General features: G+C 38.6%; 1 protein-coding gene and 1 long non-coding RNA gene across 3 annotated transcripts; both read right to left on the bottom strand.

Annotated features, from left to right (window-relative positions):
• Positions 1 to 23,072: 23,072 nt before the first annotated feature.
• LOC100444989 (uncharacterized) lies at positions 23,073 to 39,694 on the bottom strand. Of its 2 annotated transcripts, XR_010138590.1 has the most exons (5): positions 39,533 to 39,670; positions 24,474 to 24,599; positions 24,169 to 24,388; positions 23,927 to 24,048; positions 23,073 to 23,673 (listed from the first exon to the last, which is right to left on the bottom strand). It is a non-coding gene; the product is annotated as an uncharacterized LOC100444989 (long non-coding RNA). The 2 variants fall into 2 exon arrangements; XR_010138591.1 differs by lacking the exon at positions 23,927 to 24,048 and having other exon boundaries at positions 24,258 to 24,388; positions 39,533 to 39,694.
• Positions 39,695 to 61,441: 21,747 nt separating this feature from the next.
• On the bottom strand, positions 61,442 to 63,612 carry LOC134760695 (zinc finger protein 107-like). The gene has a single exon (XM_063720033.1). The coding sequence runs from the start codon at positions 63,292 to 63,294 to the stop codon at positions 61,609 to 61,611; it is 1,686 nt and encodes a 561-aa protein (XP_063576103.1). The 5' UTR covers positions 63,295 to 63,612; the 3' UTR covers positions 61,442 to 61,608.
• Between the last annotated feature and the right edge of the window lie 2,382 nt (positions 63,613 to 65,994).

Consider the following 65,994-nt stretch of genomic DNA (forward strand, 5'->3'; position numbering starts at 1 on the left):
TTACAGTTACAGAAAAGTAAACAGTTCCAAGTGCAGGGTCTCAAACTATCACAAAGAGATAATGCAGGGGCTTTGGTACCATCCCCCAAGCTCATCCCCAGGAACTGCTCGTTCAGCTTGTCTCAATATCTTATCAGTAAGCACATTCCTGGATGTGCTTGGAGTCAGCTTGCACTAGTTAAGTCCTTAAGGGAGGGGGATAAGGGGGGCTGCAGTGAAGAAACAAAAATGGAGTCTGTCCGACTCTCTCAGTTAAGAGAAACAATCAAGTTAAAACAAGGTAGGGTATCACAATTTGAGTAGTACTCATGTGCCAAACACTGTTATTTGCCTTAAAGTACTGGTTTTCTGTTTTTCTCTAAATTTACTGTTAATATACAATTATTATCTAAGTAGACTTTATCTGACTCAAATGTTTTATGAAATCTGGTTGACATTTAAATGTCTCCGACTTACTTGGAATATTGAAATTTTCCATGAATCTAAATTGAGTATTATAAATAAACAATCTTTTACTAAAAGGCTTTGTGAGGCAGAGTAAGAGTCACAACATTTTATCATAATATGAAAGAACTATATTAACCATGTTCCCAGTAATTACTCTGAACACAGGATTCTTAGTTCTCAGTATTCACCCTGAGTCACTCAGGAGAAACTGGTATCTGTGTAAAGAGGCAGGGCTGGACCTGGTGGTTCGTGCCTATAATCCCAGCACTTCGGTAGGCCAAGGTAGGCAAATCTCCTGAGGTCGGGGGTTCAAAACCAGCCTGACTAACATGGAGAAACCCTGTCTCTACTAAAAATACAAAAGTAGATGGGTGTGGTGGCACATGCCTGTAATCCTAGCTACTCAGGAGGCTGAGGTAGGAGAATTGCTTGAACCCGGGAGGTGGAGGATGCAGTGAGCTGAGATTGTGCCATTGCACTTCAGCCTGGGAAATGAGTGAAACTCCATCTCAAAAAAAAAAAAAAAAAGAGAAGGTACTGAGTGGAGGTGCACCACATTGCACATAAATGCCCTCCACATGCACCTATTATTTTTTGTGCTATTATTTGCATGGCTAGATATTTACTGAATATAGTCATACTATTTTTTGGCAGCTAATGATATCTGTTACCCATTAGTTTTATACAATTATTTGCTTGGCTGAAAAAAAAATCTTTTGTCAATTTAATGTAAATTGAGAGACTAAATTTGCAATCTTCAGTCTTTCAATGTTAAAGGAAATCAGGGACAAGGAATGTGTGTATAAGGTATGCATTTTCCTATCAAAATTCTCCTTGTATTGACTTGGAAACCCCTAGGAGTCCACCTGGAGAATACTCCCTTGAAATCTGTTAGCCAGGATTTTAGATTTCTAAAAGTTAAAAAACTTACTGGTTGAGCAAAGCAAAAATTTTGTCTTTGCTTCTTGTTAGTAATCTGGCCATTTCAAAAGCATGTCAATTATGCTAAGCCAATGAAAAAATATTGTTTTGATTAATTTTACCCCACTTCAAATGTTTTCTCTAATTGTTACTTCTATCATGTTAATCTAAGATAAACTATCTACATAACTCTTCATGCATTCAAAACTACTCATAGTGTTTAAAATTTCAATATCATATTACAGTATAGTAGAATTCTCTACTATAAGCAGAAGATACATTATTAATAAATTGTTTTCAAGGTTTTTCAATTGTGAAAAAAATAGGTATGTATTTAAATAATTTCAATAATAGGACAGTATCTACTGGTCTCTCTGGTATTTCTGTAATGAATACTGTAAAACTGGGCCACCAGAATGGTGCAGACATGCTGATTTAACCAGAATAAGAATGAATTCAGGCCGGGTGCGGTGGCTCACGCCTGTAATCCCAGCACTTTGGGAGGCTGAGGTGGGGGGATCACGAGGTCAAGAGATTGACACCATCCTGGCTAACATGGTGAAACCCCATCTCTACTAAAAAAAATACAAAATATTAGCTGGGTGTTGTGGTATGAACCTGTAGTCCCAGTTACTCGGGAAGCTGAGGAAGGAGAATGGCTTGAACTCAGGAGGCAGAGGTTGCAATGAGGCGAGATCGCATTGCACTCCAGCCTGGGGGACAGAGTGAGACTCTGTCTCAAAAAAAAACCAAAAAAAAACAAAAAAAAACGAGGCTGGGTGCAGTGGCTCACTCCTGTAATAATCCCAGCACTTTGGGAGGCCGAGGTGGGTAGATCACCTGAGGTTGAGAGTTTGAGACCAGCCTGGCCAACATAGTGAAACCCCATCTCTACTAAAAATAAAAAATCAGCTGGGTGTGGTGGTGCACACCTGTAGTCCCAGCTACTCGGGAAGCTGAGGCAGAATTGCTTGTACCCGGGCACAGAGGTTGCAGTGAGCCGAGATTGTGCCACTGTACTCCAGAGTGGGCAACACAGGGAGACTCTGTCTCAAAAAAAAAAAAAAAAAAAGTGAATTCAGCCTTATAAGTAGACTATTGATATCCCAGAGGCTGATTATTTACTACTGCTTACTAAATGTTGCCCAAAAATGCCAGTGAGCCCTTTCAACCAGGTTTTCTTTTTCCTTTGTTGAGACGGAGTTTCACTCTTGTTGCCCAGGCTGGAGTGTAATGGCATGATCTCAGCTCACCGCAACCTCTGCCTCGGGTTTAAGTGATTCTCCTGCCTCAGCCTCCCCAGTAGCTGGGATTACAGGCACGCACTACCACACCCATCTAATTTTGTATTTTTAGTAGAGACAGGGTTTGTCCACATTAGTCTGGGTGATTCACCTGCCTCGGCCTCCCAAAGTGTTGGGATTACAGGCGTGAGCCACCATGTCCAGCCTCTTTTTTTTTTTTTTTTTTTTTGAGACAGAGTTTCGCTCTTGTCACCCAGGCTGGAGCGCAGTGGCACGATCCTGGCCCACTGTAATCTCTGCCTCCCAGGTTCAAGTGATTCTCCTGCCTCAGGCTCCCAAAGTAGCTGGGATTGCAGGCACCTGCCACCACACCCAACTTTTAATTTTTTTATTTATTTTTATATTTTTAGTGGAGACAGGTTTCACCATGTTAGTCAGGCTGGTCTTCAACTCCTGACCTCAGGTGATCCACCCGCCTCAGCCTCCCAAAGTGTTGGAATTACAGGCGTCAACCACCACACCCGGCCTTCTTTTTCCTCTTGATGTGGTCATGTTGTGGTGTCCTCTGTTTATTAAAATCTATCCCAGGTGGGTGGTGATTACTTCTTGCATGAATGAGAGACGCTCCTTTTTCTTCTGCCATGGGATCCTCCTATCCTTCCTACTGGAAGCAACACGTGGGAGGTACGAATAGTAAAAATATACAAATATATTTCCTGCCATATGGCCACCATAAGCAGCTTAAAACATGAGCCACCTAGAAGTCACTTACTTCCAGGCCAGCAAGGGTGTTTTTCTATGTCTTTCTATTAAAAACACCTCTGATTAAGTTTAGCCCAATCAGGATAATCTCTTTTTTGAGGAACACAAAGTCAACATATGAGCAGCCTAATTTCATGAGTAATATTCTAACACAGTCATACTTTTTTTACACTCAAAAGAAAAGGATTACACAGCAGGTGTGCAACAGAATGGGAACTTTAGAGATCATCTTAGAATTGCGCCTATCCACTTGAAATATATATATATATATATATATATATATTTTTTTTTTTTTTTTTTTTTTTTTTTTTGACAGTCTCACTGTCACCCAGGCTGGAGTGCAGTGGCGTGATCACGACTCACTGCAACCTCTGCCTCCCAGGTTCAAGCGATTCTCCTGCCTCAGCCTCCTGAGCAGCTGGGATTACTGACACTTGCAACACGTCTGGCTAATTTTTGTATTTTTAGTAGAGATGAAGTTTGCCATGTTGGCCAGGCTTGTCTGGAACTCCTGACCTCAGGTGATCCACCTGCCTCAGCCTCCCAGAGTGTTGGGATTACAGGCGTGAGCCACTGCACCCAGCCAACTTGAATACATTTTTAAAATAATCTTTTTGTTGCTTTTGTCATCTAAGTAAACAGAGATATTATCTATAAATAATAACTACTTTCCAGTTTTATTCATTACAAATATGAGCTTACCTTTTTTTCTGGCTTATTTCTCCTTTATGTACTATTCTATACATTCATGCACACATAGAATAAAAATGCATCCAATTATTCAATTTTTGTTAAATTTTTGTTTAAAGATGAGTGTTATAATTATTTTTTCACCTGAAGAGAATTTTTATCGTTGTGTTTTCTCTGATGACAAAGTTGCCTGTGTTTAAATACTGACTCTGCTGTTGACAGCAAGTCATTTTTCCCAGGGCTCTGTTTCTTCCTCTGTTAAATGAGGATAATTATAACACTTATGTTATTAAGTTACTGTGAGAGTTAAATTCATTAACAAATAGTGTTATAGTAACTGCTCAGCATAAATTAGCTACTTTTAATAAGATATTTACATGCTGAATATTTCATATATGCTTTAACACAGATATATTTTTATAACACACAAGTTTTTAAACCAATAGATATATAAATTAATTGTTCTAAAAATGTAGGATACACAAGGAAATACTATTCAGCCCTAAAAACGATGAATCCCGTTATATAACAAATATAAATTTAGAAGACATTATGCTAAATGTAATAAGCTAGACGCAGAAGAGAAATACTGCATGATCTTATTTATATGTAGAATCTAATAAAGTTTAACTCAAAAAAGTAGAAAGTTGAATAATGGCTATCAGAGGCTGCAAGTGGTGGTAAGGAAATAGGGAGTTGTTCATCAAAGGGTAGAAAGTTTCAAATAGGGTAAACAGGTTTTCAGATCTATTGCACAGCAGGGTGACTAAAGTAAACAATTATGTCTTGTATATTGCAAAATAATAAAGAGTAAATTTTAAATGTCTCCACACAAAAAATGATAAGCAAGTTGATAGACATGTGAATCCACCTAATCATTTCATATTATATATATAAACCTTACATTGTAATCCACAAATGTATACAACTATGATGTGCCAGTCAAAAGTACTATTAATACATTTTTTAAGAAATAAACTTTAAAAAAAATTGGACGAACAAAAGTTTTATTTTAAAATTCCAGAAAATATATACATATATATTTTTATTTCAAATGACTTGCTCACTTGGTAAACTTTAAATATCATGAATAGATTGATTCCAACACTCAGGAATAAAATATCTTAATTTTTAATATCCAAAATAATATAATACTTTGAAAGACAAATCCTAAAGCAACTTTTTAGAGTAAAATTCTCTCTAAATGTCTAAATAAATAATTTTCTTTGTTAGGAAAAAGGTATTTGAATATATATTTTATCCTATATTTAAATTTATTCAATGAACATAATTACTCAACAATAAGACATTTCTTAAATAATTACATAAAGAATTTGCCTCCTCTAATTTTAAAACTGAAAAACACTCGACATGTAAGTGCTTATTTATTGTTACTGGAATGCTAAAGAGCAGTGCTAAATGAGGAATCATTTCACAATATTTATGTCCATGCTGTATGTGAATATGTGGGAATTTGCCAAGGATAGTATTAAAAACATTCAACTACTGTTACAGCCCCAGACTAATTAGAATAAACATGGGTTCCAAACCATTGATGTGGCTGTCTCATTCTCAGGCTTAAAATTGATTTATGATGTACCAGAATCAACAAATAGAAGTTAATAAATTTCCAGTACACTTGCTATGTGCTGGGCTTTCTTCTCACTGTACAGGTAAAAACTCAAGCACATAGAGGCCAAAAAACTCTATTCAGGTCATACAGCCCATAAGTGGCAGAACTGGGATGTAATCAGGAACCACCTGATACTGAGTTTTAATCTTATTATGCCCAACAACCTCTTAACAAAATCTTGTTTTCATTTTTGACTTAACATTTTGGGTTTGAATTTTCTAATTTAGTAGAAATAAAAAAAGAATTTAAAAACCACTTTTTTTTTTTTTTTTTTTTTTTTGAGATGGAGTCTTTCTCTGTCACCTGGGCTGGAGTGCAGTGGCGCGATCTCAGCTCACTACAACCTCTGCCTCCAGGGTTCAAGCGATTCTTGTGTCTCAGCCTCCCAAGTAGCTGGTATTACAGGCACTCGCCACCACACCTGGCTAAAGTTTTTTTGTGTTTTTAGTAGAGATGGGGTTTTGCCACATTGACCAGGCTAATCTTGAACTCCTGACCGCAAGCGATCCACCCACCTCAGCCCCCCAAAGTGCTGGGATTACAGGCGTGAGCCACCACACCCGGCCCAAAAACCACTTTTTATAACTTTTAGATAGTATGTAGAACCTAATTTTTGGTTTAAAGTACTCATTACTAAGCTTAACACAAATACTTTGGTAAATAGAATCTAACAATATCCCTCTTATGACTTGAAAGAGCTTCTAATTTTACTTTTGAAATATATTGAATTTTTACATGAGAAGCTAGGATGAGCCTATAATTATATAGAAAATTTGTGGTCTGCATGTACATCATCATCCTATTTGGGTAGTCTAGTTTCTGAAAGTGTCAAAAATATTAATATAAAAATACTTTTTTGGTTGAATAATTTAAAAATATAAGTTTTCTCAGTGGCTAAAATGAAATAGATTGTTATTACTAATGACTTTCCAATGTCCAAATAGTTGGCAATAGTTAAGTGACTTAAGTGTAAAAATTGTAGGCTGAACTTCACCCACTAAAAAAATTAGGTAAGACTGTAAAATTTCTCCAAATTGTTATATAAATATGGAAAAGAAATTTTATTCCAAATTTCAAATCTATGAAGGTAATTTTATTTTGCAACATTTCACATTCACACTTAAAAATAGAAGATTCTGCATAAAAACATAAGTTGTGCTCTATCATAGAAAATTAAATTTAAAAGTTTTCACTTACCATTCTCTTAAAAATCTAATTTCCAAAATAGTTTCTATCAAATATTATATTTGCCACACTTTGTGTAACAATCTATTAACATTTTCCTTCTATAAACAAAACAATGCTAACTGATATAATCTTCTCACCTGTGGAAAGTGTATGCCTCTTAATTAACTGATCAAAAGTTATATTGATAAGCAAATTCTCCAGTTAAAATCAATTTTTCACTGCATTAAAATTACCAACTTTCTCATCAGAACCTACAAAGTACCATGTGAAGTAACATGGCATGAAGACAACAATGAGAAAACTTGCCATAACACAGAAAAAAAGGGCTGTGTTGCACACATAGTCAAAATACACATAATAAGAAAACTGAAGATAATTACAAAGAAAAGAAGCAGAATTTCTCTTTAATTTTAGCAAGAGTCAGCTTTGCAGTTTGGAAAAAAAGTACTCACCACATGAGGAATTAACGTTATTTTTCCACCACTGATATTTTCCATCTCTAACTTGAAGTTACAAACTAACTTGAGCAAAAATATTTATGGCTTATTAAGGAGCATCTGTTACAGAGCAATAACTGTCATGTTTGCTACCTTTACATAGAAAAACAAGCTCATGACTTCTGAAGCCTCCCTAGTACTTACCTAAGCAAACTGGCTCAATCAATAAATTTCCTTTTGTCAATTATAAAAAGTGAAAGGAACAATAACTTAAAAAAAGTAGGCTTATATAGGTTTTTTCAATTTATAAAACAACATGGAATGTTCTAACTAAATAAAATGTAACTTAATACAGTAATTTTGGAATTAACATCTAAGAATTATTTTGTCTGCACTATTAAATTTCATAAAAATTATTCATGTAAGCCCTGACCAGCTCACATAATTAATACTTTATCAACTATGAAACAAACAAAAGAAACAAGAAAATTATGGGCCTAGTATGAGTACCAGGCAAGTAAAAACAGAATTTTCATGGGGAGATTCTGAACCATAATGCATAAAATTTTACAGTAATAAATTTAATACAAAGAAAAGTATAGATCTGTTTTCAGCATTCTTAAGGTTTTTAGTTTTCTAGTATATTAGTCCTTATTAAAATAATTTATTTTGTTCCAATATTGTTTTTTCTAAAAATAGGTACAAACTCATACACTCACTTTATAATTTTTTTACACCTAAGATTTATATTTAGAGTAATATATGTTTAACTCTACGTAAATCAAAACTAAAAGTCCGTATGTGTTTGCAAGCAGAGAGGCCACAAGTTCAAAGAAAAAAATATGTAACAAATATGTAAGAATATCTATTCAGGACTCAGAAGTGTATTGGTTTTATTTATATATATATATATTTTTTAAGACGGAGTCTCACTCTGTCGCCCAAGCTGGAGTGCAGTGGCACAATCTCGGCTCACTGCAACCTCTGCCTCCCAGCTTCAAGTGATTCTCTTGCATCAGCCTCCTGAGTACCTGAGACTACAGGTGTACGTCACCATGCCTGGCTAATTTTTGTATTTTTAGTAGAGATGGGGTTTCACCATATTGGCCAGTCTGAACTCCTGACCTCATGATCCACCTGCCTCGGCCTCCTAAAGTGCTGGGATTACAGGCATGAGCCACAATGCCTGGCCAGTTCATACTTCTATATAATTTTTATTATGACCATAAAAATGACCGTGTAGTCAATAAGAATTTAATTGAACAGCATAAAATAACTAACAATGTATAATTGAACTGTTTGTAATATAAATGCTAGAGGTGATGATTACCTCATTTACTCTGATGTGATTATATATTGTATGCCTGTATCAAAATGTCATATATTGCATAAATATATACACATATTACATAACTATAAAAATTAAGAAAAATAAATTTAAATACAAACCTATGGGATATTCTTTAACTTACCTGCAGTTTAAAGCCACTGGCAAAAGAGATTTCTAGAGATGTTATTTTACAATATTACCAAACAGTATACTGCTATCATCTTTTGCCTAATCCTTAAGTAAGGTGAGACGGGCTAAAGTTAGTGGCATAAGAATGCTTTCTTGAATGCACAATAGTGTTAACATGGTATAAAATAATTAAGTTCACACATAATCTTAACATTTTTAAATTTACTGCATTTTATTACATAAAAGTACAATCAGTATGACATACTATTTAATTTTAATTCACTTTTAACTAAAATATTTTTTCTTACTATAATACATTACTCTGAACACCTACCTCATACATCACTCAATAAATTAATCAAAGAGGCTCTCCATCTTATGCATCTTACATTTTAATGTCCTTACTCTTTTATATAGTCATAAATAATGCTCACCTAATAAGAACCTCTTTTATCTCTGATGCAGCAACTGATCACATGCTTTCACATGTAAATACAATAGGAATAAAAAAAACAGCAAGAAATAATGATAGTTTAATTCATTATTTGCTTTTCAAAAATTTCAGATTTTGATTGGGCATGGTGGCTCATGCCTGTAACCCCAACACTTTGGGAAGCTGAGGTGGGCAGATCACCCGAGGTCAGGAGTTCGAGATCAGCCTGGCCAACATGGTGAAACCCCATCTCTACCAAAATACAAAAATTAGGTGGGCATGGTGGCTCATGCCTATAGTTTCAGCTACTCAGGAGGCTGAGGCATGAGAATAGCTTGAACCCAGGAGACAAAGGTTGTAGTAAGCCGAGATCATGCCACTGCTTTTCAGCCTGGGTGAGAGTGAGACTCCATATTTTAAAAAATCCATATTATTTTCAAGGAAAAAGTATACTTTTAATTTAATTATAACTTTTCAAAATATCTTCTACTAGTTATATAAATAATTTATCTAGAAACATTAGTTTTGGATTATTTTCTATACTTAGCACTCTTATTTAGTGTGTCTGAAGTTTCAGTGCCTTAGATGTTTCTACTGTGAATTTTCTGGTATTTACATTCATTCAATTTTGAATTAAATATATATATTTTTCTTTTTGAGATAGAGTTTTGCTCCTGTTGCCCAGGCTGGAGTGCAATGGTGTGATCTCAGCTCACTGCAACCTCCACCTCCCAGGTTCAAGCAATTCTCCTGCCTCAGCATCCCAAGTAGCTGGGATTACAGAGGCCCGCCATCACACCCAGCTAATTTTTGTATTTTTAGTAGAGATGGGGTTTCACCATGTTGGCCAGGCTAGTCTCAAACTCCTGACCTCAGGTGATCTGCCCACCTCAGCCTCCCAAAGTGCTAGGATTACAGGCATGAGCCACTGCACCCGGACTAAATATTTTTTCATACTTGTTACAGCTGCAATAGTATATTTTAGTATGAGCTCTCTGGTGTTTTCTAAGCTACAGTTTTTGAAAAAAACATTTTTTTTTCAAATTTACTACGTTTGCTGGATTTTCTTAAATATAAGTTCCCTGATGTTGAACAGTTTGTGCAACGGCTTCAGGGTTTTCCTCTAGTACAAAATGTGTACAAGATCTGTGATATAAATAGAGGTACTACAATCCTCTTTGTAATTGTAACATCAGTCTTCAGAATAAATACTGTACTTTAAAGGCTATATTTTCTGAAAGATTATTTTAGAGTACTTGCACTATTTATGCTTTTATTAAGTATGAACTTTCTGATGTTAAGACGTGAGGAGATATTAATGGCTTCTCCACATCCTTTATATTTGCACATCTTTTCCCAAGCGTAAATGCTTTCCTGTACAATAAGGTGTGAGCATTTAAGTTTTTCCATATTCTTCACACTTTTCTCCGGTATGAATTATCTTAGCTACAATAAAATGTGACAATCATTTAAAGGCTTTGTAACATTCTTCATATTACTAGGCTTTTGCCCCAGTATAATTTCTTTTATGTTTGGAAAAATGTGAGGTGTTGTTAAAAGCATTGTCACATCTTTCAGGCTTTTAAAGTTTCTCTTCAGCATAAATTATCTTATGTCATTTAAGAATTGAAAACTAAGTCTGTGCCACATTCTAATTTAGTTCAATCATTGTGGAAGACAGTGTGGTGATTCCCAAAGAATCTTGAACCAGAAATACCATTTGACCCAGCAATCCCATTACTGGGTATATACCCAAAGGAATATAAATCAATCTACTATAAAGACATATTCACACATATGTTTATTGCAGCATTATTTATAAGAGCAAAGATATGGAAGCAACCCAAATGCCCATCAGTGAAAGACTGGATAAAGAAAATGTGGTACATATACAACTTAGAATATTATGCAGCCATAAAAGGGGATGAGATTATGTCATTTGCAGGGACATGGATGAAGCTGGAAGCCATCATCCTCAGAAAACACAGGAACACAAAGCTGTATACCACATGTTCTCATCTGTAAGTGGGAGGTGAACAATAAGAACACATGGACACAGGGAGGGGAACAACACATACTGAGGCCTCTTAGGTGATGGGGGGCGGTGAGGGGAGAAACAGCTAATGCATGTGGGGCTAAAAACCTAGATGATGGGTTGATAGGTGCAGCTAATCACCATGGCACACATATATATGTAACAAACGCGTATGTTCTGCACATGCATCCTGAAACTCAAAAGAAAAATAAACTTTTTCACATTCTTCACATTTGTAGAGTTTATTTTTCATAAGAATTCCTGTGTTTAGTAAGAGTTGAGCACTTGGCTAAAGGCTTTGCCACATTCTTCACATTTGTAGGGTTTCTTTCCAGCATGAATTCTCTTATGTTTAGTAAGGATTGAGGACTGGTTCAAGGCTTTGCCACATTCTTCACATTTATAGGGTTTCTCTCCAGTATGACTTATCTTATGTCTAGTAAGGGTTGGGGAACAGTTAAAAGCTTTGCCACAAACTTCACATTTGTAGGGCTTCTCTCCAGTATGAATTCTCTTTACTAAGAATTGAGGATTGGTTAAAGGCTTTGCCACATTCTTTACATTTGTAGGGCTTCTCTCCAGTATGAATTCTCTTACGTTGAGTAAAAGTTGAGGACACACTAAAGGCTTTTCTACATTCTTCAGATTTGTAGGGCTTCTTTTTAGTATGAATTATCTTATGCTGAGTTAGATGTGAGGAACAGTTAAACGCTTTGCCACATTCTTCACATTTGTAGGGCTTCCCTCCAGTATGAATTATCTTATGTGTAGTAAGGTATGAGGACTTCTTAAAGGATTTGCCACATTCTCCACATTTGTAGGGTTTCTCTCCAGTATGAATTCTCTTACGTTGAGTAAGGGTTGAGGACAAACTAAAGGCTTTCCTACATTCTTCAGATTTGTAGTTTCTTTTCAGTATGAATTATCTTATGCTGAGATAGGTGTGAGGAACAGTTAAATGCTTTGCCACATTCTTCACATTCATAGGACTTCTCTCCAGTATGAATTACCGTATGTGTAGTAAGCTGAGAGGACTTCTTAAAGGATTTGCCACATTCTTCACATTTGTGGGGTTTCTCTCGAATATGAATTCTCTTATGTCGAGTAAGAGTTGAGGACACACTAAAGGCTTTCCCATGTTCTTCAGATTTGTAAGGTTTCTCTCCAGTATGAATTATCTTATGCTGAGTTAGGTGTGAAAGTGTACAAAATGATTTGCTACATTCTATACATTTGAAAGGTTTCTTTCCAGAATGTCTTATGTGTATTTAAATTTGAAAATTTATGAAAGACTTTCACATCTTCATTACATTGATATATTTTGCTCTAGGTAGTTGTCAAACATTGGTTAAGTCCATCATAACCTCTTTTGTGCACCTTACAGTCATCCACATTTTTACAGACTTTTCTTAATTGTAAGTTCTCATGTTCACATTTATCATATCTCCTCAGTACCACTTTAGGGAAATAATCTTTCATGTCTTGCTCTAGGCAGAGGTCTTTAGCAAAATGAAAACACACAACTAAAAGAAATCAAACAACAAATTACTTCATTTACTAGACTTACATGAATATACAAGTCTAACCTATAAAATTATATGAACTATATAAAGCGAGATGGCATAGCAAAATACCATGAGCTCCAATTTTTAAAACAAATATATACATGTAACATATACTGACCAAAATACATTTGTGGAAAACTTATAAAAGACTTAAGTGTGTGCCGTGCCCCAGGTGGGTACAATGCAAAGAGCCACAAAAAAAATAAATAAATAAAAGTCAGTTACATTTACCCAAATCAGGTCTTTTTACTCCCCAGTATAAAATAGTGCATTCAAAAGTAAATTGCCAACTCTTGGTTTCTATTTTAAAAGTCAAGAAAAATACTGGGACATACATCTTCATTTCCCACTTCTACAGGTCTTTGCTGACACTGTTTCTTGTCTCCCATGACATAAAGTGCTGAAAGGAATGATGTTATACTTTGGCATGACAGTTTGAGTCTGATGAGATTGAAAGTAAATGTTACAGCAGCAGAGAGAGTGCAGCACCACAGATAGGGAACAGGTGTAGAAAATGGTTAGTATTAAGAAGAAACAGGCCGAGCGCAGTGGCTCACGCCTGTAATCCCAGCACTTTGGGAGGCCAAGGTGGGCGGATCATGAGGTCAAGAGTTTGAGACCATCCTGGTCAACATGGTGAAACCCCATCTCTACTAAAAATACAAAAATTAGCTGGGTGTGGTGATATGTGCCTGTAGTCTCAGCTAGTTGGGAGGCTGAGGCAGGAGAATCACTTGAACCCAGGAGGCGGAGGATGCAGTGAGCCAAGATCGCGCCACTGCACTCCAGCTTGGACACAGAGCGAGACTCTGTCTCAAAAAAAAAAAAAAAAAAAAAAGAAACAGAAATAAACTCTTTTAACTAAAAAATAAACATAAACTTTTAGGCAAGAAACATCCTAAGAACATCTTTGAGAGTCTTTCAGAATCTCTAGCAAAGACAACTGGTTTCAGACTATGCCAGGAAAAAGCAACATTATAAATATTGTGATGGGTAGCGTTTTTAAAATGTCCAAATCTCAATCAAAGATTATAATGTATATGAAATATTAGGGCAACATGGCCCCATCATAAAAATTATCAAATTTTCAGAAAGCAGCCACCAAAAAAGATGTATAGATTAATTTTACAAATGTAAAATGAAGTGAGTAATACTAAATCAGTGACATAGAAACAGATAACTATTGAAAATCAGACAAAAATATTAAAAATATCAAAAAACAAATTGTGGAGGTAAAAAATACAAAAAGAAATAACTGAAACATTCTAGTAGTAAGATAAATGATATAAAAAACAAGTTCAAGTAACAAACTACTATACACAAGATATTTATAATAAACACACACATAAGCACAATTTCAAAAGTCACAGACAAGATAATCTTAGAAGCTGCAAGACAAAAGTGTTGTGTCATTTATAAGCACAGTCTTATATTATAACCTGTGAATTTGTCAACATAAATTCTGAGGGCCAGAAAGAAACTGTGTGATATCATCAAAGTCCTGAAAAAAAAAGATAGGTATCATGTGAGAATAAGACCATCAGCAAAAATGTACTACCAAAAAAAACAGGAAAGAAAAGACCTTCTAAAATAACCAAATCCCAAGAAAGTATGTTGACACTGCATATACCCTATATATCTAAGATGCTGAAAGGGTTCTTTCCCCTGAAAAAAACATGATGCAAAAATACAACACATAATCATAAGAAAATACGTAACTTTCTGGGAAAGACATGCACATAAACAAAAATAAAATTCCTCAGCATTATCATAATGGTGCAGAAAATGTCTTATTCTCTACAATTTGAAAGATAAAAGCATAAAAGTTATTATAAACATCTCTTAATAAATACACAACACAAAAAGATATAATAAGCAACACACAAAAAAAGTTGAGGGCAGATGTAATGAGGAAGAACTTTTGTCTACAACTGAACTTAATTTTTTCCAGATTAAAATATACTGTTATATCTTTTAGATGTTTTATACAATCTCCAAAGTACCACAAAGTAAATACCATATAGATACATAAAAGAAAATAAGAAATAAGTGAAAGCATATCAATACAAAAATTAAAGACACAAAGGAAGACAAATAGAGAAAATGAGAGACAAAGATACAAGAATTGAAACTAACAAAATAAAATTAGTAAGTTTTTCTTTTTTCATAAAAATATTTAAATATATATAAAATTAACTTTCCAATCAAAAGACATACTTTTAATAAAAGGATTTTAAGGAAAAAAAATAGACAAGAATCAACTTGCCTTTCTACAAGAGTCAGTACAGATCTAATGACAAAAATTACAAAAAGTGGAAAGATAGTAGATATTCCATGCAAATATAAACAAAATGAAAACAGAAGAGGTCAAAATAATACTACACAAGCTACATCTTATGTCAAAAACTGTCATATTTTATAAAATGTACTTGAAGTCAAAGCTCCAAAGGGACAAAGAAGGACATTAAACAATAATTCATTCACTGGGAATCTATGACAAATTTGTGTGTGTGTGTGTGTGTATGTATCTCACACTAGGGTCCCCAATATGTAAAGCAAACATTGACAGAACTGAAGAAACACAGAGAGAGCAATAAATTATAGTAGGATATTTTAATACTTCTCTTTCTGTAATAATAATAAAACAAGACAGAATACTGGTAAGGAATATTACTAAGAATATTAGCAAGACAATATTAATAATAAAACAAGACAGAATATTAGTAAGGAAACAGAGGACTTGAAGGCAGTATAAAACAATTATTCCAAGCAGAGGTATAGAGAACACTCCTCAACTTCAGTATAGACACCCTTCTCAATAGCTCATACAACATACTCCTTAATAGATCACCTGTTAGGCCAAAAGAAAAGACTTAACACATTTTTTAAAACTGAAATTTTATGGATTACTTTCTCTGACCAAAATGGAATGAGTATTTATAGAAAAAACTGAAAAATTCACAAATATACAGAAATTAAGCAACACACCCTTTAGCATGCTCTTATTGAAAGGTTCAAATAGGCCTGGGGTGGTAGCTCATGCCTATAATCCCAGCACTTTGGGAGGCCGAGGCGGGTGGACCATGATGTCAGCAGTTCGAGACCAGCCTGGCCAACATGGTGAAACCCCATCTCTACTAAAAATACAACAACAACAACAACAACAACAAAAATTAGCTGGGCATGGTGGTGGGCACCTGTAATCCCACCTGCTTGGGAGGCTGAGGCAGGAGAATCACTTGAACCCAGGAGGCAGAGGTTGCAGTGTGCCCAGACAGTGCCACTGCACTCCAGCCTGGGCAACAGAGCAAGACTCCACCTCAAAAAAAAAAAAAAAAAGGTTCAAATAATTAATATTGTGAAGATTTTCATACTGCTTAATGTAATCTAAGGATTTAATGCAATGTTTTTCAATTTCTCATTGCATTTTTGAAGAAATGGAAATAGCAACCCCAATCTATTAGAATCTAGAGAGACAATAAAGTACTCAACAATCTTCAAATAAGGACACAATGTTGGTGGCATCACAGTTCCTTATTTTATTTTTTTTGAGCCGGAGTTTTGCTCTTGTTGCCCAGGCTGAATTGCAATGATGTGATCTCGGCTCACTGCCACCTCTGCCTCCTGGGTTCGAGCGATTCTCCTGCCTCAGCCTCCTGAGTAGCTGGGATTACAGTTTTTTTTGTATTTTTAGTAGAGACAGGGTTTCATCATGTTGGCCAGGCTGGTCTCAAACTCCTGTCCTCAAGTGATCCACCTGCCTCGGCCTCCCAAACTGCTGGGATTACAAGCATGAGACATGGCGCCCAGCCTACAGTTCCTTATTTTAAAGCACACTACAGGCCGGGTGCAGTGGTTCACACCTGTAATCCCAGCACTTTGGGAGACCGAGGCGGGTGGATCACGAGGTCATGAGTTCAACACCAGCCTGACCAACATGGTAAAACCCCATCTCTACTAAAAATACAAAAAGTAGCCAGGCGTGGTTGCACACACCTGTAATCCCAGCTACTCAGGAGGCTGAGGCAGGAGAACTGCTTGAACCTGGGAGGTGGAGGTTGCAGTGTGCCGAGATCGTGCCATTGCACACCAGCCTGGGCAACCAAGTGAGACTCCATCTCAAAAAAAAAAAATCACATTACAAAGCTACAGAATTAAAACAAGTTGGTTTGAGTATCAAAGTGAAAAAGTAGACTAATCAAATATAATGCAGCACATATGTAAACATTCATATATATGGTGATATGAAGACTAATTTGCATACCCATAATTTTTGCAACATTGTTGCTGAAAGCCAATAGGTAAAAGTAATGCAAATTTTTGTCAGCAAATCATTCAGTAGATATAATTTCAAATATAAAAGTACTAGATTATCTAGGTTTTGAAAAGCAGAAAGTATTCTAAAAACTAAAAATAAAGCTCAACAACCTTTCCAAAAAAATGAGCCAGCCACAGGTTTGGAGAACATAGACACCAAATCGTATTACAGACGAACTAGGCTTAACAGACTTGTACAAAACTTTCCAGTCAAAAGCAAGACTCTCTCCAGTCAAAACCACAATATTCTTATTTGTACCTGGTGTATTCTGTTCAAACACATACCAACTCATTAAATTTAAGAATACCAGCTGGGTGCAGTGGCGCATTCCTATAACCCCAACACTTTCGGAAGCCATGGTGAGAGGATCACTTGGGGCCAGATGTTTGCGAGCAGCCAGAGCAACATAGTGAGACCCTGTTTCTACAAATAATAAAAAAAATTGACCTGACATGGTAGTGCATGTCTGTAGTCCCAGCTGCTTGAGAGGCTGAGATGAAAGAATCACTTAAGCCCAGGAAGTTGAGGCTGCATTGAAACGAAATCATACCACTGCACTCCAGCCTGGGTGACACAGTAAGATCCTGTCTCAAACAACAACAAATTTAAGATGACCAAAATTACACACTGTGTGTTTTCTGACCAAAACTGAATGAAACTAGAAATTAAAAGCAAAAGTGTAACTGGTAAATCCAAAAACATATGAAAATAAAACACTCTTCAACATTTTCTTGCTTAGGGTTCAAAACATTTAATTTTTCAAAGATGTCAATAAAACCTACAGTGTTGAACAAATTCAACATAATCTCTATAACAATCTCCATAACAATCCCAGTGGTATGGTTTTTCACAGAAATATTTTTTAACATTTTTAAATTTGATTGTAAACTATAGCCAAATATCCATGAAAAACAACAAAGAGGCATTACGCTTTCTGGTTTGAAAACATATTAAAAGCTACAATAAGAAAAACAATCTGGTATGAACAAAAAGATCAACAGATGAAAGAACAGAATAGAGAGCTCAAAAATAAACCCTTTGGTATCTGATCAAATGATCTTCTGCGAAGCTGCCATGAGCACACAATAGACGGAATATAATTTATTAAAAAAAAATGTTGAAAACTGGATTATGAACACTAATAAAGATGGAATATTTCCTTGAACAATATACAAAATATATTTTAAATAAAATACTTCAGACCTTAAAAAATAATTAATCTCTTAGAAAAAATATAGGGGATCACATGACATTGTCTTGGCACCATTTTCTTTTTTTTTTTTTTCTTCAGACAGAGTCTCGCTCTGTTGCCCAGGCTGGAGTGCAGTGGTGCAATCTCGGCTCACTGCAAGCTCCGCCTCCCAGGTTCACGCCATTCTCCTGTCTCAGCCTCCAGAGTAGCTGTGACTACAGGAGCCCGCCACCACTCTCAGCCAACTTTTTGTATTTTTAGCAGAGCCGGGGTTTCACCGTGTTAGCCAGGATGGTCTCGATCTCCTGACCTCATGATCCACCTGCCTTGGCCTCCCAAAGTGCTGAGATTACAGGCATGAGCCACCGCGCCTGGCCGGTCTTGGCACCATTTTCTTAGAGACGACATTAAATGCATGAGCAACAAAGAACAGAACAGTAAAAACTTAACGGCACTGTACTTCAAAATTACTGCACATTGAAGAATACATTTAATGGAGTGATAATGCCTCCTAGGAAATGAGTGAAAATATTTGCAAATTACGTGTGATGAGTTAATATTCAGAATATATAAATAACTTTAAAACTGAACAATAAAGTTGAATAATTTGATTTAGAAATAAACAATTGAACTAAATTTTCATCAAAAAAGATACACAAATGGGAAAAAGCATTTAAAAGGACATGCAAAGTTACTAATTTGTAGAGAAATGCATAAAAATTACAATGAAAAACAAAATCACCTCATACCCATTAGAATGAAACTATACATCTTTTAAAAACACCAAATCTGTTGATGATGCAATGAAAATGAAACCCATGCTTATTGGTGGTGGAAAATAAGAATGCAGCCATTATTTCAAAATGTTATAAATCTTGCTCAAATAACTAAAAATGAAATTATCAAATACAGCAATCCCATTTATGAATCTATATCTGAAATATACAACATAGGACGTGGAAGAAATATTTGAACATCCATGTTTACTGTAACAGTATTCACAAAAGCCGAAAGGCTGAAGCAACCCAGATCTCTCTTAATTTATGAAAACATGAAAAAATGTAACATGTGTATAGAATAAAATATTACTCAGCCTTAAAAAAATTCTGTCACATTTTAAATTAAACATTAAGAATATTATGTCACCTGAAATAAGCCAGTAACAAAATGATGAATACCGGATGATCTCACTTATATGAGGTATTTTAAGTAGTTACACTCATATAAAAAAAAAGTGGAAGGGTGTTTGCCAAGGGCTGCAGAGAATGTAAAATGGGTTGTTACTTAATGGGTATTGAGTTTTAGTTTTACAAGATGTAAAATTTCTAGAAGTCTTTTGCATAACAATGAAAATATACTTAACTTGCCTGAAATGTATAGTTTTCTTTTGAGACAGGCTCTCACTCTGTCAGCCAAATTGGAGTACAGTGGCACAATTATGGCTTTACTGCAGCCTCAAACTCCCAGGCTCAAGTAATCCCGTCCCCTCAACCTCCCAAGTAGGTGGGACCACAGGTGCAAACCACCATGCCTGGATATTTTTTAAAAATTTTTTTACTGAGGGATCTTTATATGTTGCCTAGGCTGGTCTCAACATTTTGGGCTCAAGTGATCTGCCTGTCTTGGCCTCCTAAAAATCCTGGGATTACATATTTGAGCCACCACCATGCCTGAGCCTGAAATGTACACTTAAATGGATTTCAGATGATACATTTTATGTTATGTGTTTTTACAACAATTTTTTCAAAAAAAAAAAGAGAACTGTAAGTCTTTTCAAAAATTAACCTCAAATCACAAAAGTGTTTCACTCACACAAAGAAAAAAACACATTCATCATTAAACACATGGTGAAAATAAGACTATTCCCATAACTACTTACTTAGAGAAGATAAACAACCATTGCAAATCAGCTAAGAAACAATATATACAAGCCATAACTAAAATTGAGGTCATATTGACAGATAAACACACACACATATATAATCTAATTGTGATAAGACGTATGGTTGACTTACCTACTATTTAAACCCCACACTGACTTAAAGTGTACAAGTGGAATTGCAAATTGTCTAAAATTATAATATATAAGTAAAACCAAAAAACAATAAACTGATATAAAAAAACTACACTGAAAAACACACTAATATGTAAGTGCCAAACAATACTAAGAAAAATGTTTATTTGTAAAATCTGGTATGCAACATTGGTGTACCATTAAAAAACAATTTGTATAGTTAACTACAATATTTGACTGTAACTGTGTGCTCAGGAAAGGCAGGTATTTTGAATCATTAGCATGTACTGTATGGAAGTAAAATTTCACAGAAAATGCAGTATAATCGTGAATAGAAGATTCTAATGAGAAACTTTTAATAAATAAGCATTTTAAAAATGAATTAAGTTTTATGTTTTACATATATGCTATACTTACACGAAATGAAATTGCTGTAATCCAACTTAAGAAGCAAATAGCCTCACATTATTAAATAAAAATTATATACGTATCTCTCTCTCTCTCTCTCTCTCTCAGAAGACAATTAGAACCTCTGATATATAAAACACATATTTGGGAATATATTAGGTTATTATTTAGATATAGGCTGAAGAATGTGGGTGAAAATCCTATAATTCCTTTTTGCCTGCAGCAAACTTAAATTTATAAGTAACTATTTTAGTAAATATTGAGTGCCTACTAATTATCTAATTTACTTCAAACATAACATGTAAATGCTGGCATATTGTCCTAAATGTCTGAATCTAAAATTACGTACAAATTTAAAACAGAAAGCAGAAGTAAAGACCAGACACCATGGCTCATGCCTGTAATCCCAGCACTTTAGGAGGCGGAGGTGGGTGAATCACCTGAGGTCAAGAGGTCAAACCCCATCTCTACTAAATACAAAAATTAGCTGGGTGTGGTAGCAGGAGCCCGTAATCCCAGCTACTTGGAAGGCTGAGGGATGAGAATCCCTTGAACCTAGGAGACAGAGGTTGCAGTGATCTGAGATTGCAACACTGCACTCCAGCCTGGGTGGATGACAGAGTGAGTGACAGAGTGACGGGTGACAGAGTGAGACTCTGTTTCAAAAAAAGAAAAAGAAAATAGAAGTGAAAACATATAGGGAGAATGACATCAGTAGGATAAAGAAATAAAAGGTTCCCTATTTACTTATCCCCCAAAGGCAAAAAAATTTGTCAGCCATCCCTGACAAAAAATGCCTTTCTAAAAGAGTCAGGCATCATGGCTCACACCTGTAATGACAACTACATGGTACATTAAAATCAGAGAATTTCTTCAGGCCAGAAGTTCATGCCAGCCTGGGTTACGTAGCAAGACCCCATCTCACAAATAAATGCCTTTAAGAGAGCTTTGAGGTCCAGGGAGGGAATTGTGAAACTGCTAAAGCCCAGAATTGAGCAGTGTTCCTTTTCAGAGGGCAGGTTCTAATTCAGGTGGCAAACTATGGGACCCCTGTTCTTGGCTCCAGACAGGAAATGGTCTACTCAACTTGGTCCCACTGAGAATTCCGAACTTACTTGGTAATCATCCCAAACTCCTCCCAGCCACAGTCTGGGAGAGGTCCTGTCCTTCCAGAGGCCTGGAGGAAGACACCCATTTATAGCCACACAGCAGGCCTGCAAGACCTTGGCCTTTACTGTGGTCCCTGAAGCAGTTCAATGACTCAGTTCCAGCTCGCTGAGCCACAGTACATGGGCAGTTCTGCCTACATAGAACCACACAGTGATCTGGGGAAATGCTCTCTGGTTCTTAGTGAAAGCCATACTCTTCCACATCCCAATATAAGGCCCAGCATTTGGAGACCTGACTGCAAAAGCCTGCCCTAGTGTCTCCCCTACAGAGCAAAGTCCTGAAGGATAGTCACTCTGTCCAAAAATAAAATGAGAATTACAACTACTCAAGCCCCTTGTAATGAGCCAACTAAAGGTGGACCCTAGTGAAGACCCAGCAGACTTTGTGACCAAGCTACAACCCCTCTCTACCACAAACCCAGAAAGCATCCCATCATTCTGGGGGCCCAAGAAAAGAAGAGCTTTACCTCTTGAAAGCAGTTTCTAAAAACCTGAAGCAGTGTTTGCTCCTTCAAATTCACAGACACCAATGCAAAACTATATTGTGCCCATTGTTAACACTTCTATTTTAATATATCACTGGAAGTGTGTGGCAAAACAATTAGTTAAAAAATAAAAAATAGTCATTGAAATTGAAGACAAATAAGTAAAAAGTTGCTGTTGATGGATTATATAATGTTAGATATAAAAAAAACCACGAGCAGTATAGTATAACCTTTCTAAACTAACAAATACCCTCAGTAAATTAGCAAAATATAAAATTAAGATACAAGTTATGGTTCCATATACTTAAAACAAACTATCTGATAAAAGAGGAAGAAAACAACCTTATTCACAATAGCATTAAAATAATAAATTTCTGCAAACAAATTTAAGGAAGGAAGTTAAAAATCTTTACAATTAAACATATATTAAAGAAATCAGAAGACACATAAATTTAAAAATATTTCATGTCTACGGATTGAAAGAATAAATATTGTTAAAGTGCCATATTATCCAAAGTGATCTACAGATTCAATAACCTCCCTATCAAAATTTCAGTGGTATTTTTTCACAGTAATAGAAAATACTATCCTAAAATTTGCATGAAACTACAATAAACTTTGAATAGCCAAAGCAATCTTGAGAAAAATGAACAAAGCAGAGAGACACCCTACTTTATAATTTCAAACTATATTTCAAGACTATAGTAATACAAACATGAGGGAACATGCAGAAAAAATTAACAACAACAAAAAAACCCCTAATGGAACTGAAATCACTACTCTCACACATTTCAGACAGGATGCAAAAAGAGAACTTAAAAAACAGGTTAACATAGAATTTCTCAAAATTATGCAGATATTTGTGTGTCCCCAAAAATAATGAAGAAATGGTCAAATTGCACAGTCTCTTATATGCCACAACGAGGACTCTGGCGCTCACTGTAAACTTGAAGGAAGTTCACTGAAGGGAAAGTAGAATCCTCACAGAATTTAAAAGCCTAAGACAGAAAATGCCCCTACGTGAGAGAAAAATTTAAAAACAAAAACAAAAACAAAAAACAGCTTTCAGAAACTATTTCTTTCGGAACATAGCTTCCCAAATCACATTTTAAAAACTGGCTTTTCTCCTTGACCTTTGGACCTCTCATCTGTGTCATCTGTTGTGTTCACTCTCATCTACCTGGGGTTTCATCTACCATCTTATGTCTCTTCATATTCCAGGGCTCTTTTCCTTTCTCCAGACAGGTGAAATCTGGCTTAGAGGCAGCAATACCTGTTTTATTAAAAATAAATAACATAAATTTGCATATATTCTGTAATTACCAACTTAGTAATGTGCTCAGTAAAAAGAATGTAACAGAATATTTTAGGGCTGGGTGCGTTGGCTCATGCCTGTAATCCCAGCACTTTGGGAGGATGAGGCAGGCAGATCACAAGGTCAGGAGATCGAGACCATCCTGGCTAACACAGTGAAACCCCGTCTCCACTAAAAATACAAAAAATTAGCTAGACATGGTGACACACACCTGTAGTCCCAGCTACTCGGGAGGCTGAGGCAGGAGAATCGCTTGAACCCAGAAAGCAGAGGTTGCAGTGAACTGAGATCACACCATTGCACTCCAGCCTGGGCTACACAGCGAGACTCCATCTCAAAAAAAAAAAAAAAAAAAGAATATTCTAGTAAGTTAACCCCAAAATGCTAATTTATAACACAAATTTCTAAATATTTAGAAAATATTTTAAATGTGTAGGTTTTTAATTTTAGTACCTGGTACTACTAAATCAAAAATTGATGGTGGCACTCAGATTTTAAGCTGTGGGCAACTATATTTTATGCCACTAAATTTCTGGAATTACCACTAATTTAGATTGAAGTATTCAGATCAGCTCAGGAATGTAGAAAGCTCAGGTCAAGATGAAACATCATGAAGAAATTATTTTTTACACGGACAAATCCCCAAGATTTTCTTGAAAACAGGGATCTGAAACTAATTTGTGCAAAGCATAAATTACCAAAAAACATTCTACAAAGAAATGAAACATTTAGGGTATATTAGAAATTATTACCCTCACCTAGGAAGACCAGGTTTCTGTAGTTTTCTAACATCACATTTCTATATAAATTCTGCTGTGTTGTGTCCAGGCATTGCCACTCTTCCAGGGAGAATTCTATGCCACATCCCTAAATGTCAATGGTCTCTGAAAAAGAATCACACACAACATACACACACACACCACACACACACACACACACAAACACACACATACACATTTAGCAGGTGACCATGGGCAGAATTTTAAATTTGACTCAGTGTGAAATGAAAGAGTAAAAAGAACTGGTTCTGGACTTATAGGAGTGACTGAAATTATCCAATAAAATAATTTTCAACACAGAAGTATTCCCTGATGTATTCTCTAATCTGAGAAAAAACAATGGCATAAGATCCACAACATCAGTGTATATGTGATATTTTTCTGAATAATGAAGTTTTAAATTAGAGGCATGAACACAAACATGTACATTTTTTAGTGCTATATTTACACCATACAGAATGAATTGTGCATATTTTTCAGATCAAAGAGACATGCTGAGTTAGCAGGTACCTCTCAAATTTTAATGTGTACAATAAACTGAAAATCTTGTTAATGCAGATTATTTTTTCAGAGGATCTGGAATAAAGTTTGAGTTGCTGAATTTCTAACAAGCCCACCAGTAATACCAATGTTTTTGACCCAAAAATACTATTTTCTCAGACATCCAGTAAGTGAAAGTATTTTTCCCGGTTTTTCTGGCCTGTAAACAAAGATGAGAGCCTTCATTTTCCAAAGACAGATATAAGCAAAGAAAACCTAAGAAAGAAGGGCAGCTGCCAGATTAAATATGATGATTTATGCACATCTGCTACATAAAGATACTTAATAATAAACAGAAACATAATTAACTCTACAGTGAAAAAATCTGTGAGCAAGCTCTTTAACCAAGTGAATCACTAACATCAAGTGCACTAGGACAAATTTTTATGATGTGCTGCTACACACAAAAAGACACAGCATCACTGCTGTGATACTGCCACCCCAAAAGCAAATTATAGTCTGAATTTAACCATAAAGAACCATCAGTTTTGGACACGTGCAGTGGCTCACGCCTGTAATCCCAGCACTTGATCACGAGGTCAGGAGATCAAGACCATCCTGGCTAACATGGTGAAACCCCGTCTCTGCTAAAAAAAAAAAAAAAAAAAAAAAAATTAGCTGGGTGTGGTGGCAGGCACCTGTAGTCCCAGCTACTCGGGAGGCTGAGGCAAGAGAATGGCGTGAACCTGGGAGGCGGAGTTTGCAGTGAGCCAAGATCACACCACTGCACTCCAGCCTGGGAGACAGAGCTAGACTACGTCTCAAAAACAAACAAACAAAACACCATCAGTTTTATGCAAAGTTCAAGATATAGATATCTCCCATGTCCTGTAACTTTTAATAGTGATTTTAAGTAGTCTTTCTTAAGCACTCTAGAGAGCAGGTATCTCCTAATATTTTTTTCTAGAAGATTTTGGGTAATAAATGTCATCCTGTTTAAATAAGCATTTTTTTAATCCTGTTCTGCATAGAGCTAATAGAGAACACAGATCAAACCTTCACACTATACATTCTCCATCTACACTAAAAACCCCAGCTTTTACCAACAGGAATATTGAGTATCCACACCTTCCCATGTTCAACAGCAATGAAGGGAACATTTTTAATATTGCAACTTATAAATTCATAGTGAAAATTTTGCATGGTATATAAGCCATGATGTAGAGAATATAAAAAAAAAACTCTGATATATAAAAAATATTTTTCAGAGACCCTTGACTACTATAATGATTTTAAAAAGTAGTTAAACTCATTAAGGAGGAAAAGCACAAGTAAAAAGTAAAAGTTTGCAGGTACTAAACGCATGGTATACCAGGAGGAAAAGTGGACACAGATGATTTGAGACATGTTTAGCTGAAAAAAAAAAAAAAGCCATTTTCTCTTCTTTCTCCTCCTCCTCTGAAATTCCTGCTCAGATGAGATTCTCTGGACAAATTATAACTGCATCTTGAGAATATGCCCTTAAAGGTGTCAGCACCGCCTGTTTACCTGCTACCACCATACTCACAGGCAGAAGAACCAAGGCTTACAGAAAAAGTCCCCTCATTTCTGTCTAACAGAAGAGATTCTGGAACAAAGAACTGCTCCATGAAGCTAAAAATGTAAGTTTCTCCTTTCCTGTCCTCAGGTGTCCTCCCCTGCCACAGACACCAGCAATTTCTGCTACAGTAATGAAAATGTGGCCAACATTGCCCTGTCCCAACCAAACCCAAACAGCGAGCAGGGCCTGTGACCACCCTTTAGTGCAAAGGTGGAATTTACCTCTCATGAATGTATCTTGAAGCCCTCATACCTGATTCTGGCCTCAACTTAGAGTCACATGAGCTAGTTAATTAAAACAACATGGATGCTTCCACCCAGAACAATAAACAGAACCTGTGCAAAGGGCACAAGTAAAGAGATTTCTGCAAATTGGCATTACCTCTCAAGCTTTTTTTTTTTTTTTTTTTTTTTGAGACAGAGTCTCATTCTGTCACCCAGGCTGGAGTGCAATGGCATGATCTTGGGTCACTGCAGCCTCTGCCTCCTGGGTTCAAGTGATTCTCATGCCTCAGCCTCCCAAGTAGCTGGGATTACAGGCATGAGCCACCATGTCCATCTAATTTTTTTTTTTTTTTTTTTGAGACGGAGTCTCACTCTGTTGCCCAGGCTGGAGTGCAGTGGTGCAATCTCAGCTCACTGCAAGCTCTGCCTCCCAGGTTAAGGCCATTCTCCTGCCTCAGCCTCCCGAGTAGCTGGGACTACAGGCGCCTGCCACCATGCCTGACTAATTTTTTGTATTTTTAGTAGAGCTGGGATTACAGGTGTGAGCCACCATACCCAGCCAAATTTTGATATTTTTAGTAGAGACAGGGTTGGCCAGCTTGGACCTCTCAAGCTTTAATGAGCTCAAAAATCACTTGTAAATTTAGCCCCATTTTATGTAATGTGATTCTGAGGTTTGGAAAGGGTCCAAATGAGTTTTAAACCAGTCCTCTGTCAATGCTGATGTTGCTACTCCTGGACTCATTATTGGCATTAATTAGAGAAAGCAGGCACAGGCCAGGTGCAGTGGCTCATGCCTGTAATCCCAGCACCTTAGGAGACTGAGGCAGGCACATCAACTGAGATCAGGAGTTCCAGACCAGCCGGACCAACATGGCGAAACCCTGTCTCTACTGAAAATACAAAAATTAGCTGGAGGTGGTGGTAGGTGCCTGTAATCCCAGCTGCTTGGGAGGCTGAGGCAGGGAGAATTACTTGAACCCAGGAGACGGAGGTTGCGGTGAGCCGAGATTATGCCACTGAACTCCAGACTGGGTGACAGAGTGAGACTCCATCTCAAAAAAAAAAAATAGAGAAAGGTCCAGCACAGAGTCCCTTACACTCAGCACTCTTGTTGTAACACAAATACTTCTGGTACAAATGAAGACAACCAATCTCCATCCTAAAGTTTCATATTCTTTCCTGGCTCTCTAAAAGTTTACAGAGGAAACAGAAGGCAGCAGTGTCTGAATGAGTCTGCATTAGAAAAACAACATGTACACGTGTACTATTGCAATGTTTGCTATGTGCTCAAGAGTATGTTACAAAGCACTGTGCTGGGAATAACACATTATATGATTTAATCCTCAAAACACCCTGAAAGTTGGTACTAAGAGATTAACAATTCCCCAAATTTAGATAAAGGGCCCAGCATTTTTATTTCCTCTTCTGTTTCTCTATTATTGGTTTTTAAAAAACTGTAGAGAATAAAAGCTAAACATAGAACAGAGGAGAGGAATATAGAAAGGAAAAGTTTAATGGAGTTTAGACAAATTTTTATGGTGTTTATATTTAATTTTTGTGACTTGTGGAACAACTACTGGATCTGCAGGAATAGAAAACAAGTTGCTAAATGGAATGTCTCTGCAACCACTGGTTTTAATAAAAATTAAGACCCTAAAACACATACTTTATTTTTCCTATTTATCTGCTTTTGGGTTTTAGGAAATCGTGAGCACCAGCTCTAGAAAGGCATCAGAATTCCCCAGCAAAAACTCATCTCTTCTAATCAGTTCTGAGAGGCAACACTCCAGGGGTGGGTCAGATCTAATAAGGCCTCCAAAAACGGTGAATCCGAACAGAACTGGAGTACACAGTGGACCCTATATGGAATTTTGTTCTCTATGCCACAGGGGTATTTCCAATTGGCTACAATAGCCAAGTCTCTGGATGTGCTCTTGAATTCTTGGACACCTGAATTTCAGTAGACATGGGATTCAGGCATTTAAATAGTAACCTCGGGCACCCTATGTGCACTTAAAAGAATGTTTATGAAGAAAAAAGCAGAAGAAAGAAAGTGTTTTAAACAAATCTATGGGTGCACTTGAATAAAGCAAGTCCTATGAAGAGATGTCAATTCTGACACAATAATACAACACCCCACTGACAGTATTAGACAAATCACTGAGACAGAAAATTAACAAAGATATAGGACCTAAACTCAACACTTGACCAAATAGTCCTAATAGACACTTATAAAACTCTCCATCTAAAACCAACATCGTATACATTCTTCTCATTACCACATGTGACATACTCTAAAATTGACCACACAATCAGAAATACAACAATCCTTGGCAAATTCAGTAATCCCAAAATCATACTAAATGCTCACTTAGACCACATCTTCATAAAGATATAATTCAACACAAAGAAAAACATTTGAAAAGATACAATTACATGAAAATTAAACAACCTTCATCTGAATGACTTTTGGGTAAATAATGAAATTAAGGCACAAATCAAGAAGTTCTTTAAAACAAATGAGAACAGTGATACAACATACTAGAATCTCTCCAACACAGCTAATGTGAGGTTAAAAGGAGAATTTACAGGATTAAATGCTCACATCAAAAAGTTAGAAAGATCTCAATTTAACAATTCAACATCATAAATAAAAGAATGAGAGAAGCAAGAGCAAACCAACCCCTAAGCTAGCAGAAGACAAGAAATAACCAAACTCAGATCAGAACTGAAGGAGATTTAGACGCAAAAAGTCATACAAGGCCAGGCATGGTGGCTCACGCTTGTAATCCCAGCACTTTGGGAGGCTAAGGTGGGCGGATCATGAGGTCAAGAGTTTGAGACCAGCCTGACCAACATGGCGAAACCCCGTCTCTACTAAAAATACAAAAAATTAGCTGGGTGTGGTGGTGCATGCCTGTAATCCCAGCTACTTAGGAGGCTGAGGCAGGAGAATTGCTTGAACTTGGGAGGTGGAGATTGCAGTGAGCCGAGATTGTGCCAAAGCACTCCAGCCTGGGCAACAGAGCAAGACTCTGTCTCAAAAAAAAAAAAAAGTGATTCAAAAGATCAAGAAATCCAGGAGTTAAATCTTTTAAATAAATCAATAAGATAAATAAACCACTAGCAAGATTAGTGAAGAAGATCCAAATAAACCACTAGCAAAATTAGTGAAAAAGATTCAAATAAACACAAGAAATGACAAATGGGACATTACCACTGACCCCACAAAAATGCAAGTAACTACTGAAGTCTACTATGAACACCTCTATGCACACAAACTAAAAAATCTAAAAGAAATGGATAAATTTCTGGACAAACACATCCTCCTAATATTAAACAAAAACAAATTAAAGCCCAGAATAGAACAATAACAAGCTCCAAAACTGAATTAGTAGTAAATAGCCTACCAGCCAAAAAAAGCCCAGGACCACACAGATTCATGGCTGAATTCCACCAGATGTACAAAGAAAAGCTGGTATTACACTTCCTAAAACTATTACAAAAAATTGAGGAGGGACTCCTCCCCAGCTCATTATATAATAAGAGCCATCATTCTGATACCAAAACCTGGCAAAGATAAAGCAAAAAAAGAAAACTTCAGGGCAAAATCCTTCATGCACACTGATTCCAAAAAAACCAAATGCAGCAGCACATCAACAAGCTAATCCACTATCATCAAGTAGGCTTTATTCCTGGAATCAAGGTTGGTTCAACATAAACAAATCAATAAATGTGATTCATCACTTAAACAGAACTAAAGGGAAAAACCACAAGATTATCTCAATAGATGCTGAAAAAGCTTTCAATAAAAATTAACATCCTTCATGTTTAAAACCCTCAAAAAACTAGGCATTGAAGGTACATACTTCAAAATAATAAGTTATCTGTGACAAATCCACAGTCAAAATACTCAATGGACACAAGCTGGAAGCATTCCTTCTTAAAAACTGACACAAGACAAAGATGTCCTCTCTTACCACTTTTATTCAACATAGAATTGGAAGTCCTGGCCAGAGCAGTCAGGCAAGAGAAAGAAACGAAAGGTCCAAACAGGAAGAGAGGAAATAAAACTAACACTGTTGGCAGATGACATCTTTCTGTATCTACAAAACCCTCTAGTCTTGGAAAAGCTCTTTAAACCAACAAACAACTCCAGCAAAGTTTCAGGATACAAAAGAAATGTACAAAAATCAGTAGCACCCCTGTACTTCAACAACATCCAAGCCAAAAGCCAAATCAAAAACACAATCTCATTCACAATCGACACAAAAGAATAAAATATCTAGAAATACAGCTAACTAGGGAGGTGAAAGATATCTATGACAAGAATGGTCATACTGGCCTGGCATGGTGTCCATCGCCATCGCCTACAATCTCAGCACTTTGGGAGGCAGAGATGGGTAGGTAATTTGAGGTCAGGAGTTCAGGACTGGACTGGCCAAAATGGTGAAACCCCATCTCCACCAAAAAATACAAAAATTAGCCAGGCATCTTGGTGCACGCCTATAGTACCAACTACATGGGAGTCTAAGGTGACAGAATTGCTTGAACCAGAGAGATGAAGATTGCAGTGAGCCGAGATGGGGCCACTGAGCTCTAACCTGGGTGACAGAGTGGCAGCCTGTTTCAAAAAAAAAAAAAAAAGGGCATGAGGCCTAATGAAATTTAATGCTATTCCTATCAAACTACCAAAACATTCTGAACAGAACTAACAAACACTATTTTAAAATTTACATGGAACAAACAAACAAAAAAACCCCAAATAGCCAACCAATCCTAAGCAAAAAGAACAAAACTAGAGGCATTACATTACCTGACTTCAAACTATATTACAAGGCTATAGAAACCCAAAGCAGCATGGTACTACTGGTACAAAAGGAGACTTATAGACCAATGTGATAGAGAGAGCTCAGAAATGCCACCCATTTACAACCATCTGATTTTTGACAAAGCTGACAAGAGGAATGTGTGAAGAATTCTCTATTTAATAAATGGTGCTGGGATAACTAGCTAGCACTATGTAGAAGACTGAAAATGGATCGCTTCCTTACACCATATACAAAAATCAACTCAAGATAAATTAAAGACTTAAATGTAAAATTTAAAATTATAAAGAAAAAAAATAGGCCGGGTGTGGGGCTCACGCATGTAATCCCAGCACTTTGGGAGGTCAAGGCAGGCAGATCACCTGAGGTCAGGAGATCGCAACCAGCCTGGCCAACATGGTGAAACTGTGTCTATACTAAAAATATAAAAATTAGCTGGGCGTGGTGGTAGGCACCTGTAATCCCAGCTACTCAGGGGGCTGAGGCTGGAGAATTGCTTGAACCAGGGAGGCAGAGGTTGCAGTGTGCCGAGATTGCGCCATTGCACTCCAGCCTGGGTGACAGAGTGAGACTCCATCTCAAAAAAAAAAAAAAAAAAAAAAAAAAAAAAAATTTCCTGGAAGGTAACCTAAATCATACCATTCCAGACATAGAAACTAGCAAATATTTTATGAAGAAGATATCAAAAGCAATTGCAACAAAAGCAAAAATTGACAAATGGAACCTTATTGAACTAAAGAGCTTTTTCACAGCAAAAGAAACTATCAACAGAGTAAACAGGCATCCTACAGAATAAAAGAAAATATTTGCAAACTATGCTTCTGACAAAGATCTAATATCCAGAATCCATGAACTTAAATTTATAAGAAAAAAAACTTATTAAAAAGTAGGCAAAGGACATGAACAGATCTTTTTTTTTTTTTTTTTGAGACGGAGTCTTGCTCCATCTCCCAGGCTGGAGTGCAGTGGCGCTATCTCGGTTCACTGCAACCTCCGCCTCCCGGGTGCCGGTTCAAGCAATTCTCCCACCTCAGCCTCCCAAGTAGCTGGGATTACAGGCACGCACCACCATGCCCAGCTAATTTTTGTATTTTTAGTAGAGACAGGGTTTCACCATGTTGGCCAGGCTGGTCTTGAACTCTTGATGTCATGATCCACCTGCCTCGGCCTCCCAAAGTGCTGGGATTACAGGCATGAGCCACCACGTCTGGCCTGAACAGATGCTTTTTAAAAAAAGATATATGTGTGGCTAAAAGCATATGAAAAAATGCTCATCACCAATCAGTAGAGATATGCAAAGAAAAACCACAGCAAAATACTTTCTCACACCAGTCAGAATGGCTATTACTCAAAAGTTAAAAAATGACAGATGCTGGCAAGGTTGTGGAGAAAAGGGAATGCTTATACACTGCTTGTGGGAGTGTAAATTAGTTCAACCATTGTGAAAAGCAGTGTGGTGATTCCTCACAGAACTGAAGACAGAATTACCATTTGACCCAGCAACCTCATAATTGCCCAAAGAAATATAAGTTATTCTGTCATAGACACATGCACATGCATGTTCACTGTGGCACTATTCACAATAGCAAAGACATGGAATCAACATGCTCATCAAAAATGGCAGACCGGATAAAGAAAACATGGTATGGCTGGGCAAAGTGGCTCATGCTTATAATTCCAGAATGTGGGAAGTCAAAACAGGTGGATTGCCTAAGTTCGAGTTTGAGACCAACCAAGGCAACATTGGTTGGTCTACAAAAAATACAGAAAGACAAATTAGCCAGTCGTGGTGGCGTGCACCTGTAGCCCCAGCTACTTGGAGAGCTGAGGTAGGAGGATTGCTTGAATACAAGATGTTGAGGCTTCAGTGAGCCAAGATTGTGCCACTGCACTCTAGCCTGGGTCACCCCCCAAAATAAAATAAAACATTTAAAAGAAAATATGGTACACAAACATCATGGAATACTATGTGGCCATAAAAAAAGAACAAGATTATGTCCTTTGCAGCAACATGAACAGAGCTGAAGCCCATTATCCTTAGAAAACTAATACAGAAAGAGAAAACCAAACGCATGTTCTCATTTATAAGTTAAGAGCTAATAACAAGAAAACATGAGGCCGGGCGCGGTGGCTCATGCCCGTAATCCCAGCACTTTGGGAGGCTGAGGCAGGTGGATCACGAGGTCAGGAGATCAAGAGCATCCTGGCTAACACAGTGAAACCCCATCTCTACTAAAAAAAAATAAAAAAATAAAAAATTAGCTGGGCATGGTGGCAGGCGCCTATTCGGGAGGCTATTCGGGAGGCTATTCAGGAGGCTGAGGCAGGAGAATGGCGTGAACCCGGGGGGCGGAGCTTGCAGTGAGCCGAGATCGTGCCACTGCACTCCAGCCTGGGAGACAGAGTGAGACTCTGTCTCAAAAAAAAAAGAAAAAGAAAGAAAAGGAAACATGGACACAGGCTGGGCGCGGTGGCTCACGCCTGTAATCCCAGCACTTTGGGAGGCCAAAGTGGGCAGATCACCAGAGGTCAGGAGTTCAAGACCAGCCCGGCCAAGATGGCAAAACCTCATCTCTACTACAAATACAAAAATTAGCCGTGCATGGTGGTGCACGCCTGTAATCCCAGCTACTTGAGAGGCTGAGGCAGGAGAATCACTTGAACCCAGGAGGCCAAGGTTGCAGTGAGTCGAGATCGCACCATTGCACTCCAGCCTGGGCGACAGAGCAAGAATCTGTCTTTAAAAAAAAAGAAAAAGAAAAAGAAAACATGGACACAAAGAGAGGAACAGACACTGAGGCCCAGTTCAGAGTAGAGAGTGGAAGGATAAAGATCAGAAAAAATACCTGTTGGGTACTATGCTTAGTACTTCAGTGATAAAATAACCTATACCAAATTTCCATGACAGTTTTATCTATATAATAAACTTGCACATGTACCCCTGAACCAAAAATAAACATTAAAAAGTAAAAACTCCATTAGTGGGGGAGAGTCTAATGTAGGTAGAACTGGTTTGTGCTATTTCTGGGTCCATGTAGACTGATGAGATTATCAACAGGTGGCCCAGAACCCTAGGTGGAGAAAACAGGTTTCTGCTGCAGATTCAGTGTCTGGGTGTGGGGATATGCCAGACTTATAGACACTTTTGTGGGTTTTTGGCAAGAAACACTAGAATGAAAAATGCCATGGTGAAGTTCATGACAGTGGTGCCTAGTCCAGGGAGGGGTGTGGACATGTCAATGTCTAGTGGGTATGTTTACGAGTGGGTGGGAATCCTGTGGTGGCAGCTGTAGGAAAAGGGGGTCTGTCATCAGAGCTCCTTAAGTTTTCATCCTCTCTCACTCTGGGAGGAGACCTAGAATCATAGGACAATGAGCAGCGTGACAGCCTGTATATAGGAGAGCAGAGCCTCCCATTCCCAGACACCCAGAGATTAGTCCAAGCCAGGATTCCATATCTTTTCTCTGTCACCAAATCTGTAGAGTTAGCTGTACACCAAGCAATTCTGCAACACCAACCCATTGTCTAACATTTGAATTCTGACCCTACCCAGAGTCAGCACAGAACCTGATTCCAGGCTTAGTCTCAATACATTGTCCTCACTGCAGATGCCAGTCACAAACCCCTTGGGCCCATCTGTGCTTGTAAGCCACTGTTTAAAAATTCAGAACTCCCATAAGCTCCCTGAAGTTCAATAATTTGATAGAGCTACTCACAGAACTCAGCATGTTTACCAGTTTATTATAAAAGCCGCAACCCAGGAAAAGTCAAATGGAAAAAACATAGGACCAAAAAAAGAGCCGGGAAAAAATGACGCTTATACATAATCCTAGAAAATAGCTGTGATTAATAAAATTATCCATCCATCGTGTGCTCCAGGAACAGCTTATGGAAAGAAACACCCTTCCCATTATGACTTAGATGGTGCTGTCTTTTCTTACCTATCACATAGCCAGACACAGACTCTGCACATTTTCTTCTTGTTCTCAAAAAAAAAGGGGCCAGACACAGTGGCTCACACCTGTAATCCCAGCACTTTGGGAGGCCAAGGCGGGTGTATTACCTGAGGTTGGGAGTTCGAGACCAGCCTGACCAACATGGAGAATCCCCATCTCTACTAAAAATACAAAATTAGCCAGGCATGGTGGCGCATGCCTGCAATCCCAGCTAGTCGGGAGGCTGAGGCAGGAGAATTGCTTGCACCTGGGATGGGGAGGTTGCAGTGAGCCAAGATCATGCCACTGCATTTCCAGCCTGGGCAACAGGAGCAAAACTCCATCTTAAAAAAAAAAAAAAAAAAAAAAAAAAGAGGAGCTGAATTTGTCCTCAGTGGTCAAAATAAAACACTTCTAAAGCAAACTTCAGCTAAGTTTATCTCCTTCCCACAAACTCCTGAACGTTAAGCTACCTTCACTTTGAGTCAACATAAAATCTCATTCTATATCCCTCCTAAGAACATGCTGACTTCAGGGAAAAACATTCTCTGATCTAAAATCCGATTTTTTTACCCTCCACTTGCCATTGCCCTCCCAACTTCTTTCTAAGCTTGTTTGCTCCTCCCTATGAAAGAAAGCCCTTGTCTGCCTAAACTTTGCAATCCTTAAAGATCTTATAGTTGGTACTTCCTCCTGTTGCAATACTCCTTTGGACACTGAATTTTCTTATATAAATCCAACTTTATTTTTAAAAGTCAAGAAACTGCCTCAAAACAGTTAACAACTTCATCTTTGGTAAGATTCTCCCAGTCTCCTTTTATCTTAACCTTACTAGCATCTGCCTGTAGCTTCCCTCAGGATTAAGGCTTCTTTTATAGCTGGGCTGAGCAGGCTGGGACTTCTGCAGGGGAGGCTCCCCAGAAAGAACTAACTGGGCCTTTAATAACCTCCTTTTGCAGGCTCAATATTAGCTTTTTCTTGGAGTCACTGGGCTCAGGCTTTAATTTCCATGTCAGAGTTATACACTTGATTTTTGAAACTAAGTGTTTGAAAAATTCAGCAAAATTACTCAAACCCAGTGTTCATATATGGAAAATAAATTATAAGGTGCTTACATTTTTTTTTTTTTTTTGAGACAGAGTCTCACTCTGTCACCCAGGCTGTAATGCAATGGCACAGTCTTGGCTCAATGCAAACTCCGCCTCCTGGGTTCAAGTGATTATCCTACCTCCTCAGCCTCCCGAGTAGCTGGGACTACAGGTGCAGGCCACCACACTTGGCTAATTTTGTATTTTACGTAGAGACGGGTTTCACTATGTTGGTCAGGCTGGTCTCGAACTCCTGACCTCGTGATCTGCCCACCTTGGCCTCTCAAAGTGCTGGGATTACAGGCATGAGCCATCGCACCTGGCCTACATTTTATACCTCAATGAAAACAGCAAAAGTATCTATTCCTTTCAGATAATAAATTTATTATTGTATTATTTCTATTAAAAATAATGTAGTAAACAATTAGTCATAGGGAAAAACTTCTAGGAGGTACCAAGTTTCATCTCATGAAATTTAGTATGAAACTCAGAAATCAAGGTAACAGGATACAGAACAGAGATATTCACTCTCAGAAATTTACCCTGCAGAAAGAGGAACTAATGTTTTATAAATTTATGTAACTCACCAATTAGCTACAATATTTCCTCGTGGAAATGTATTCATTTTCTACAGCCAAAATCAAAGGAGATTTTCCCTATTATTTTCCTTGGTAGCATTCTAAAAGCTGAGCCTTGGAATTCTGTTTGAAATCACCCACAGAAAACACACCTGAGAAAATTCCTAAACTCTCTCTGGGAAAGAAAAGGTAAGTCAGAATTTTTAACATATGAAATATATAATTAGATATTAATATTTTTTGAAACCCACCACTTTTATGCCCTTTGTAAATGTTTTTGAACCTTTCAAGCTGTACTAATAAAATGCAATTTACAGTTTAAAAAAATTGAAGTCAATATAAGTGAACAAATCTTTTCAAGGTGACAAACCCAGGGAGTAGCAGTGCTGATTAAAAAACAGATGTATCTGACTCATGTGTCAAGTCAGGTCATCCAATCACGTGAGAGATTCTCCCATCCCAGCCTGCTCACTTAACTGCTCAATGACTAACCTCTCAGGAGACACTGCACTATGTTCCAGTGAGTGGCGCAAGTTTTACTTTCGCAAATTTTTGCAGCATCTCTCTGGGGTCAGGTTTTCTTTTGTTTTTTTGGGGGGATACTATTTTTTCTTTCACAAATCTTAGAGAATCCAGGGGACAGAAATTATTTCATTTTCCCCTTAATACCAGCATCTGATTGGCTGAGCAGCAATGTGTCACCAAGATATGAAAGCTGGGTTGGGTGAAAACAATGTTAATGTCTCAAGGGGTTATTTTTTAACGGAAGAGCACACCAGGAGATTCCTCTCAGCCCCAGGGCATCCATCTGCTTCCTTGAGAGGCTACACTCCATACCTCAGGCTGTCCTATGAAAGAAAACGACCCAGGACCTGATATTCCCTAGACACTCTAGCAGACATAGCCATGGCTGATATAATGGTTTATTCACAGACAGTACTGAAATTGATGACCAAGAAAAAACAAAAGGGTGGTTGAGGACACATCACCCAATAAAGCTTCCCCACCCCCCCCGCCAAAAAAAAACCTTTACCCCAAAGCATTCTCGTAAGATCTCTGTGCCTAGGGAAGGTAAAAGAAAAAGAGGCACAGAGATTTTACACAATACAGTGTCGGGGTTATTCTTTGCTTTCTTCTCATGGGAAATATTTACAAACAGAAAACGAATCTTTTCAAATGTGCCATCCAATGGTTTGCAAAAAAATATACAGTATTGAAAATATACACTAAAGGACAAATAGGTGACAATGTGAACTAGGGAAGGGAGGCTGGCATTTGGGATTGTCAGAAGGAACTGGAAATTTAGTATTTTATTTCCAGCCCGAGTTAGGCTGGAGGAATGGGGGATGAGGGGTAGACTTGAGACCGCACTTGGGACACATTTTAAAAATTCAGGGAGAAAAAAAATCAGTCTCCTGTGGAGTGTGTATGCTCAAATTTATATTTTTTTTGTAAATTTTTGTAAATTGCATTGGGGAAAACAAAATTTAGGCTTAACCAACTAACTATAAATGGCCAATTAAACTCTGATTACATAACCAGAAAATTTACACACTCAAAGTGGAAATTAAGAAAGTACGTGACTGCCTGTAGTGCCAGCTACTCGGGAGGTTGAGGCAGGAGAATCGCTTGACACCGAGAGGTTGCAGTGAGCTGAGATCGCGCCACTGCACTTCAGCCTGGGTGACAGAGCAAAACTGTCTCAAAAAAAAAAGAAAGTACGTAACTGTACCTAACCGATTATTGCATTTGTTTTTTTTTAATCATGGACCTTATAAAAGTCTTTCCTTCAAGTTCCTCCCATGAACCACAAACTAAAACCCATAGCTGCGTACTCTACAATTTTTGAGCCACTCTTTGATTAAATTCTTTAATATTTTGAGGTGACTCCATAAATTTTTAATAGATGAAAAGAGGGACTAGGAACCCCACGGACCAAAACTCTTCCCATTCATGATCGCTCACCCGAGTCGGGATTCTCCCCTGACGACCCTCCCGTGGTCCCTGCACAATCGGCCAGAGACGCGGCGCTGCGGCTGCAGAGCTGCCCAGAGAGGCCTCCAGGGCAGGGCACCGTCACTGTGTCACTGAGCAGGAAAGGGACAGGACGCCCAGGGTCCTGCTGTCAGCGCAGCCGCCATGCTATGGCTGAAGGGGACTGAGGCCGAGTTGGGCAAGGAGAACTCCGGGCGCAGACTGTGGAGCTCACTAAGGGGAGACCCGAGTCCCGCCACAGCCGCTTCCTACCAGTTCCAATCAACTCCTTCCCTTTTCTCGGGATGTGGGACCGGGCACTCTCACCATTTCTAGGCTTCCAGGGGGTCCTGGCATCTTAGCTGTGGATCTCCCAATACCTGCAGGTCACAAGGTCACGGAGACTGGGACTCTGAAGACTAAACCTACAGCTCCAGCTGCAGCGGGAGACAAACGCCCCCATATTCCGGAAGCTGTCCTGCCCGCTCCAGCTGCGTGCCTGATTGGACGGTTTCCAGCCCAGTGTTCCTGATTGGATAACGCTTAAACCGCGTCTCCTCAGATCGTGATTGACAGAAGATGTGACCAAACGCTGGGCTGAATGAAGAAAGAGTGACCGCCTAAGCTGCAGCCTGCTCAGGAAGGGCTTCCTCCCTGAGCTGAGCCAGGCCCACCCCACAGGGTATTGCATGTAATCTTGTGTATAAGGTTATATACATTTATAAATAATATACTGTATGGCTATTCACAAATGAAAAGAATATAATAATAATGATTTTGAAATTTCAGGTTTTATAACCTTCCTGGCTTTGAGAAGGCAGCATGAGATTTTTTGTCTTTGTTTTTGTTTTTTGGGACGGAGTCGCTCTGTTGACGAGGCTGGAGTGCAGTGACGCGATCTCGGCCGACTGAGAGCTCCGCCTCCTAGGTTCACTCCATTCTCCTGCCTCAGCCTCCCCAGTAGCTGGAACTACAGGCGTCTGCCACCATGCCTGGCTAATTTTTTGTATTTTTCGTAGAGACACGTTTCACCGTGTTAGCCAGGATGGTCTCCATCTCCTGACCTCGTGATACGCCCGCCCCGGCCTCCCAAAGTGTTGGGATTACAGGCGTGAGACACCGCATCCGTCTGTTGTAACAATTTAATTAAAGCAATATATCCAAAATATTATTTTAATATGTGAGCAATGTATAATTATGAATGATATATATTTACATATAACATAATTATGTATCTATATATTGCATTATACTATGTATTTTTATCTATATATTATATATAGATATTTTATCTATGTGTTGTATATATTTATATTTATGGAAGTAAATCTTTGAAACTAACTCTGCATTTTACGTTTCTTGCAAATTGCAGCTCAGACCAGCCACATTCCAGGCACCCAGGAGCCACACATGGTCAATACCTGTCACATTGAAGTGTAGCTCTGTTGTCAGGTCTGTGAAAGGCCTGAATATCCCTTTTCTTCCTGTTAGGAATAACGCTCAAAATCCTAAGGAAATTGAACACCCGAACAAAGGATTCCTAGCAAAGCAATTTTAGTTTTGCACAGAGGGGTGTGTTCTTGGCCAGTCGCCATGAGAGCACACCTGAACAAAGGGGCACAAGAGCCTTTATTCCTGATGCAAGTCCTGCCACTGTACCCTTTCCCCATTGGCCGGGGTCGGGTTATACAATCTAAACTAATCCTGGTGGGCTAAACATTTGATTTTTTTTAGATAAGGTGGGCATGCAAAAGAACGCAGAGAGGAAGGGGAAGGGGTGTCTGTATTGAGCTAGAAAGTCTTCTTTCCAAATAAGGGAAGAAATGTGAGCTGGTACTGATAATGCCTGGTACTGTGGCGTGCCTGGGCATCTAACAAAGGCAGAAAGGAAAAAGGAGAAAAAGGAAAAAAAGGAATGTGTGTGTGCGTACTATGAATTAAAGAATAAAAGATTGATCAGGCTATTTGAAGAGAAACCTCATCATATCCCATATGCCCGAGATGAGGGAACAGCCTCTTTCTAACTAACATCTGTCTTCAGTTCCAAGGCTGGAACAGATAGTGGTCATAGAAAGAGCAGAAGGTAACAAGAATAAAATAACCACAGGTAGCCCACTGAAGAATGATGGGGCTACAGGAGAACAAAACTCTGTCTTCAGACCTGTCCACAGTATTGACCTCCAATTTTTAGATATGAAGAAAATAGATTAAAAGCAAACTTTGGCTATTTGGCCTTGGCCATAATGGTCAGGCTCTCGTTCTTGGTTTTTTCCTGTGGTGCGGGGGACTGTGTGCATATAAGCACCAATCACATGCATACATGTCTACAAGTATTCCTGCATTAGTCAACATTGCCTTACAAGACATTTAACTTTAAATCCAGAAAAAAGTCAGTACCTTTAGGGTGCCCACTGTTAGAAGGTGACTAGTAATCAAAATGTCTTTAAATCTTGGCATCCAATCTGCACTGAGTGCATGTATTAGTTAGGTATGGCAGCATAACAAATCATCCAAAACTTATTAGCTCATAATTGAGATGGTCAGCCACTTAGGCTAGGCTCAGTGGGGCCATTCTTCTGTTCCCAGCTGAGCTCCTTCAGACATTTATTGTCAGCTGTTTGTTGACTAGGCAGCTGTGCTTCTGGGAGTGAGCTTCTGCTTCAAGATCTGTCAACAGGGGCACCTTGCCACTCCTCCTCATGGTATTTTATCCTCTAGGTGGCTAACATGGACTTTATTTATGGAGACAGCAGCATTCTGAAAGAAAAACAGAAGCATTCAACACCATTTGAGCCCAGGCCCCAAACTAGCCCACTGTCGTGTTCACAAGTATCTAGTGCCTTGAGCAAATAAGGCCAGCCAGATCTAGGGTTGGGAAAACAGATTCTGTATCTCAATGGGAACAGCTGTAAGAGCACCTGGCAATAGGCATGGATGGGAGGGATGAAAAATTGCTACCATTTTTGCAATCAATATCATTATGCCTTTTTTGCATATGTGGTTTATACAACTCTTTCACATCAAGAAACTTGTCCAAAGACTCAACAGCTACTAAATGGCTGGCCTGAGACTCAGTACCAACTCTTCTGACTCCAAAGCCCATGCATCAAACTCTTGGCTGCTGTAGATCCTTGTAATCCTGGAGAGAGATGCTGCTACAGTAAAAGCCAGATTTTTAAAAAATTTGTGCCCATATAGTACTATTTATGATTGGGAATAATCCTTTCAAGAAATTGCAGAAGCACAGGGTGCCTCACACCTGTAATCCTAGCAGTTTGGGAGGCTGAGATAAAAGAATCATTTGAGTTCAGGAGTTTACATGCAACCTGGGCAACATAGTAAGAACCTGTGTCCATGAAAAAAAATTAAAAAATTGGCCAGTCATGATGTTGCATGTCTGTCATCTCAGCTCCTCGGGTGGCTGAGGCAGGAGGATCGGTTAAGCCTGAAATGTTAAGGTTGCAGTGAGACATCATTGGTTGTACCACTACACTCCACCCAGAGTGATACAGAGAGAGACACTGTCTCAAAAAAATTGCAGAAGCGTTTGAATGGACATATAATAACTTTGAAAAATAGCTGAGGAATGAGTTTAGAAAATCAAAGCCCAAGAACACATTATTTATTTTCATCATAGAAAAAAGAAAAAGAAACTTTAGAGAAATCAAATTTATCAGAGTTTAATTGAGAAAAGAATGATTTGCAAATTGGGTAGCCTGTGGATCCAGAGTAGGCTCAGAGAGTCTCCAGCATAGCCACATGGTGGTGAAAAATTTATGAACAGAAAAAGCAAATTGACATACGGAAAATGGAAGCCAGGTACAGAAACAGCCAGATTGATTACAGCTTGGGAGTTGCCTTATGGTTTGAACAGTTGACGTCCTTTTACTGGCCAAAACACAGTGATTAGTACAAGAATGGGTACAGTCTATTTACATATACAGGTAGGTTTCAGTTTAGTATTTTAAATAAAAACTATTGACCAAAATTAAACATGAAAGCGGGCAGCTTTATGGTATAATTAATTTAATAATTTGTCCCTTTGGTCATCTTCTTAATTTTGAGAGATAGACCAAAACTTTAGACATTGGCCGGGCGTGATGGCTCATGGCTGTTATCCTAGCATTTTGGAAGGCTGAGGTGGGTGGATCACTTGAGGTCAGGAGTTTGAGACCAGCCTGACCAACATGGTGAAACCCTGTCTTTATTAAAAATACAAACCAATTAGCCAGGCCTGTTGGTGAGTGCCTGTAATACCAGCTACTCAGGAGGCTGAGGCAGGAGAATTTCTTGAACCCAGGAGGCAGAGGTTGCAGTGGGCTGAGATCACGACACTGTACTCCAGCATGGGCAACAGAGCGAAACTCCATCTAAAAAAAAAAAAAAAACTTGGATATTAATATCACTCTCACTATAAAAAAAGTACTTATTTAGTCTGAAATCCCACTGTGAAATAGCATAACTGTGGATTTTTTAAAGTAGAAACAAGGACTTCAGGTTATTATTATTTTTTTATTATTATTATTATTTATTTTTAAAAGAGTAGAAGGAAACTCCTTGTGTTGAAATCTGCTGTTTACCAAAACAAACAAACAAACCTGATCTGTTTTAGGATGTACCTATTTTCTTTTTTCTTTCTTTTTGTTTTTGAGATTGAGTTTCATTATTGTTGCCCAGGCTGGAGTGCAATGGTGCCATCTCAGCTCACTGCAACCTCCACCTCCCGAGTTCAAGCAATTCTCCTGTCTCAGCCTCCCAAGTAGCTGGGATTACAGGCATTTGTCACCACGCCTGCCTAATTTTGTGTTTTTAGTAGAGATGGGGTTTCACTATGTTGGTCAGGTTGGTCTTGAACTCCAGACATCAGGTGATCCACCCACCTCAGCCTCCCAAAGTGCTGGGATTACAGGCGTGAGCCACTGTGCCCGGTCCTACCTATTTTCTGAAATTTTCAATTTGATTATATCACATTTAGCATGAGTGACTTACTTTTTTTGTTTTGTTTTTCTGTTTGAACCTAGTACACAAGCTAAGAATGATGGCCTCCGATAAATTTGTTTAAAAAATTCTCCCATTTTGGCAAAGTTCTCACATAGTAGATCAGAGTGTAAAAAAACTCAGGATCTTAGTGCCACTGTCAATTTCCATCATTTTTGGGTTTTGTCCATATTATGTCATTCATAGGTTATGGTGTCTTCATATGTCTCAATTGTTGTCATTCTAGTTAAAGAGAGACCATTTGTCATTCTAGAGATGATTCATGCATGATAACATTTATAACTTTTGAGAGAATACAGTGCAGTAGGGAGACTAGCATTTTGAGTATCAGGAGGATAATACCAAGAGTTTGAAACGGGCTTTTTAGCCAGGGTCCCCATAAACAACCAACTAAAATTAAATAGATCAAATAATTAGATAGATAAATTGTCTCCATTTCAACCAATCAGCCTGTTCATTAATCCCCTACAACTGCATCTCTGTAATAACCGATGTATTTCTCTATGTGCAACTAAAAGTATTAGCAACTGCACAGATACTTCTCTGTTTATTCAGTATGTAATCTAAAAAAATTATTTAGCACAACTTTAGTAAGAAAATTTAAAATCTATTGTGGGGTGGGCATGATGGCTCACACCTATAATTCCAGCACTTTGGAAGGCCAAGGTGGGTGGATTGCTTCAGGCCAGGAGTTTGAGACCAACCTGGTCAACATGGTGAAACTCCGTCTCTACTAAAAATACAAATCAATTAGCTAGGCATGGTGTGGGCACCTGTAATCCCAGCTATCGGGGAGGCTGAGGCAAGAGAATTGCTTGAGCCTCAGCTGCAGAGGTTGCAGCGAGCTGAGATCACACCACTGCACTCCAGCCTGGGGCATACAGTGAGACTCCGTCTTAAAAAAAAAAAAAGTGTATAGTGTAACCATAGCCTTTACAGTGTAATCTGCTATAGAACTCTATTATGAGGAATAAATTTCTAACCATTGCCTCATTTACTCTAAACTAAGGGAAAAATGATGTAACAAATGATGGTTATTCAGACCAGTAATGGCCTCCTAGCAATGCTCTTTATCCTATTCTGAATAAGTTTTCTTTAACTTACAAAGTAGGTTAAAAACAGTGGATCAGTATTCTGTTTCTAATATTATGAGGCAACAAATGTCCCATTAAAATTTCTCACCCACTTTGGCCCTTCATCTTTATATATAATGTTGGCTGCAAAATCTTCTACATATAAGATTACCCCATGAGTGCACACAAGAGACCCCTCTTTTATTCCTGTTTGTAGAACCATTTTAAAAATGTGAGCTAACACTCTCATAACAGCAGAGATGTCTTGATTTTTGATCTTATGAAAAAAGCTATCTACATCAAGGTTTTCATCTGCTTTTGAGGAGAAACTTCCCTAGTTAGCTTTACCTTAAGATCTCCTATGGGTATACAATTGCAGGAATTTAGAGGGGCGCTTCTAAGTTGTGAGATTATGAACCCAAGGTTCAAGATCTTGAAGTCTTGCTTCAGTGTAGATGGCAGGCCAACTCATCCTCTGGGTTCTAGATTATAAAGCGTTTTACTGTCCTCGGTCAGTAAACTATTAAAGGCTTTCTTCACCTGGTGAAAATACACCTTGTCATAATGCATTAAAGCCTTGTTGCATTTAGTAATATTAGACTTCAGTAACAGAAGATACATGAGGTTCTGTTAGATGCATAGGCCTTCCAATGACGATTTTATAAGGGCCAACATATTTTTTCACTCTCAGTGAATCTGATTGTTCTCAATCTGCAATTATGAAAGCAATCCAGTAAATTTAATTAGCATTGCACAATACTATTGTATCTGTAATACCTTATTTAACAGTTTCACAACTTGCTTAGTGAAATAAGTATCTTTATCGATAGAGACTTTTTAGAAATATCCCATGAGGCAAACATATTTCCTTATATCCCTTTAGATACTGTTATAACATCAGCCTTCTTGCATGAGAAAGCTTTTACACTACCAGAGAACATGCACTGAAAATAGCAATTGAATAAAATTTCTGTATAAATGCTTAAATAGCCCATCAGGTAGCAGAAATGTACATGAAGTTTGGATTGTCTTCTCAGGATTATATGTTTGACAAGAAAACATTGGTCTTAACCTATTTTAGTAATTTATTTTATAATAATCACCACACACACACACACACACACACACACACACTTAATTTATATTCTTAATTACCTCGTAGATGGGCCAAGAGATATTTCCCAATGCCCCCTGTAGATAGGGCTCAGAATCATCAAAAAAGTCACATAACCTAGGGGCTAGGCCCAGCTGTATGTCACAATTACCCTAGTTGGCAGAGCCTTGATATGAGAGGAGAGTCATGTCACTTGGGTGCTGTGCACAACGATTTGTCACAATTATCTCTGCAAGAAAAGCCCAGGTATGGGAGACACACCACCTGGTTGCTGAACCCAGAGATATGTCACAGTCTTCTGTGTGGGCATGGAGCAGCCAGAAGAGGAGAGTCACACCTCCAAAGTGATGGATGCAGAGATCTGTCTCAAGGTCTCCTGTGGGCAGAGCCTAGGCAAGTAACACAGAGTTACTGATGTCATATCTGGCCAGGCTCGGTGGCTCATGCCTGTAATCCCAGCAGTATGGGAGGCCAAGGTGGGCGGATCAGCTGAGGTCAGGAGTTTGAGACCAGCCTGCAACATGGTGAAACCCCATCTCTACTGAAAATACAAATATTAGCTGGGTGTGGTGTCACACAACTATAGTCCTAGCTTCTTGGGAGGGCTGAGGCAGGAGAATCGCTTGAACCTGGGAGCCGAGATCACGCCACTGCACACCAGTTTGGATGACAAAGCAAGACTCCATCTGAAAAAAAACAAAATAGTCCTATCAAAAAAATTTTAGTATTGGCTGATTTAGCATAATATGTTAAAATACATTGCCCATTGGAATACACATAGAGTATTTTCTAATAATTAATTCTTGTTTTGCCTGGGTTAACAGTTTTATAAGAGTCAGTTTCTTAATTAGGATTCAAACAATGCTTACCTAGTCTAAACAATATGATCCCAAAACGATCAGAAAGCTGTACTCAACTTGTCTGGGCCCTTTCCATCTTTTCATGAACCTTCTTAGAGACACAGTACTCTAGGATTTTACAAGCTTTTCAGGTTTTTAGAAATGAAATCAGAATTAAACCATTAACTGTGGAAATGACTTAAATGATTATAAAGAAACAAATTTAAAAAGTTGATTGTATCTGTGGCCTATAATAATTTATCATAATAACCATAATTAAAATGACTAGCATATACTCAAGTATATTAGATTTTAAATAATTTCATATAAGTTTGAAATAAATATTAATCACATATTTATTAAAATATAAGTTGATTGGGAGGCCGAGGTGGGTGGATCACGAGGTCAGGAGATTGAGACCATCCTGGCTAACATGGTGAAACCCTGTCTCTACTAAAAAATACAAAAAATTAGCCAGGCGTGGTGGCACACACCTCTAGTCCCAGCTACTCAGGAGGCTGAGGCAGGAGAATGGCGTGAACCCGGGAGGCAGAGCTTGCAGTGAGCCGAGATCATGCCACTGCACTCCAGCCTGGGTGACAGAGTGAGACTCCATCTCCAAAAAACAAAAACAAAAAAAAAATAAGTTGAAGAAGGAGAAAGTCAAACATTTTTATTTTGTATTTTTAAATTTTTTCTATTGTTTGAGATTGAAATTTTTTATTTTTAAAATTATTCATTTAATTTTTTATTATTCTGTCACCCAGGCTGGAGTGCAGTGGTGTGATCTCAGCTCACTGCAACCTCCACATTCCAGGTTCAAGTGATTCTCCTGCCTCAGACTCCCAAGTAGCTGGGACTACAGGTGCATGCCACCACATCTGGGTAATTTTTTATTTTTGGTAGACTTGGGTTTCACCATGTTGGCCAGGCTGGTCTTTAACTCTTGACCTCAAGCAATCTGTCCCCCTCAGCCTCCCAAAGTGCTGGGATTGCAGGTGTGAGCCACCATGCCTCGCCCAAACATCGTTTTTAATTTGACGATGCTTCGTATGTAATTTAACATATCAAGTTATTCTGTTTATTATTCTTCTAGATGCTGCATTGGCCCTCTGTAGCATCCAAAAGTCAGGAGTTAAAAAAAAAAGACAATTTTTAGGCTGAAATTTGATTTTGGGAAGCCTGTAAAATATGACAAAGGGTTAAAATACTTTTTGATATTTGTCAGCTGTTTATGATTTTCAACACTGACTAGAACTACTGTGCCTGAAACAACTTTTTACATTGAAATCAAGTGACTATAGACATATCTGCTAAAAAGACATTTTATTCTGCTGCAATTTAGCAAAATAGCTGAGTATATCTTGAAGGTGTCTCTTTTTTTTATTTTTTGAGATGGAGTCTCGCTCTGTCACCCAGGCTAGAGTGCAGTGCCACGATCTTGGCTCACTGAAACCTCCTCCTCCAGGATTCAAACAATCCTGCAACCTCAGGCTCCCAAGTACAGCTGCATGCCACCACACCAAGCTAATTTTTGTATTTTTGGTAGAGACAGAGTTTCACCATGTTGGCCAGGATGGTCTCAATCTCTTGACCTTGTGATTCGCCTGCCTTAGCCTCCCAAAGTGCGGGATCACAGGTGTGAGCCACCGCGCCCAGCCATCTTTTGATTTTTACAATGGCAGAGCTGCTTTTCAAGATCCCAAATTCAGAAGCAGCCATGGGGGACAAATCTTAGCAGCACACATGGAAATTACACACAGTGAATGCATCCCCCACCATAAACCAATTGTTTTTACCCCAGTTTGCATGTAAAAATCACCTGGGGGGTGATTTTAAAATCCCCCAAACACAGGTTGCCACACACCAATTAAATCAGAATTCCTGGAGTGGAATCCGGGCAACAGTGGGGTGATCTAGGTGATGACAGAGTGCAGCCAAGCTCAAAGCCACTGCTGTAAACCCACTTTTAGGTGACCTAGTTGCAAATTATTTCTCAAATGAATGTAAAAATGTTTGCCGCTAAGTCATGGCCTTTCAGTCTTACCAGAATTACCAAATTATTATTCTTTGTAGAACCAACCCTGCTATTGGTTTTGTTCCTAAATCAACCAAGCTCCATATATACTGAGTGCACCCTATGTGCAACACACTGTGCTAGGTGCCCTGGCATTAGTGTTCATTACTGTTACGGAAAAATTTTCTGGAAAAAAGGTTGCATTTCCCCAAAATTAAAAACATGCTACATACCAGACTGAGGCAAACATGAAAACAGCTATTGTCTTGCACAAAGGTTAGGGATTTAATACTCCCTTTGAAATATTAAAATCTGTATGATCATGTCCTGAGTGATTCTGTTCCACCATAAAACAACAATAACAAAAAATGCTACCATCATTCTGAGATACTGAATTAGCATTTTGTGCAAATATGTACTATGTAATCTATTATTGATATATATAATGCATACAAAAATAAATGCACAAAGCATTCATTCATATAATGCTCAATAAATTGTTTCAAAGAATACACTTGTGTAATCAGAAAATGAAACTAGGCTGGGTGGGGTGGCTCATGTCTGTAATCCTAGCACTTTGGGGAGGCCGAGGAGGGCGGATCACTTGAACTCAGGAGTTTGAGACTAGCCTGTGCAATATGGCAAGCCCCTGTCTCTGCTTTAAAAAAATACAAGAGAGCCAGGCTTGGTGGTACATGCTTGTGGTCCCAGCTGCTCATGAGGCTGAGGTGGGAGGATTACTTGAGCCCAGGGGGTAGAGGTTGCAGTGAGCTGAGATCACACCCCTGCATTCTAGCCTAGCCGACAGAGTGAGACCTTGTCTTTAAAATAAAATAAAATAAAATAAGTCTCATTCACGTTCGAACAATTACTTTCTTTTTTCTTCTCCAACAATAACCATAATCTTAAGTTAACATTGTAGATCAATTTTGTGTTTTTATTCGTGTTCTATTATAAAAACTTATACATATGCAAAACAACAATAACAAAAATAATTTAATAGACCTGTCATGAAGCTTCAACAACTACTAATCTTGTGCCATTCTGGTTTCACCTATTCTTCTCTACTTCAGTCAGCCCTGGTCAACTCATTGCCCACCCTCCATTATTTTCTTCAGTTTTGATTTTGTGATGTCAAACGTACATACATTGAAAGGCACAAATCCTAACTAAAGATTTTAAACAAACAAATATACCCATATGACCTTCATATCTTTTAATAATAAATAAAATATTTTCCTTCTCTATTAATAGAATTTATAATAAAATGATAGAATACTTTTATTAGTCTCAGATAATTCCCTCCTGCTTTTTTCAGACAATTTTATTCTCTACCAAGGCTATCTGATAATTTTTTTTAACCATTAGTTCATTTTTCCAGACGTTATACAATTTGTATTATTTTATTTCAAGCTTGTCTCAGCAGGTTTATGAGATTCATCCAGGGTGTGTGCTTCAGTAGTTTGTTTCTTTCTATGGCTGAGTAGTCTTCCCTTGCAGGAATGAGCTACAATTTGTTTATTCATCTTCATAGACATGGACATTTGGGTTGTTTTCTGCTTTAACCAATTATTACTAAAAGGTCTGCAAACATTCTTGTACAAATACTTTTTGATATATAATTTAATTTCTTTATTAGCATTTAAGTGACAACTTTACATTTTTTAGTGGTTTCTTCAGGGATAACCATATGCATCTTTAACATATCACAATCTACCTAAATACTGTACAATTGTAATAAATGTAAAATATGAAGTCCTTGCTATTCATGAGCTTTAGTTACCTCCTTTTATTTTTGTGATATTCATAAATTTTACATCTACACATTCTATATCTCACAATAGTTACATTATAACTTTTCCTTTAAATAGTCATAAGTCTTATAAAGAAATTAAGAGAAAATGGTATTTATAAATATTCAGAGGCAGATACTTTGAGCTATGTAAATACACTGTTTCTCCTTTAAATTTTACCCACAATTTCTGCATTCTTTTTTTTTTTTAAGATGGAGTCTTGCTCTGTTGCCAGGCTGGAGTGCAGTGGCACGATCTCAGCTCACTGCAAACTCTGACTCCTTGGTTCAAGTGATTCTCCTGCCTCAGCCTTCTGAGTAGCTGGGAACACAGGCATGCGTCACCATGCCCAGCTAATTTTTGTATTTTTAGTAGAGATGGGGTTTCACCATGTTGGCCAGGATGGACTTGATCTCCTGACCTCGTGATCCACCTGCTTTGGCCTCCCAAAGTGCTGGGATTACAGGCATGAGCCATGGTGTCCATCCAATTTCTTCATTCTTCAATACATCTCATATACAGTAATTATTACTGTGGTGTCCTAGTAGTGATTTCGTATTTTGCATTAACCGTCTACATTGATTAGTACTTAGAATTCTGTTAAAAAGATTTTCTTTTTCTTGTTCTTCTTTCCTTTATTTCTTATATATTTTGTCTATATCTGCATGGACTCATGTATAGCTCTTTTATTCTCTAGGTTATAATCCAAGGGTATTATTATTTTGTTTCTCACATTGTTTCAGCTTGGGCTGCTGGAAACTCCTTCGGGTTGTCTTCCTCTGACATGTCTCTTTCAGCTGTTCATAAAGCACTTTTTAACTTTCTAGCTTTACAAAATACTCCACCTTAAGTTTGATTTTTCACTCCAGTCCAAGAATTATCTATTTGTCCAAGTAGTGTTGCTTCCTCTTATTAAAGAATAGTACATAGAAACCATAATATGAGAGCTAGCTGTTCTCATTAATAGTGGGGTGTTACTGCTTCTGATACCTCTTAGCAGACAGAGTTTGGAAATGTGCTTATTAATATACACACATATATAAACACATCTCCCTTTCTCTCTCTTTCTGTGTGTCTCTCTGTCTCTCAAGTAATAAATTAAGAGACATGCATTTATCCAAATATTCCTGGCCAGGCATCGTGGCTCATGCCTGTAATCCCAGCATGTTGTTTAGCTCAGAATGATTCATCCTGACCCTCACAGCAGACCAGTCAGGTGGAAAGGATACAGGTAATTATGGTCCCTATTGCTTTTTATTTTTATTTTTTTTTTGAGACAGAGTCTCTCTCCCTCACCCAGGCTGGAGTGCAGTGGTGCAATCTCAGCTCTTTGAAACCTCTGCTTGCTGGGTTCAAGTGATTCTCCTGCCTCAGCCTCCTGAGTAGCTGGGACTATGAGCACACACTACCACATCCCCCTAATTTTTATATTTTTAGTAGAGACAGGGTTTTGTCATGCTGGCCAGGATGATATCAAATTCCTGACCTCAGTTGATCCACCCACCTTGGCCTCCCCAACTGCTAGGATTACAGGAGTGAGCTACCATGCCCAGACAGTCCTTATAACATTTATTGTCTGATTGTTCATTGCTAGTTTAGTTTAAAAAGTTGACTTTTGTTTATTGAAGCTGTACATAATGAACTTGCTAAATTCACTTGTAAATTCTTATAGATTTGCTACAAAAGACAATCATTATGTGTAAATAACCATTTTATTTCTTCCTATTAAAATTTTTTTTTTCTTACCTTATTGCGCTGGCTGGGATCTCCAGTGAAATGTAATAGAATCAATAATAGCAGGCATCCTTGTCTTTTTCCTGATCTTAGAGGAGAAACTTTTAGTAGTTTACAATTGAGAATTATAATGCCTGGCAAGGCACAGTGGCTCATGCCTGTAATCCCAGCACTTTGGGATGCCAAGGTGCATGGATAACTTGAGGCCAGGAGTTTGAGACGAGCCTGGCCAACATGGTGAAACCCCATCTCTACTAAAAATACAAAAATTAGGTCAGACATGATGACTCACACCTGTAATCCCAGCACTTTGGGAGGCCAAGGTGGGCAGATCACAAGGACAGGAGATCAAGACCATCCTGGCTAACATGGTGAAACCCTGTCTCTACTAAAAACACACACACAAAAATTAGCTGGGCATGGTAGCAGGTACCTGTAGTCCCAGCTACTTGGGAGGCTGAGGCAGGAGAATGGCATGAACCCAGGAGATGGAGCTTGCAGTGAGCCAAGATTGTGCCACTGCACTCCAGCCTGGGTGACACAGCGAGACTCTGTCTCAAAAAAACAAACAAAAAACCCCCACAAAAATTAGTGGTACATAACTGTAATCCCAGCTACTTGGGAATCTGACACAGGAGAATCATTTGATCCCAGAGGTGGAGGTTGCAGTGAGCTGAGGTCGCACCACTGCACTCCAGCCTGGGCAACAGAGTGAGACTCTGCCAAAAAACACACACAAAAAATTTATGATACTTACTGTAGATAGTCTAAAAGTAGGTACCTTTTATTAAATTAAGTAAGGTGTCTTTCATTCTAGATTGTTACTTTTTAGAAAATTACGAATCGGCATACAATTTTTTTTTTTTGAGATGGAGTCTTGCTGTGTCACCCAGGCTTGAGTGCAGTGGTGCGATCACAGCTCACTGTAGCCTCTGCCTCCTGGGTTCAAGCAATTCTCCTGCGTCAGCCTCCCAAGTAGCTGGGATTACAGATGCTGCCGCCATGCCCAGCTAATTTTTTTTTTTTTTTTTTGTATTTTTAGTAGAGATGGGGTTTCACCATGTTGACCAGGCTGGTCTTGAAGTCCTGACCTCATGATCTGCCCACCTTGGCCTCCCAAAGTGCTGGGATTACAGACGTGAGCCACCACGTGCAGTCAGTGTTCAATTTTTAAAAATGCTTTTCCTACATCTGTTAAGATAATCTTGTAGATTTTTCTACTTATTCTGTTAATGAAATAATTTCATGAGCGGTTCTCAACCAAGGGTAATTTTTCTCCCTAGAGAGCATTTGGCTATGTCTGGAGACATTTTGATTGGCTCAGTTGGGTGTGTGTCTGTGCTACTGGCATCTAGTGGGTAGAAGCCAGGGGTGGTGACAAACATTCTACAATGCACAGAATGTCTCCCCACAACAAAGAATATTCAACCAAAATTGTTAATAGTATTGAGGTGTGGAAACCCTAATTCACATAGCTTAATCTTTGAGTGTTAAATGGAACTTTTCTTTTGAAAATAAAAGCAACTTGGTTGTGATATATTCTTTTTATATATCATTGTATCTAATTTTGTAATTTGTTTATAATTTGTATATCTATGTTCATGAGAGAGACAGGCCTATAATTTTTCTTTCACATAATGTCCTTGTCAAGTTTTGTCATTAAGAGTTCTTTTGTTCTCATAAAATGAATTAGAATATGTTCTCTCTTTTTCAATTTTCTGGAAGAATTTGTGTAAGATAGATGCACTCTCTGCCTTCCTTTACAATCAGACCTGCCTCTGGTCACCTTTTCAACTCCATAAGTCATTTATGTCCTTTGACCCTAAGACATTTGCTGACCAAACAGTATTAGTATTTCTTAAAGATCAGAGCTCACTTGAGCCTACTGGATTTCTGCAGGAATGGAGACAGGTAAAGACTCACCTTAGCCTCAGGCTTAAGTATGTTTTTATTTATTTTTATTTTTTTAATTTTTGAGACAGAGTCTCACTCTGTCACCCAGGCTGGAGTGCAGTGGCATGATCTTTGCTCACTGCAACATCCACCTCCCAGGTTCAAGTGATTCTCCTGCCTCAGCCTCCCGAGTAGCTGGGAATACAGGCATGTGCCACCATGCCCAGCTAATTTTTTGTATTTTTAGTAGAGATGGGGTTTCACCATGTTACCCAGGATGATCTCGATCTCCTGACCTCAAGATCTACCCTGTAGGCCTCCCCAAGTGCAGGGATTACAGGTGTGAGCCACTGAGCCTGGCAGTATGTTTTTATTTTTTATTTTTTTGAGACAGAGTCTCACTTTGTCACCCAGGCTGGAGAGCAGTGGTGCAATTTTGGCTCACTCTAACCTCCGCCTTCTGGGTTCAAGCGATTCTCCAGCCTCAGCCTCCCGAGTAGCTGGGATTACAGGTGTGTGCCACCACGCAGGGCTAATTTTTATATTTTTAGTAGGGACGGGGTTTTGCCATGTTGGCCAGACTGGTCTTGAACTCCTGACCTCAGGTGGTCTGCCCCCTTTGGCCTCCCAAAGTGCTGAGATTACAGGCATGAGCCACTGTGGCTGGCAAGGCCTAAGTTTTGTACTCTTGTCTATAGTACCTTGGGTAGGAACCCTATGGGAAGAGCAAGGCAGGATGAAGCCTTCCTTGGGATGTTGGCCATAACACTATCACAGCAGTGATGAAATCTTACCTTCAGCCACTCCCATCCAATGTGTTTTCTGTTGTTAACTAAATATTCAGCTCCTTTCTTGGGGTGGAATGTCTTTTAGTTTATTCTACACCTTGACTGTCACAGGGGGTGAGTAATAGGGGAGAACACAGGTTTTTGGATGAGATAAACCTGGGTCAAATTCCAGTTTTGCCACTATTAGTAGAGTTACCCCTAACAAAACATTTAGCTGTTTACTCATCTGTGGAGTGGGACTCATAATGTCTACTTGTGTGGGTTAAGAAGACAAAAATTCATTAACCTATTTCCCATTTGCACTGAGAATACTCATGTTTCTAATCCTAATGTGACATCATATACAATTCTGTTACATTAGGATTAGAGACAAGTTCTGTTCAGAAATAACTTCACAAACAGTTTTTATATTTTATTTTCAAGATAAAAATCATTCAGATTTGCTTCAGCCTCAAATAGGATGTTCATGTAAAATTAAATGAGCACTGGCAACCAGCTGCACCTTTTCTCCTAAATGGGAAATGTGTTAAGTGGTTTAGATGGCTCACAGCCTCAAAGGGCTGAAGACAGAAACTCTAGGCTCAATTTCCAGAAATGGCTCTTAACACCACACAGAGCTGGTCTATTAGGAGAAGCACTAAATCAGAAGATTGCCTTAGAGTTAGGAAGCCAATGCTGAACTCAAGCCCACAAAATATCCTAATCCTGCCTCTGCTAGATTCAAAATCCCATTCATGTGCAGCTAATTGGAGAAATAAAAATCACATTTTTTTTTTGGTTTTTTGTTTGTTTGTTTTGAGATGGACTGTCACTCTGTCTCCCAGGCTGGAGTGCAATTGTGCAATTTCAGCTCACTGCAACCTCCACCTCCCAAGTTTAAGCAATTCTCCCACCTCAGCCTCCTGAGTAGCTGGGATTACAGGTGTGTGCCATCATGCCTGGCTAATTTTTGTTTTTGTAAAAACAGGGTTTCGCCATTTTGGCCAGGCTGGTTTAAAACTCCTGACCATAGGTGATTTGCCCACATCGGCCTCCCAAAGTGTTGGGATTACAGGCGTGAGCCACTGCGCCCGGCCCACATTTGTATCTCTAGCTGCAATCAAGTCTGTAAAACATTTCTTTTTTTTTCTTTCCAGCCTTTGCATGCTGGGAAGGGGTTGGAATTGTTGATAGGAAACCCTATCCAAGTATCCACTACAGTTTGCTATCTTATTTTTATTCCTGTTTTCTTCCATGGTTGGTTTGTGCATTTGTATTCTCAGGACCTGCTAATAAATCCTGATTATTCTTGGTCAGTTATGAAAACTCTCTTCCTCTTACAGCTATTGGTAGTCACGTGACCCAGTTCTGACCAGTGAGAGTAAAGGGAAGCCTGCTGGGGAGGCCATGGGTGGAGGATTCTGGGAAGAATTTTGCTTTCCAATACAATAAACAGTTGCTGCTTATGCCAGCCCTTTCCCTTTTGTTCTGCCTGGAATGTTGAGCTGCAACCACCACTATGTCAACACAAGGCAACAATTATGAGGTTGGTTGGCCAAAGAAAAGGCTGGCATAACGGAAGTATAGAAGATCCTGAGCTCCTGTTGGCAATGGTGATCTGCCGAGCCAACTGGAATAAATGCTTCCTTCTAGACTTATTGCTATACAAGGAAAATACATTTGTATTGATTTAAACAACTGCTAGTTCTCTGTTATGGTAGCTGAAAGCCTTTTTAACTGATAGATAATTCTTCCCATGGCTGGGAGCGGTGCTGTAATCCCAGCACTTTGGGAGGCCGAGGCAGGTGGATCACCTGAGGTCAGGAGTTCGAGACCAGATTCAACATAGAGAAACCCTGTCTCTACTAAAAATACAAAATTACCCGCGCATGGTGGTGCATGCCTGTAATCCCAGCTACTCGAGAGGCTGAGGCAGAATTGCTTGAACCTGGGAGGCGGAGGTTGCGGTGAGCCAAGATTGCACCATCGCACTCCAGCCTGGGCAACAAAAGCGAAACGCTGCCTCAAAAAAAAAAAAAAAAAAATTCTTCCCATTAGCAAGGTTGTGGCTAAACTGCTGATAATGTGGTCAATGAAAAAGATTATCTAATTCACAAATAGACTTAGAAGTTTTCATATCCTCTCTTGGGGCTTAAAATTCATGAGATTTTCCCTGGGGATAGGAGGGGACATCTCCTGGAGCCTAAGAAGAGGGGCTGGTGGTGTAAGCAGGAGATACCTGTGACTCTCAGTCTGATCTGAGAAGGCATCCTCAGGAAAGCAATGCCTCCAAGGCGTGGAAAGGATGAGAAGCCAAGGTGTTAAGGATGTCTCTACGGGTCAGTAGAGAAGCTCACAGACATTTAGAAGATAGATACACTGAAGACTGGGGATTTCTGACTGCACAACTGAGAGAGGAAACATTTGAGCAGCCAACATCATTGTGGCTGATCTGGAGGTCCTGGTGGCAGTTTCTAACCAGTAAAGAAAGGTACTGCCAGGCAGGTGGACAAAAGACACCAAAGTAGAGAACAGAGTTGTATCCTTGGGACCAGGAAGTGATAATGGGGAGATGGCACTCAAGTGAGGTGACTCAGGTAGAAATGATGCATCCAAGTGACTCTGCCTCATACACAAGCTGTTCTCAGTGCTTATCTTATGATCTACAAAGTGGGATGCACTGGGGGTAAGGACAGCTTTGAGAACCAGGGATCAAGTGGAGAACTGTGTAATTTACAAATGCCAACCTTCTTATGCTTGTTGTGTGCATCCACTTATTCTTCACTCATCCACATGGGCAGCAAGCCCTGGTCCTTACTCTGTGTGAAGCTCTGCGCCAGGTACCAGATAAAGGAGGGGGAAGTTCCCATCTCTAAGGAACCAAGGCTAGTCCTGGGGAAGCAGAGAGGTGAACTAACTTATTTTTGGGAGCCCAAAAGAGGGGCGCTCCTCTGATCTGAGAAGGCATCCTCAGGAAAATGATACATCTGAGGTGTGGAAAGGATGAGAAACCAAGGGACGTATTAGCGGAGGGAGCAGCAATGAACGGGCTCAAGGGCAGGAAATATTTCAGTTCCCAATTGATCATGGCTGAAGCATGGATTTCAGGGGAGGGTGTGAGGATGTGGACAGCACAAGAATGACAGGGCTGAGCTATAGCCTAGGGCAGGAATCAACATTTTCTATAAAGTTAAATATCTTAGGCTTTGTAGGCCTAAAATATTTACAATTTGGATCTTTACAGAAAATGTTTGCTGACTCTTTTAGGATCTTGAATCTGAGAATCTTGTTTCTATTGGTGTTAAGGATGTGCTCAGGTATCTTTCTATAAAGATACTCCTGCTACAGACCTTGCTGGGCCTTGGCTGCTCAATGCAGGCCTTGAGACATCCCTGTGGAAATGTATCGTGTTCCTAGGCAGGGAAGAGAGCAACCCACCATCACATCGCCCATGCTAGCCATGACATGGTGGCCTACTGTGTGTTGTTTGGAGATGGTGTGGGGGTGAGGACAGGGCATGGCATGTCCTTACCTGCCCTCCAGATGCTATACACAGGGAAGCCAGATATATAAGCAAATAATTAGCATGCATGGGCTATGGAAATGTGCTCACGATGGATTGTGTTCAATAAAAAAACTGTAGGCTGGGCACGGTGGCTCATGCTTGTAGTCCCATTACTTTGGGAAGCTTAGGCGGTCAGATCACGAGGTCAAGAGATCAAGACCATCTTGGCCAACATCCTGGTGAAACCTCACCTCTACTAAAAATACAAAAATTAGCTGGGCATCGTGGTGTGCACCTGTAGGCCCAGCTACTCAGGAGGCTGAGGCAGGAGAATCGCTTGAACCTGGGAGGCGGAGGTTTCAGTGGGCCGAGATCATGCCACTGCACTCCAGCCTGGTGACAGAGTGAGACTCTATCTCAAAACAAAAACAAAAAAACTATATGCAATGCATGCTCAGGGTTTTGTAAAATAAATGTATGGAAAAAGTTATATCAAAAATGTCACAGTGATAGGTGGTCTCCGGGCGCTAATGAGTCTTAAGTCCCTGGAAAAGAACACTGGACCCCTGTCCTAAAGGACAGAGAAAGGATGTTCTTCCAAGAGCATGGATTCTCCCATTGCTTCTCTCCTACTAACAGATTTAAAAAAATAATAATACCTAATATCACTATGTACTACTATGAGCCAAGCACTGTTGCTAAGCATATTATATAACTCATTTAACCCTCATGGCATCTCTACCAGGCCTGATTCCAATGCTTATTGCCCACTGTTTCTCCAAGTGTGGCTGCATTTAGGGGAATGTTTTTCCTTCTTTGTAGGGTTTGAAACTGTTCTTTATCTGTGAAGAGAGATATTCTGACTTAACTGACTGATATTTTCTACTTTTTCTGCAATGTCCAGCTATCTTTTTTCCACTCGAAAAAAGAAGGTAGGCTTGCAAGTTTATTTTTGTCATTATGACAAGAGGTATGATGTACGGACCTGGGAAGTCTTGTGAAAGCGTAGAAGAGAGACTGGTTCATACCACTTTGGGAAACTGGAGAAGCCACCCACAGAGGGTGACCTGAATTTTAAAGGAAGTGCATGAGCTCACCAGAAGAAGGTAGAACTTTTGTGGCCAAGGTGTGACATTGTACTTGGGACACAGTAAACAGTGAATACAGGAGTCACATGGTGGGGAGTGCAGGAAGCGAGACTAGGAGGTGGCCAGGGACCTGGTCACATGGGTGTGGATGCTTGGGAGCTGGGGTTTTTCCAAGGGCCAGTTGTGGTGGCTCATGCCTGTAATCCCAGCACTTTGAGAGGCTGAAGCAGGTGGGACCTGAAGTCAGGAGTTCAAGACCAGCCTGGCCAAAATGGCAAAACCCTGTCTCTACTAAAAATACAAAAAAACTAACCAGGCATGCTGGTGGTCACCCTGTAATACCAGCTACTCAAGAGGCTGAGGCAAGAGAACTGCTTGAACCTTGGAGTCGGAGGTTGCAGTGAGCCGAGACCACACCACTACACTCCACCCTGGTCAACAGAGTGGGTCTCCATCTTGAAAAAAAAAAAAAAAAAAAAACACAGCCAGGTGAGGATTGTTTGGGGTGCTGTTTTGGAAGCTCAAGCTGGTGCTTCATGAAGGGCAGTCAGCCTGGGGACAGAGAGGCCAGTGAGAGGCAGGAGCAGCAGCCCAGGCTGTCACTGAGGAGGGGACAATGTGGCAAAAATGGAGAAGTACATAGGAATCTAGAAGGTCCAGATAGATGTGGGTTTCCCCACCTCCTCTCCCCACTCCCCACTCACTTATTAGCTGTGAACCCTGAGCAAGGCACTTCCCTCTGAGCCTTTATGACTTAGCCAAGGTGACAACTAAATGGGAAAAGTGCCTGACTGGTGACCCATAGTAAGTAGGTGAAGTGGTAGCTTATTTCCCTGCCCTGTTGAGGTGGAAGCTGGTGACCAAGGGTTCCCTCTGAGTGACCCAGTTGGTGGCAGGGAAAGTCTAAGGCTGCTTGTTCAGAGAGGGTCACCACTATGCATGGGCAGCATGGTGGGACGAGTGCTGGAGGTCAGAGACCTGGAGGGCTTGGTCTCTGATGGCTGAACAATGAAACGAACAAAAAAGCCAGTTGAGGCGGAGGTTGCGAAGAGCTGACATTGCACCATTGCACTCCAGCCTGGGCAAGAAGAGCAAAACTTTGTCTCAAAAAAAGAAAAAAGAAGAAAGAAAACTAACACAGGTACAGAGAGCCAAACACGTGTTCTCACCTGTAAGTGGGAGTTGAACAATGAGAACACATGGACACAGGGAAGGGAACAACACACACTGGGGCCTCTAGGGGGACATGGGGTAAGGGGAGAAACAGCTAATGCATATGGGGCTTAAAACCTAGATGATGGATTGACAGGTGCAGCTAACCACCATGGCACATGTATACCTACGCAACAAACTCGTACGTTCTGCATATGCATCCCCAAACTTAAAGCTAAAAGAAAAATAAAATTTTTCACATTCTTCACCATTTGTAAGGTTTATTTTCCAAATGAATTCTTATGTTTAGTAAGAGTTGAGAACTGGTTAAAGGCTTTGCCACATTTTTCATGTTTGTCGGGTTTCTTTCCAGCATGATTTCTCATGTTTAGCAAAGGTTGAAGACCAGTTATAAGCTTTGCCACATTCTTCAAATTTCTTCAAATTTGTAGGGTTTCTCTCCAGTATGAATTCTCTTATGTCTAGTAAGGTGTGAGGAACAGTAAAAAGCTTTGCCACATTCTTCATATTTGTAGGGTTTCTCTCCAGTATGAATTCTCTTATGTTTACTAAAGATTGAGGAGCAGTTATAAGCTTTGCCACATTCTTCACATTTGTAGGGTTTCTCTCCAGTATGAATTCTCTTATGTCTAGTAAGGCTTGAAGAGCATTTATAAGCTTTGCTACATTCTTCACATTTGTAGGGTTTCTCTCCAGTATGAATTCTCTTATGTCTAGTAAGGGTTGAAGGGCAGATATAAGCTTTGCCACATTCTTCACATTTGTAGGGTTTCTCTCCAGTATGAATTCTCTTATGTCTAGTAAAGGTTGAAGAGCAGATATAAGCTTTGCCACGTTCTTCACATTTGTAGGGTTTCTCTCCAGTATGAATTCTCTTATGTTTAGTAAGGGTGGAAGAGCATTTATAAGTTTTGCCACATTCTTCACATTTGTAGGGTTTCTCTCCAGTATGAATTCTCTTACATGCAGCAAGGTGTGAGGACTTCCTAAAGGATTTGCCACATTCTTCACATTTGTAGGGTTTCTCTCCAGTATGAATTCTCTTACATGCAGCAAGGTGTGAGGACTTCCTAAAGGATTTGCCACATTCTTCACATTTGTAGGGTTTCTCTCCAGTATGAACTCTCTTACGTTGAGTAACGGTTGAGGACACACTAAAGGCTTTCCTACATTCTTGAGATCTGTAGGGTTTCTTTTCAGTATGAATTATCTTATGCCAAGTTAGGTGTGAGGAACAGTTAAACGCTTTGCCACATTCTTCACATTTGTAGGGCTTCTCTCCAGTATCAACTCTCTTACGTTGAGTAAGGGTTGAGGACACACTAAAGGCTTTCCTACATTCTTCAGACTTGTAGGGTTTCTTTTTAGCATGAATTATCTTATGTTGAGTCAGTTGTGAGGAACAGTTAAACACTTTGCCACATGCTTCACATTTGTAGGGCTTTTCTCCAGTATGAATTAACTTACATTTAGTAAGGGTTGAAGACCAGTTATAAGCTTTGCCACATTCTTCACATTTGTACGGCTTCTCCCCAGGATGAATTCTCTTACGTTTAGTAAGGTTTGAGGACACACTAAAGGCTTTCCTACATTCTTCAGACTTGCAGGGTTTCTTTTTAGCATTAATTATCTTATGCCAAGTCAGGTGTGAGGAACAGTTAAATGCTTTGCTACATTCTTCACATCTGTAGGGTTTCTCTCCAGTATGAATTCTCTTACATTGAGTAAGGGTTGAGGATACATTAAAGGCTTTCCTACATTCTTCAGATTTGTAGGGTTTCTTTTGAGTATAAATTATCTTATGCTGAGTTAGGTGTGAGGAATAGTTAAATGCTTTGCTGCATTTTTTACATTTGTAGGGTTTCTCTCCGGTATGAATTATCTTATGTGTAGCAAGACGTGAGGACTTCTTAAAGGATTTGTCACATTCTTTACATTTGTAGGGTTTCTCTCCAACATGAATTCTCTTATGTTGAGTAAGGGTTGAGGACACACTAAAGGCTTTCCTACATTCTTCAGATTTGTAGGGTTTCTTTTCAATATTAATTACCTTATGCCGAGTTAGGTGTGAAAGTGTACAGATGATTTGGCACATTCTTTACATTTGAAAGGTTTTTCCCAGTATGTCTTCTCTTGTGTGTATTTAAATTTGAAAATTTATGAAAGACTTTCCCATCTTCATTACATTGATGAATTTTGCTCTGGGTAGTTGTCAAACATTGGTTAAGTCCATTATAACCTTCTTTTTGCACCTTATACTCATCTACACTTTTACAGATTTTCTTAATTGTAAGTTCTCATGTAAGTTCTCATGTAAGTTCTCATTCACATTTATCGTATCTCCTCAGTATCATTTTAGGGAAATAATCTTTTATGTCTTGTTCTGAGCAGAGGTCTTTGGCAAAATGAGAACAGATAACTAAAAGAAATCAAAACAACAAATTACTTCATTTACTGGATTCAGGTGAATATACTTTACAAATCTAACCTATAAAATTATACAAACTACATAAGCAAGATGGCATAGCAAATTACCAAAGGCTCTAATTTTTAAAATAAATATACACATGTAACATATACTGACCAAAATACATTTGTGGAAAATTTATAAATGAGTTAAGTGTGTGCAGTGGCCCAGGTGAGTATAATGCAAAGAGCCACAGAGACAGAGAAAAAAAAGTCAGTTACATTTACCCAAAACAGGTCTTTTAACTCCCCAATATAACATAGTGCCTTTAAAAGTAAACTGCCAACTCCTGGTTTCTATTTTATAAGTCAAGAAAAATACTGGCACATACATCCTTATTTCTCATTTCTGTGGGTCTTTCCTGACACTGTTTCTTGTCTCCCATGACATAAAGTGCTGAAAGAAATGATGTTAGACTTTGGCATGACAGTTTCAGTCTGATGAGATCGAAGGTAAATGTTACAGCAGCAGAGAGACTGCAGTACCACAGACAGGGAACAGGTGTAACAAATGCGTAGTACTAAGAAGAAACAGGAATAAACTCTTTTAACTAAAATATAAACACAAACTTTTAGACAAGAAACATCCTGAGAACATGTTTGAGAGTCTCCTAGAATCTTTAGCAAAGACAACTGGTTTTAGACTATGACAGGAGAAAGCAACATTATAAATATTGTGACAGGTAGCATTTTTATAATGTCCAAATCTCAATCAAAGATTACAATGTATACAAAATATTAGGGCAATATGGCCCCATCATAAAAATTATCAATTTTTCAGAAAGCAGCCACGAAAAAAGATGTATAGATTAATTTAAGGAATGTAAAATAAAGTGAATAATACTAAATCAGTGAAATAGAAACAGACAACTATTGAAAATCAGACAAATAATAACACCAAAAATATTGAAAATATCAAAAAGCAAACTGAATATGTTAAAAATAGAAAAAGAAATAACTGAAAAATTCTAGTAGTGAGAAAAATGATACAAAAAAGTTCAAATAAACTAGTATACACAAGATATTTATAACAAACACATATATAAGCACAATTTCAAAAGTCATAGACAATAGCTGGGCGCGGTGGCTCACGCCTGTAATCCCAGCACTTTGGGAGGCCGAGGTGCGCAGATCACAAGGTCAGGAGATCGAGACCACCCTGGCTAATAACATGGTGAAACCCCGTCTCTGCTAAAAATACAAAATATTAGCCTGGCGTGGTGACAGTCACCTGTAGTGCCAGCTACTCGGGAGACTGAGGCAGGAGAATGGCATGAACCTGGGAGGCGGAGCTTGCAGTGAGCTGAGATTGTGCCACTGCACTCCAGCCTGGGTGACAGAGCAAGACTCCATCTCAAAGAAAAAAAAAAAAGTCATAGACAAGAAGAGAATCTTAGAAGCTGCAAGACAAAAGTGATGTATCATTTATAAGCATAGTCTTATATGATAACCTGTGAATTTGTCAACATAAATTCTGTGGGCCAGAAGGAAACTGTGTGATGCCGTCAAAAGTCCTGGAAAAAAAACAAAAACAAAAACCTAACAAGTGAGAATAATACCATCCGCAAAAATATCCTACCAAAAAAAAAAAAAAAAAAGAGGAAAGAAAAGACCTTCCGAATCCTGAGAAAGTATGTTGGCACTGCACATACCCTACATATCAAAGATGCTGAAAGGGTTCTTTGCCCTGAAAAAAACATGATGCAAAAATACAAAACATAATTGTAAGAAAATACATAACTTTCTGGGAAAGACATGCACATACACAAAAATAAAATTCCTTAGCATTATCATAAGGGTGCAGAAAACATCTTATTCTCTAAAATGTGAAAGATAAAAGCATAAAAGTTATTATAAAAATGTGTTAATGAATATACAACACAAAAAGACATAATTAGCAACATGAATAACAAAGTTGAGGGCACATGTAATGAGGAAGAACTTTTGTCTGCAACTGAAGTTAATTTTTTACCAGATTGAAATATATTGTTGTATCTTTTAGAGGTTTTATATAATCCCCAAAGTACTGCAAAGTAAATATCCATATAGATACACAAAAGAAAGTAAGAAATAAGTGAAAGCATATCAATACAAAAATTAAAAAGACACAAAGGAAGACAAATAGAGAAAATGAGAGACAAAGATACAAGAATTGAAACAACAAAATTAGTAAGTTTTTCTTTTTCATAAAATTATTTAAGTATATATAAAATTAACTTTCCAATCAAAAGACATACTTTTAATAAAAGGATTTTAAGAAAATAAATCGACAATCAAGATACAACTTGCCTTTCTACAAGAGTTAGTTGAGATCTAATGATAAAAATTA

This window comes from Pongo abelii, chromosome 20 (genome assembly GCF_028885655.2).
Source record: "Pongo abelii isolate AG06213 chromosome 20, NHGRI_mPonAbe1-v2.0_pri, whole genome shotgun sequence".
Lineage (NCBI taxonomy): Eukaryota > Metazoa > Chordata > Mammalia > Primates > Hominidae > Pongo > Pongo abelii.

Coding starts and splice junctions, on each gene's coding strand:
- LOC134760695 (XM_063720033.1), bottom strand. CDS start 63,294: ATGTGCCAAATCATCTGTACACTTTCACACCTAACTCGGCATAAGGTA.